Below are 72,089 nucleotides of genomic sequence, written 5' to 3'. Positions count from 1 at the left end.
ACATCTGAGTTCACTACTACACTAAACTAGACACATGAACACATTTCTACACATCAGGATTTATGATCTTCGAACAGACAAATAGATGAACATAAAAACCTAGACATTTCAGAAACATGATGCTCTGTTTCTTCCCCACACAAATGTCTTTACTTATGTTCACACATAATATAATTTTACACTGATAAGTACTGCTGTTTTATTAAAAAATATATAAACTTAAAACTGTAACCTTATTGTTATCCAGGACTGTGTTGTACCTGTGCCTTTCACGTCTAGCATATTGCTGATGGGACTCCAATTGGATTACTTTAAAGGTCCATTTCTACTGATGATAATCCATTGTTGAGGTCTACTACAGTATGGATTTGTTTTAATATTATTCATTTATAGTCCAATATTATCCTATAAATATAAGCCAGTGAATTAATCTAATCTCTTTGTTTTTCCACATTTGTTTTCAGTGATGCAGTTGAGTTTGAAATGGCTTCTGGACCCGCATCTGCCATAATAGATTTACATTGTGCAGATTTACCATTGGTTTTATTTCAGAGTCTACTTAACATTAATCTTGGAATAAAGTCATATATTATTTGTAACCTTCTACGACATCTTCAGCCGACTTTGATCAGAAATGTCATAAAACAAACAATATCCAGCGGAACCTGATTGATAATGCATTTTCGGGATTCGCATTTGTAGAGGAACAGGCTTCGCAAAGAGGTCACAAATTGCGACAGACGACCAACAAGCAAGACATTGTCCCAAAGAAACAAATTGTCACAACAAGGCATCTCTTCAATACCTGCTTTGGCAATATTTCGAATGAACCATCAACGGTAATCCAAAATAGACGCAAATTAAAAGTTTGTAAGACTCAATACAGGCTCAGAATATCCACACAAGCACATTCACATCATGCATAAAAAAAAGCCATTTATTAGTCACTGACTTTTTAATGCAAACAGACACACTCTGTTACTCACTGGGTTAAAACGCAAACTGACAGTCTGATTACAGCCACACAGTGTGTCTGCAATCTGACAGCTTGATGAGTTCTGAGGCCTCAGTCACAAACGTACAATTACTCAACCGCTCAAATCAAAGCTGTCTTCTTCTACTTCTGCCGACACACAGAGGTATGTCGCACATGAAACACAGCAAGAGCGTCTTGCTTGGTCTTGTTTGAATCCCCGGAAAATAATCACTGTCTGATTGAATTGTGTTAGTATTATTAGAATTGATTAAGATTGTAAAAGTAATTTTATTTAAAGGGTGTCTCTGTTGATGAGAATTTGTCCTCCCCTTCTGACCTGGGAACTGATTGTTTTGGTTAGGGTTATCAGTGTGCTACTGACAATGCATTTAAAGTGACAGTTTCTGGTGGGGAAATACACTTTAAAGTAGAATAGAATTGGGAGAGATGAAACCCTCTGGTCACACATGCAGAGAGCACACAGTGAAATGTGTTCTCTGCTTTTAACCCATCCTAGTACCAGGAGTCTAGCACTAGGAGCAGTGGGCAGCTATTGTACAGCGCCCGGGGAGCAATGGGAGTGAGGGGGGAAGGGGGGTGTCCGGTGCCTTGCTCAAGGGCACCACGGCAGGGCAGGAGGTGAACTGGGACCAAGTAGCAGTCCACACTCCATATTTTAGGACTGGTCGGGGACTTGAACCGGCGACCATACGGCTCCCAGTCCAAGCCCCTACTGGCCGAGCCACTGCCGGACAAAATGCCGTAAAGTAGTTACAGTATAAGTATAAACTAGTGAACCTAAAGAAGAAGAAAATGTCTACTAAGAAAAACCGTTCTAGCAAAGATGAAAATAAAATGAAGGGTCAGTAAAAACATCAAAGGTAACGAGTGGACTGGTCTGGGACGCTGAGTCTGCTCTAAGGCCTCCTCCACTTTCCAAAGTTGGGAACAAAAGCAAATGTGTTGTGAACTATTTTAATTTGGAAAAACCCAAAAGTAGCGTTTCATAGTTCAATAAAATCGTCCAAAAGCAGGACGAAAGTGCAACTAAAAACAGATCAAATGGACTCAAATGTCTCTCTCTGCTCCATGTGTTGGTGTGTGTGTGCACGTGTCCGGTATTCTCAGAGTCACGCGCAGACATCCATTTTGTTTTTTTCCTCTGTCAGTTTGTATATTTTGTCTATATATTCTCATATTATGGCCTTCCCTTCACACTGTATGCGTTATTATTTAAATACATTATTTACATTAACATGTTTTACTACTAACTCATCGCCGATACTTTACCAAACAATTGAATTGTGCTTTTTTTGTATTTTGGCTTATTTCAACATTGACTTGTAAGAGGTCAAAAAGTCCGAAAGGGGCCCTTTATGCTTGTTGTGGTTTCCCCTTTCCTGTAGAGTGTTATTTCGGTTTGTGTGCATGTAAATGGTCTGCAATGGCTACATTCCCCAAGTCCCTCTCACTCTGCATGAAACCCCACGATTGGATTGTGTCTACATCAAAGTGACTCTCACCGTTCTCATTGTACACGGCTCACCTGTGGAGTAACTACAAGGCTAGAAGCATGCACAAATTAAAAGTTGCATACAACGATGCTTTACGGTTGCTGCTGAGGGTACCGAGATGGCACAGTGCCAGCCAGCTGTTTGTTAACTTGGGGGTACCTACTTGTCAAGAACTTTTAAGAAAGTTAATGTACAGATTCATGTGTCGCCTGGAAGACTCGGACAATAATGTTATCTCGATTTTAATTAACCCTCTGAAGAGTTCTACCCGGTTCTCTTCCATGATTTGGAGACATTGGCGCAACAGCCTCTACAGACGGTGAGCATGTGTTTGCTCGCTGTGATTGGACTGATTTTATGTTTGTATCTGTTTGTTTTTATCTGTTTTGTGTTTAGCTTTTTATCTTATTTATTGATGAGTGTTTTGTCTTTTTGTGATATGGACCTTGAGTCTGAAATAAAGATTAGATTGATAGTGTTGTTTCCAGAAAAAAAAAAAAAAAAAAAAAGCTAACTTAAAATGACCTGCAACAACTGACAGACAAAAGTAGAGACTAACTGGTGAGAATATTGAAAACAGCTTAAGAGAAAGATATTTCGCTACATGCTAACACATGTGCATTGTAAAGCTGATGTCATTAGTCATTTTGTACTTGTAGCTTCTTGTGAAATGCATGAGAGGGGCCTCAAACTCTGGTCGTCTCAGTGTGGAAATATTTCCTCTAAAAGAAACCTCAGGATATACAGTGTGTGTGTTCAAACTAATGCTGCATTAATCCTTAATAGAACATTAGTCCATCAAGTTCTGTTATATATATGAGTGTTAATGGATGCTGGGAGAGATCTGATGTAGTCAGGTTGAACAACACACAAATACATGTACACACACACACACACACACACACACAGAAATAAGTGTTTGTGTATAATGAATGCAAACACACACAATGCTTGCACACACACATACACTTTCCAGGCCATACATGTGGTGGAGCACTTTCTTGCAGACAGTGGAACAAGACATTAATGAGAAGAGTGTAACCTGCTTTCATAAGGACTTTCCCAGACAGAAGCAATTAACGGGACTTTTAGTTTCCATGAAAAAAATCAAGCTCTCCAAATATTTCCAGTTACATAACAAGTGATTTAAATCTAATTGGTTTCTGTTTTAGTGACTGAGCTTAGACAATGGTGAAACTGGCCACAGTTTGGATCTCTTTTCCAGAATTCTGCATCTTTCAGGATAAGCTGTGGTTGTTGAGACAGGAAATAAATACACTGTGAAACAGACAAGGCTGCGGCTTTATTTGGCCGGGTTTGACTATCCACCGTGTATAACAGCCAACCGTTGGACCTCTGCAAGTTATTGTGGTGGAAAGGAAAATTGCCTCTTTAAGAAAGAAAAATGACCAAATGTTGCAACCCAAGAAACAATTCATCTGGGATGTTGTTGCTGATTTTAAAGCTTCAAATGTCCAAATGTAAGACCAATAGTAGAAAGACAGGGACAAAAAGCTTGTAGTAAAACGAGTTATAGAAAAACAGAAAAATAAAATAGTTCTTTCAGAGTTTTTATCACTTCCTGATGTGATTCTTTCCTTGCAGACCACAGGTTCACACACACACACACACACACACACACACACACACACACACACACACACACACACACACACACACACACACACACACACACACACACACACACACACACACACACACACACACACACACACACACACACACACACACACACACCACACACACACACACACACACACACACACACACACACACACACACACACACACACACACACACACACACACACACACACACACACACACACACACACACACACACACACACACACACACCCACACACACACACACACACACACACACACACACACACACACACACACACACACACACACACACACACACACACACACACACACACACACACACACACACAGCTATGTCCTATTCTTAGCTTCCACCCCCAGGTTCCACCATGACTGGGTGGCCGGTGACTTCCTGGTTCTGCTTTGGCCACGTTGTCTTACTTCCTGGAACCAGCAGCAAGTTTCCATGGAATGACATGGCTTGTATTGAGTGCGTGTGTGCATGTGTAATGTAATGCACCATATAAATACATTGTAAGCAACACCATGGTGTCACAAGGTTATTTGAACACCATGCATCTAAATGTTTTCTAGGTTGGTCCGGAAAATAATTTGCAACTTTGCCTCGTTTAACCTGATATTATCAACAGAAAAAAAAGAACGTCTGCTTTTTTCTAAATATTTGTGGTAACTAAACTTATGTCACATGTTCCTATTACGGAAAACATAAATAAATACATACGAATATGACTACATCTTCCTATGGCCACGAAACACTGCTGCTCATCACGTTGCATGTTATGACCAGGAGAGAGAGATGGAGTAGACAGATGTCTCTTCTTTGATTGCACCAACTATGGTAAGACTAAAAATGTAACTCTCAGTCTAAGAGAAACTTACTAATTATCTGATCAAACTAAAGGGAACAACTTCAAACACCAACATTATGGGTTGAAGGGAATTGAGGTGGACATCTAAGCGCCCGTTTCCACAATTCCACAATTGATTCCAGTGATATCCGAGCACGTGCAGCCGCCTCGAGAAAAATACGCTGCAGCTAGCATCATATTACTCTTTCAGGAAAGCACCGGTGACGTCACTTTAGAAATGAAGGAGAAGCATTTCTTGGGCCAGGTTTGTCAGATGGAAACTATTATATCAACAGCCAGCAACTTCTGCCATAAAAAGGCAACGTTGGAAACAGGCCCAAGTAGCCAAAAAGTTAATTAATAATGGCATCTCCCCTGGAAATCTGCATAAAACAAGGCTTAAGTAGACTGATGCTAATATCCAGAAGTGTACTCTTCCAACATATTTCAGAAAGTTGGACCTGAATTAGTTTTGACTCACCTATTAACAAAATAAATGAAAATAGACAAAAATGGCATTGTGACGGTTAAATTAGGCATCAATTAGTGCATCATGTGACCTTTGATTACAAGCGTTTGATCAGTTGTGCATGTGCGCTGGGAACAGACTGATCACAGTAATAAAGTCAACATTGGTTTATGTCAAAGAAAATAAACGTTGGTGGTAAAAGCTTCGCCTAAATGGCAGTGGTTGTGGAGATGCTGGTTTGCTGTATTGTCCTTCAGTTTGTCAGCAGTGGTGCAGGCTGATTGTCATGTGGGTGAACATGACTGGTGTTTTACTGGTTTGGGGATTGACAGGACTTTGTGAATGGTTTCAGAAGTATCCTTAAGGTGTGTTTTATTACATTGACATGGGCATAGACCTCACCAAAGGCTGCATTCTTTTTGCTGACTTGTTCTATTTTTGAGGTTGTAGGATACGTGTGTGTGTGTGTGTGTGTGTGTGTGTGTGTGTGTGTGTGTGTGTGTGTGTGTGTGTGTGTGTGTGTGTGTGTGTGTGTGTGTGTGTGTGTGTGTGTGTGTGTGTGTGTGTGTGTGTGTGTGTGTGTGTGTGTGTGTGTGTGTGTGTGTGTGTGGTGTGTGTGTGTGTGTGTGTGTGTGTGTGTGTGTGTGTGTGTGTGTGTGTGTGTGTGTGTGTGTGTGAATGAATGAAAACTTTATTACAGACTCAGGGTCCAGATAAAAGACAAGACATTACATAGATAAAAGACAAGGCATTAGATATAATAAATTACATACATAGCATAAAAATAATTCATAGTTTAAGAATAATTTAAATGTCTCCACAGCTGCGATTGGTAGCGTGTAGTACTAAACCTTATGTTCGATAAGGCCAAGAGGATTTCATTATCAGAGTCATTAAGCCGGCAAATACATTTATACATAAGATTTCTTAAAACAGCTTGTAGAGTATTGACTCCTGCTGCCACAAACATTTCACTTGCACTAGACCATCGAGGTCTCTTCAGCAATATTCTCATGGCATCCTTATAAGCTACTTGAAGTTTCCGTAAACTTGCTTTTCTGTAGTTTGACCACAAATGTGCCGTATAGAGGTGTGTGTGGTCTAGCATTACTATACTTGTGGGGACCTAAATCTGTGTACATAGTCAGGTGTGGGGACTCGCCTCCCTTATGGGGACAAATTGGAGGTCCCCATGAGGGGGATCATTAATTTTAGGGTGAAGACTTGGTTAGGTTTAGGATTAGGGTTAGGGTAAGGGTTAGGCATGTGTTGGTTATGGTTAAGGTTAGGATAAGTCTCCAGGAAATGCATGTAAGTCAATGTAATGTCCCCTGAAGTGATGTATACATGGGGGGTGTGTGTGTGTGCGTGCATGCATGCGTGCGTGAAAAATAGGAAGGTGTTTGATAGCTGGAGGGTTACCTTGATTCCAATACAATACAGACATGTAAAAGTTTCAAGTTCATGTCCCAATTGATACCATTAGTCAACACAGATACGTTATGTTATATAATCAACTTGCATACCATGTTACATATTTGACTATATATATCAACATACCTGTTTTAACAAAAACCATTCCTCAACCAAATTGAGATACAGCCAACCTTTTCACAGACACGCATATAGCAACCAAATACGCAAGGTTCTTCATAACTTCACAATTCTCCTGCGAGAGATCAAGCTCAGTTTACTCAGCTCCAAGTTAAGATACATATTTTAAGTTTATTTTCAGTTTTTTGTTTGGGTTTCCATAGATTAACATGTAGATCTAGTTTCAGTTTCAGCTACTGTAACTACTGTATAATCACCTCATCTTTCTGTCTTAGAGTGTAGTTCTTCCTCTCTTTTAGATCCACTCTGACATTACAGCGGTCATCTCTGACTGATTACAGACGCTCTTTTTTCTGAGCAGTCTGGCACTGACACCAGGCAGCTGAGTTTCCTGCCAAACCCAAATGTGCAGTCTGTATATAGACCGGAACCGCTGTGTGCATGCAGCGATAACACTTTGCTACTGGCTCTGAGTAAGAGTTGTACAACAGAGCTTCTGGGGTTTTACAACTTTGTAAGGCAGGAATTCATTTAACAGTATAGTAGAGAGGGATATCTGATGTCCAAGATTCAAAACGAGTCAAGTGTAACAGCACCGGAGAACTTAAGTGCAGAACAGAGGCTGGATTTAACCAGGAAATACCTGCAAACTCAAGAACAACAGGGATTAAGATCAGAATCAGAGGCAGAATAGTTCATCACCAGCTAGAAATTGAATTAATGCAGAATATAGGGTGTCGGTGATGTGGGGAAGTTAGTAGTTTTAGAGCACAGGATATTGACACTTCTCTTCACACCATAAAACTACTCTCAATTGTTAACTGAGGATTAAGACCATGTGTGTTATTTTGGCTGTTGGCTGATAGACTTAAGTCACCCATTAGCAAGCAGCATGACACTTTTTAATGCATATTGGTCATTTTCATGGTTTGTTTCTCACTCATTAGTGAGCGACACATACACACACATACCATATATACATCACTTCAGGGGACATTACATTGACTTACATGCATTTCCTGGAGACTTATCCTAACCTTAACCATAACCAACAGATGCCTAACAGTAACCCTTACCCTTACCCTAAACCTAACCAAGTATTCACCCTAAAATTAATGATTCCCCTCATGGGGACCTCCATTTTGTCCCCATAAGGGAGGCGAGTCCCCACACGTGACTATGTAAACAGATTTAGGTCCCCACAAGTATAGTAATGCTAGGCCACACACACACACACACACACACACACACACACACACACACACACACACACACACACACACACACACACACACACACACACACACACACACACACACACACCAGAGATGGGGACTCGAGTCGCACTTAAATCGCACACACAGAGACTTCAGACTTGACTTGGACTCGTGTGTTGGGACTCGTGAACAATCATTGTGTTTTCTATTTTTGGCGTATTAAAGGTGGGGTAGGTACATTTGAGATAAACCGGCTCGAGATCGCTAGAATTTGAAAATACACAACCGGAGATAATCTGCTCGAGGCTGCTACTTCCTTATAGAGCCCGCCTCCTCCAACACACACGAACGTGCACATGACCAATGAGGGCACGAGATAAATTTGTGCCCAGATGGAAGGCTGACAGGCAGGCAGGCCATCCGGTTACTTTAGCCGGGCTCATTACGCAGACGTGCGCGCCTCTGTTACTACCTCGTAGTAACACCATGGCGACCGGCGGCACACCTGTGGCTGTGCCGCTTGTAATTAGGTTCAACTACAAACACTTCGAACAAAACGCTGGCGGCACCAACAAAAGGAGTGCACACTGCAAAGTCTGCAATATCAAAATCAAGGATGCTGGCGCAACAACGTCGAATTTCATCAGGCACTTGAAAAGTCACCCGGAGAGGTCAGTCACATTAACGCATGGACGGTTAGCAAACATGTTTAGCTCAGCATCAGCTACGTAATGTTAACTTAGCTTGCTACTAGCTTTGTAACTGAATATTTGAAAAGATTAGTGAATGTTTGCTTGTCACACTTGTTTGCGTTGAGTGGCGTTGACATCCAACTCTTGACATGACATAAAAAAGGTCGGTAACGTTAATCATATTGCATTGCAATAGCCTGTTTAAAGTGATCATATAACAAACACCTAATCAGTACTGATACTGTATGCTAATAGATATAGGAGTGATCATAACACAGTAAATGCTTTGAATTTCTTAGATATAGCTGTGCAGTATTCTTAACAGACTGGATAGCAGACAATAGAAGGCTTATTACAACCAGAAGAGACATGAGACTTTTATTTTTTTAGAGACTTGAGACTTGACTTGGACTCGTGACCAAAGACTTGAGACTTGATCAAGTCTCACCCCACAAAGACTTGAGACTTGACTTGGACTCGTGACCAAAGACTTGAGACTTGACTTGGAAAAAAAGACTTGTGAACATCTCTGACACACACACACACACACACACACACACACACACACACACACACACACACACACACACACACACACACACACACACACACACACACACACACACACACACACACACACACACACACACACACACACAAGTGATCTGGGGAACAATGCTAACGCTAAATTAGGAGGACCTCAGATCACAGAGAAATGTTGCTTGCACATCCATTTAGTTTAATTTCCCCCTATAATTACTGTAGCACGTTGGATCCTTTAGGAGTGAATCGTTAGTGATTGTCGACATTTTCAAACATGCGTTGTGTTTATTGTTGGTGTGATTGCACACAATTGCTAGACTAAAATAAAGCGTTTGGTACATCTGCATTTATGTTGTGAAAAACATCATGGTTTCCTATAATGGCTGTTTATTAAGATGATATATAAGGTAATATTTCACAAGGACAATTTAGTTGGAGGCAAGGCAAGGCAAGTTTATTTATATAGCACCTTTCAACACAAGGCAATTCAAGGTGCTTTACAAAAATGAAATACATTCAGACAAAGGCATTTAAAAACAGTAAAAGATAATAAAAGAAACATTAAAAGAAAAAATACATGAATACAAAGTTACAGTGCAGTTTAAGTTATGAATAGTTCACACAGAAGTTCCACTTTACTGATGAACACAACAGCTCAGTTTCAATTAAAAGCAGCGACAAAAAGATAAATCTTCAGCCTGGATTTAAAAGTAGTCAGAGTTGCAGCGGACCTGCAGGTTTCTGGGAGTTTGTTCCAGATATTTGGAGCATAATAACTGAACGCTGCTTCTCCATGTTTAGTTCTGACTCTGGGGACAGAAAGCTGACCAGTCCCTGAAGACCTGAGAGATCTGGATGGTTCATAATTTAGCAGAAGATCAGAAATGTATTTTGGGCCTAAACCATTCAGTACTTTATAAACCAGCAGCAGTGAAATCTATTCTTTGACACACAGGAAGCCAGTGTAAAGACTTCAGAACTGGAGTGATGTGATCCACTTTCTTAGTGTTAGTGAGGACTCGAGCAGCGGCGTTCTGAATCAGCTGCAGCTTTCTAATAGATTTTTTAGTGAGACCTGTGAAGACACCATTGCAGTAGTCCAGTCTACAGAAGATAAAAGCATGGACACATTTTTCCAAATCCTGCTGTGACATTAGTCTTTTAATCCTAGATATGTTCTTTAGGTGATAGTAGGCTGATTTAGTAACTGTTTTAATGTGACTGTTGAAACTCAGGTCAGAGTCCATGACTACACCTAGATTTCTGGCTTCATCTGTTGTTTTGAACATTGCAGGCTGAAGCTCAGTGCTAACTTTTATACGTCCTGCCTTGGCTCCAAAGACCATTACCTCAGTTTTATCTTTGTTTAATTGGAGAAAGTTCTGACACATCCAGTCATTGATTTGTTCAATGCACTTACTCAGTGTTTGAATTGGAGCATAGTCTCCTGGTGAAATGGTTATGTAAATGTGTGTGTCACCCGCATAGCTAGGGTAACTTATGTTGTTGTTTTTCATTATCTGAGCCAGTGGTAGCATGTAGATGTTAAAGAGAAGAGGCCCCAAGATGGAGCCTTGAGGAACCCCACATGTCATATTTGTCAACTCAGATGTGTATTTACCTATAGAAACAAAGTTGTTTCTATCCTTTAAGTAGGATTCAAACCAATTTAGAACTGTTTCCGAAAGTCCCACCCAGTTTTCCAGTCGGTCCAGTAATATGCTGTGGTCAACAGTGTCAAACGCAGCACTGAGATCTAATAATACTAACACTGAAGTTCTGCCACTGTCTGTGTTTAAGTGGATGTCATTGAAGACCTTTACAAGAGCAGTCTCAGTGCTGTGGTTTGGACTAAATCCTGACTGGAACACATCCTCAGATGGAGCTCAGATTGCACCCTCAGATTTTAGGGCAGAGTTAAAATGAGGTTCTTTGGTTAATGTAAATGTTCAGCAAATATCTAATAATTAGACAAATGGAAGACATGCACAATGTTACCATCTTTCATTTAACCGAATATAGTAACATTTTTGTTTTATTTGAATGAATCAAATCCTGTTTTAAATCTTTCAAAGCTCATATTCTCTCTTATAACTAATTGTCTTTATTCCATGATCCTTCCCTGTTTTTTCATGAGCTTTACAACCGACATTTTCTGCAATTTACTTCCATTTATTTTACCAACCTAAGGTCTGTTCTGACTTTTGATATCCTTTCTTAACAGTCACAAGTACTGGTGCCTGTTTGGACAGAGCTTCAGCTAAATGGAGCCTATTATGTCTCCATCCCTGGTAGCTTTTGGCTTTAAGAAAGCTTACACAATCAGGACTTTAAATTCAACGTATACCATACATGCCAACCTTTCCAAATCCAAAAGAGGTAGGTTTGCGTGCGGCAAATGTGCACGCCCAAATTAGATAATCAGAAGAAATGGAACCCCAGTAATTACATGTATAAACCATGCATTTAACATATATTGCATAATGTTATGCATTTTTCAGAAAAAGTGGTAGTTTGGTAAACAGTGACATGACATCAACTACTTGTTTGGTCTGTAAAATGCCCGAAAAGTAAAAGAATGGGAGATAAATATCCCAAAGTCTCCACAATTTATTATATTTGTAATGTGTTTCTGGTCCTCTTTCAGTTGAGACAATAGATGAAGGATGTGTCAGAATGTAGAACTGTTGTGTGAACATTGGATAAAGCCAGGTTCATATTCTTGTTTCATGTTGTTGACATATTAAAGTCAAAGGTATGCACAGAGTGAAATATCTTTGTGATCAGAAAATACTGCATTAAAAAAGTAATTTCCTGCATTTCTCTACTGATAAAGTGTGTTATAAATAATGTACAGGCTGTCAGATTGCTGTAGTTCACTAAACAGAGACATTAACGACATGTTTGGTGTTGAAAATGTCAGAAAAAGTGAAAGAATAGGATATAAATATCCCCAAATCTCAAAATGGTATTATATTTTTTGTGTGTTTGTGGTCCTCTTTTAGTTGAGACACTGTAGATGAAGGATGCTTCAGAAAAAGACCAGACGCTGGATGTCTTTCAGTCGCCAACATGTGTTTTCGAAACACTGATATTAACGGGGAAACCCTGCAGGACTCAAATGCCTCCTTAAACTCATTTGGGAGTGATTACCCATCAGCCCCGGGGGTAACGCTGCCTTTCCTCTGCACGTTGTTTCTCTTTCAGAAACACAGAGAACTGTTAGTATGATGAGATCACAGACACGCTGCAAACGGTGTCCGCCAAAAGTCGAGTCCAGTGTCTATAGTGTCATTTTTATTTGTTATAGTTTGGGAAGATTGAAAATCGGTAGGGAAAGTAAGCTAAATCGGTAGGCGGTAGAAACCGGTCAAAAGCGGTAGACTACCGCCCAAATCGGTAGGGTTGGCAGGTATGCGTATACATTTTCAGGTATTTTACACTAGGGTCTGCTTCAGAGAGCAGCATCAGAATTACAGGTCTGAAATATACGTTGAGCTTCCTGTCTGTGTGAGGAACTCAGGCAGGGTGGTTCCTAACAACCTTCCACAGACATTCCTCTTCTAATTATGCCTGAGGAGAAAGAGTGTGTGTGTAAGTGTGTGTTTGATTGCCGGGGCACTAAAACATTAAAAAGTCTGCCCACATTTAAAGCTCTATATTTCACTTGACGACTGAAGCATTACACTCTTGTGTCACCGTGAAAATCAGTGCACAGAGCTGTGTTTGGTTTGGCTGACTTCTCAGACAAGATGTGATGTCTTCTGTTGATTCTGTAGTCTGGAGATGTAATTCATGGGACTCTGGATATAGTGAGGGTGGAGCTGGATTAAGGTTAAATCCAATTGTCCACTGACAAAGACGAACACTGGCGTCTTCTTGACCCAATGTTTTTTTATTTAGTTTTCGATTAAATAATAATGTAAAAGATTAATTTAACTTAGCTTACTGTTCATCCTTTCAGAATTAGCTTCTTTTAGCCTCGGATTGGACAAAACCAACACCAAAAGAAATATTTATTTTGACTTTTACTATTATTCAATAACCCCAAAAGTCCCAAAAAGGCCCATTGGACTCTTGGGCTGTTATTTAAAAAAAAAAAACTATTATTTTTCCCAGTGGTAATTGTTCCTAAAACTACAGAATTATGTTTAAGACTGGTGGCAAAGACAACTGCTCATTGGCTTACCATAATAAACTAACCAATAGCAATCCTCATTCCCAGAATCACAGTCAACAAGTACCTGCCAAATGGGAGCCACAAAGTTAGCACTATATAGTCAATTAATTTTAGTTCAACTATTTTTCTTTTAAATATATTTGGCCTTTACATTTCTCAAATGTCATAGTTGTTCTTGCTTCTAGCACCACCTAACCCCAGCACTAATATGGGGTCGTTTTTTATCACAAACACTTGTTCTCTTAGTTCATAAAACTACTCTCAGTTGTTAATTTAGGATTAAGACCATGTGTGTTATGTTGGCTGTTGGCTGATAGACTTATGTCACCCATTAGCAAGCAGCATGACACTTTTTAATGCATATTGGTCATTTTCATGGTTTGTTTCTCACTCATTAGCGAGCGCCACAGACATTCTTTTTTAGACGTTTAGGTTACGCCTGACAGTTCTGGTTTAATTGGCTGCCGAATTGCAGGGTTAGATCAAAATGGGATGATGCCCAGCAGCTAATCCTGGATATTCAATCAGAGGTGCCGTCAAAACAAACGTATTAAACCAGATTGCACTGAGGGTAAAAGCAATGATATCACTGGGTGGTTAGAGTGTGAATGCTATCTGATAACTGCGTTCGGCTTTAAGATGTTAATGCGGGAGCAGAGCAAGGGCTTTATTTAACAAGAAGATAATGTAGAATAATATATAGACATTTTTATTCATTGGGATAAACCCCTTGAGATGCACCATCTCGTTTTCAAGGGGGTCCCGACAATAGCAACAACTTACAGACATACATAAACAAAAAGACAAAATGCAAAACATGACACACAAGACAAACCACATACAGTCTGTTAAGTACAATTCAAGCAATGCACACAATCATTACAATCTGAGAGACAGTCGAGCAAATCAGTTTCATCAATATCAGTTATAACAAGTGCAGACCAGTTGAAAGTGAGATGATAATGCATGTTTAAACAAACCCAATGATGACAGAGATCTAATAGCAGCAGGTAAAGTATTCCAGTCAGTTGGGGCTTGGATAATGAACGCTCTTCTGCCAATACATTTTTTTGCAGAGAGGATGTCAGGAACACCTTTATAGTACAGAATTTATATTAAACATCCCCATAATGATTACTACCATTTGTAAATCTTTCATGTCCGTTGATTGAGGTGTTAATTCAACGTATTGGTATATTTTGAGGCGACGATTCATCCTTGTGTTTTTGGCCTGTGCTTTATTGTAAGGTACTCCGTAGTATTGGCAGTTGTTAACGGCAAACCCGAAACACAAAGTCAAGAACTCTCAAACACATCCAGTAAAAGTCCTGACAGAGTTTGTTTTGGTTTTATGTGTTGGTACTGTTATCTTAATTTGGCTTTCATTCTGATTATGTACAGCGGGAGTAGAGACCACAATTGAAGATAGAAGCAGAAGGAGTGCACCTCATAATTGGTCCGTTTTTCAATATGTTGTAAGAACCAGGAAAAGCAGATTTGGATAGAAAATATGTTTACAGAAGAAGAATGCCTCTGTAAAAAGTGATTTGTAGATTATCTGATGTTACAACCAAAGAGTTGCTGAGTGGGTGACTATTTTTGTTCTGTGCCCATTAGGACAAATGACTTCAATTTGGGAGATTATTCAACACTAACTTTAAATCTGAGTTGCTGTTGTTTTAAAAAGGTCATGGTGAGGAACAGAAAAGGACAGACGTACTAATGGTGCCTTCTAACAGTGCGTGGTTACTCCAGCGCCGCCCAGTCATGTTTGTGTTCTATATTTTGACTTTAGCTAATGGCTACATTGAAGTGGACTAACCCTCTCGTCATATAATATATACACATGGTTTTAAAAAATGTTGTTTCCTTTCATATCTTATATTTAGTTCACATTTCTGTTAAATTCCTCTCAGCCATTAGGAGTGTTTTTGTTTGGACCTAATTAGCACACATTAGATAAAACTAAGTAAACTATGTTGAACATTATACCTGCCTAGAATAAGCATGGTGGCCTTTTTGCAAAACGCTACTTTAGCTGACAGAGCTGCAGAAACGGCTATAAACTCATAGTCTATTTGACCATTCAAAATCTTTGTCTGGTCAATAAAATGAGTTTCGGACAATCTGATTGCAATATTGCTTGTACACCTGCACATGTATCTGTTCATTATGTAGATAAGATATCTAGAGAGAGATTACAAGATGGTGTTGGTCTTGGTGCATTTCTTCTAATCACTAACGGTACGTCCACACAGCAGCTTTTCAAAAATCTTGAAAATCTTGGAGCTGGGCGTGTCTGACAGCTTGGGGATTTTTTGCGAGCAATGCGACCAACAACCAATCACATGAATCTCCCGCCCCCGACATACAAAGCAAAAAACCCCGGGGATTTTATGCGAGCAATATATATATATATATATATAAACTCCCCAAACAGGCGAAAACCTACCAGCTTCCCCCACTGTCTCTGCCCCCTCCCTCCATGCCTGGTTCCTCCGGTTTGTATCCCGGTAATAGTTCTGGCCGTAAAGAACCGGGTGATTTGCTACCGTAATTTCTCGTTTGGAATATGAGGAAATGAACTGCGGTCTGGTTCTCCCTGCTTACACGCGGTTTGATTGGCTAGCGCTTCTACTGTGAGATTGGCATAAACGTGTTTGATTGGCTGGCGCTTCCAGCTCAGCTTCAAAAGTTGAACATTGCTCAACTTTTGAATCCTGGAAATCTTCGCTTCGCTCCCCCACAATGCAGTTCGGGGAAAAGCGAGGCAAAGTGACGTCATCCCCATTCAAAGTCAATGGGCAGAGAAGCGTTGGAAGCGGTGGAAGTTGCTTCTGAAGCTGCTGTGTGGACGTACCGTAAGATTGACATGAAGGCTTTTCTTTTCAAAAACCTCAACCTAGACCTGCATCTACGTACTATTCATTCCAGTAATTTATTTGGCTAAAGGGGAAGACTCGTTTAGTCTTCAGAAGTTTGATCATTGCTCATGCCATGCACCACCTAACGATTCCTCTTCATCAGTATTTCCTTGTCGAGTGATCAGGGTGGTGCATGTTTTTCTCCTCTGTGTGTATGAGAGCATGCTTGGATTTTCCGGGGTGGAACACACAGGTTTGGTTGGCTCTTACGGCCCGTCCACACTACAGCTTCGACAGCTTCAAAAACGGTTTCCAACGCGTCTGCCCATTCACTTTGAATGGGGTGACGTCACTTTTCGCCGAACTGCATTGTGGGAAGCAGAGCGGAGCTTTCCTGGCGTTTCAGGCTGCAAAAGTTGAGCAATGTTCAACTTTTGAAGCTTCTGAAGCTTTCGGTGGAAGCGTCAGCCAATCAAATCATATGCCAGTACAAGCTCTAGCCAATCAAACCGCTGCTTGTGTGTCAGGGGCGGGAGATTCATGTGATTGGTTGTTGGTCGAGCTTCAGACACGCCCAGCTCCAAGCTTTTTTTGAAGCTGTAGTGTGGACGGGCCGTTACTGTTCAGTACAGACTACTGTGGTTGGCTGCAATGGGGCCAGAAAGCACATTGACCGGTTGTACTGCCAAGAAAACTTCTTCTGAATGACATTCAGCTCCGTCACCGGGTCAGGGTTTTTCTGGTCATGTTGGCTGCTGTCTTGTTTGGGTTCTTCTGGTCAGTGTTTTGTGGTATTATGCTCACCAATAATATTAAACGAACAGACTGGAAGAACAAGCTTTAAAGTTAAGCTCTGACATTATCACTATAAAACGGCAAAGATATTGGTGCTCCTAAACCCAACCAATCACATGCTTCTGGTTATGTTACTTTGTTTTATAGTGATGTTTGTGAACCTGCATCCCAGTACTTTGGTTATGAATAGATTTGTTCAAGGCAAGAAGATCAAGTTACGTTGTTTGTTATTACATATTCAAAAATGTCTATATAGCTCCATATGTTTGGCTAAAGCAGTGCCGTTCCCTACATGCGCCTGTGTAGTCTCTACTCTATTTGCGCCAGGGTGTGGCAGCAGAAAAGCAGCTTCGGGTATTTGTGTCTGTGAAGATGTATGCCTGCGCTCATGTTGTGGTGCAACACTAATCTGATCAGACTCTAACACACTGCAGGCGTGTGTAGAGGAGAGTCCATGAGAAAAGGACAAAGAAGAAGAGAGCAACATGATTGATGAAGCCATATCTAGGAGATTATATTATTTAATAGTTATCCATTTATTTGATTGTTCTGTTTTGTTTATAGTAAATCTTCCTTTTAATTATTATTTAAGTTGATCAAATAAGTTGTACTATGCCTCTGTTGTTGTAAAGGCAGCCTCTGGGCGCCGGGGGAGAGGAGGCCTGCTCATTATAAAGCTGGGATACAGGTGGTAGTGAGCGACGCACCCGGTAGGCTTATGTTTTTTTTACCATCGGGTAAGAAGGAAGAGAAAATGCTTGATGTGTTGATAATAAATGGCACTGAAACGACTTTTGCTCGGACCTTGATTTCTACCCATGCGTAAGATTCGCTGACGGGTGCCACAGCGGCACTTTACTTTGCGTTATATTTCCTTCTTATATTTTTATGATGTTGGCCGCTATAATGATAATAGGTTCATAGTTCATGTTCTTTATGGCCATAGGCATTACATTGAATGACACACATACACAGCTCTCTTGGCTAGACTTCCTACATTATAACGTAACTGTTGTCTATAAGCAGTAAATTGGGGGTTCAAAGGTCAAACAAGACCAAAGAATATAGCCAAAAAAGTGGCTCTGCGAAGCTGTCCTCAAACGTCCTTTAGTACATGTGATGAATGTGCATGTGAGTGACCTTGTAACATTGCGTCTGCAGTTTGTTTTGGGCACTTAACGATAAGGTTCACTCTCTTATAACAAAAAGCCAAGCTCATGTCAAACACAGCCTCACTGTTGTGTCTGATACAGTATCATTGTGGCAAACACTACGTTACTTTCTATTGTTCTCCAAACCTACAATATAAACTATAGTTTCCACTGTGGGAAAACCCCTTCTTTGTGTTCTCGCCAGTTCGGTGTGTTACAGACAACAGACCTGCAGTCATTTGATTGGACAATAGCTTCTGCTTATTGAGGATGAATAGAATTACTGCCATATTTAAAATGTTTGTCTGCTGTATGTCTGCACCAGCCACCAGGCAATTGGTTTGGTTTCTCACCAATATGCATAAGTTCCTTCCGTTGATTTTACATATTTAATTTGTACCCCACAAAAGGGACATTTCTTCTTCTACTATAAATGGTTCCAGATACTTAACGAAGGTTAGCAAAGGATCCCTCGACAAAAAGTAATTGGATTGTTTCCATTGGATTTTGAAATATTGCAGAAAATAAGATATTTGGCAAACACACGTTTTGTTCAGCAGGATAATCTCCACATAATAACATCACGTTTCAGAGTGTGAATGCAATTGCCCGAATAAAAAGTTCTTATTTTCGGCAATAAACAAACTACATCCAGTTGCATGGCTGTGGATCATTACCGCTAAGCTTTACGCTGATGACGTTTCGTACTCTTATTCAGTCACTTGTTATCCTTTTTAAGTCACATTGCAGCTTCAGACATTGATCAGTGGGGTATTTTCTGACATAAAACAACGTATAATCTCTTAAACTTGTGTTCACCACAAATGTTAATTCTGCCATCTAACCAAAAACACGTTCACAACATTGACTTCAAGATAAGGGAACTAGAAGTGTTCAAATGCCTAATTTCTGGGTTTTAGGACTCATCCCTACACCGTGCTATTGGAGACATTGTCCATACATTTGGGACGAACAGTCAGTCATGCACCCCTCCAGAATGAATGTACATTAATACTATTTAATATACAGGTTAATGATGTGTTCCTTGGGACAAACGGCACTATGTCAGTGGTTTTTCAATTGGAAAAAAACAACAATATAATCCAGTGTTTTACTATAAAATACACACAGCCATAAAAGACTTGTCCAAACCAGAAAAAGAAAACACATCTTTCCATACTCATGTGTTTCCCTAATTCAACAGCTATGTATGGAGCTATCCTCATTCACTGAGTCCCCATTAACATTTGTTTCTCAAACCTCTTCAGTTTCTATTCCTAATAGTGACCTTAAACCACTGTAATATGTACAGGACCATTTCCTACCAGCCCCTAACCCCACTAATTCATTAATTTCTAAGGCTTTATATGAGATATCTGCAGTAAAGCTAACCACAAAGAGGTAGTAAATGTCTATTTTTCCTCTGCTGAGAAATATAATGGCAAAAGCATCCCAGGCAACACAGTGTGAGATCAGAGTCCAGAAATCACAAGCGTCTCATTGTGGTATCTCGCAGCTTTCTTATTTTGTTTTCATGGTCAATCACTGAAGAACTTTCAGTGCGTGGCAAGTCCTCACGACAAGATGAAAAGTATTAATTGCAAAGCTGTTTACAAATGGTTAGGTACAATCTAGGAGTCTACACATGTCAAACACACACATTGTTTTACATTTACATCTAGACCAACTATATATTTTGAACTGCAAATGACCAAAACATGTTTTTTGGACATGTGTAAATAGATCACACACACACACACACACACACACACACACACACACACACACACACACACACACACACACACACACACACACACACACACACACACACACACACACACACACACACACACACACACACACACACACACACACACACACACACACACACACACACACACACACACACACACACACACACACACACACACACACACACACACACACACACACACACACACACACACACACACACACACACACACACACACACACACACACACACACACACACACACACACACACACACACACACACACACACACACACACACACACACACACACACACACACAGAGCATCCAATGATGAAGCCTACCAGCCGTATTTAACACTGTTTAGAAAAGGCTGCCAGCAAACCTACGGAGAAAACACATTTCGGCTGCTTGTATCTTGTAGCTCATGACCCATTCTTCATGACCATATGTGAACGAAGGAATGACGATAGACCAGTAGATTGAGAGATGTACCTTCTGGTTGAGCGCTTTCTCCATCACAAGTGCGGTAAAGCTAATGCAACACTATTCCTGTTGCACCAATTCTCCGGCATAATTCATGTTCTACTGTCCCTTTACTCAAGACCAAGATCCCAAAATACCTGAACTCACGTACTTGGGGTAAGACACTACTTGAAGTAGACAGACCATTGATTTCCTGCTGAGAACAATAGCCTCAGATTTAATATGGGTATCTTCAAAAAGTTGCTTATTTTCGCATTTTGCAGTAAAAGCTAATTCGAGCATTAATACTGTACGAATCCTGTTCATGATCACTGATGTTTATGGAAGTCCTACATGCAGTGTCTTCAGCTATGTTTTGGTCTCTGCAATGTCCCGAGGGCAATGTCCCTCTTTAGCTGCTTAATGATGTACTATGATCCAAGTAGCAAGTAGCTACATGTGTGTCTGCTGTTTGGTGCTGGGCAGATAATGTACATTGGGCATATCGGAGCTTTTTCACTAGAAACAGATGCCTGCTGTGGTTAAAACACGTGCTTAAGTTCACTCAGTATCTTAAGAATCGACTGTCCTAAAGCACACATCCACCCATTGTTTATCAGGAGAGACAGTTTGGTGTTGAACTTCTCTCTGTCGCTGCAATGTGCCGATAAATCAACGCATGTGTCAGACCTGTTACAGCTGTTAGCCGTGTGGCCACCTCAGCACTCAGACAGAAAGGTGGAGCATTCAGAACAAAAGCTCAGCAGCGGCTGTGACCCAGACTTCAGAAACCAAAGTGAGTGGGCTGAGTTTCCCGTTTGTTTACATCTTTCAGTCAATTCCTAGAAGTAGAGGCTCAGAAACCTCTACCTCGTGACCAAGTGATGTGGTGTTTCATGTCTGAGACGAGGAGAGAAAGATGCACACTTTGAGAGGGCGGGGTTTCTTTCTTTATACATAATGTTGAGTCTTACAGGTGTTGCACAGATGTTATAAAGAATGCATTATTTAAATTAAATACCAGTGTTTTTGTACAAATTATTACATGTAATTTGTTAGACGCTTTTATCCAAAGCGACTTACATACATTCAATACTGTGGACAATCCCCACAGGAGCAATTTGGGGTGAAGTGTCTCAGGGACACAACGACGTGCTGACTGCAGTGGGACTCGAACTTGCTATCTCCTGATTTGAAGTCCAGCACACTAACCACTGAGCCACAGCCTCCCAAATTCATCCAAAATTGTGTCCGGGGGGGAATGAGAAGGAAGTACATTTTCTTTGTCTTTCAATTCCACATTAATATACATTTTTTTTAAATAAGGCTAACCCAAAAATCCCTCCGCCAGAGCATGGGAATGAAGTCCCGGCAAAATCATGGTTTGTTATTCTGCCTTAAAATCAATAGTACAATATCAGCAAATTAACTTAAACCTACAGTGTTTTCATTTTCCTTCCATTCTTGATGCCCTCGTGCTTTCCCCCATAAACTTGTGACTGTGTTGAAGATGACTGGCTGTTTTCTTTCTAATATTATCACTCAGACAAACTCACACAACTACTTTGACACTGTGCTGAGCTAGTGATTCTATTGTTAACTTTACAAGCTCCTAAACCCTCTGTAAGCTTCTCTCTGTCAGCCGCATCTTCATGTACTGCTATTAAACCCCCACGCAGAGAGACATCAGACACATACACGCACATCGTTATAACTGCTACTAAGTTACAGTTACGTGTCTTAAAAAAGTAATCAGATTACTTTTAGATTACTTTTGGATTACTTTCTTTTTCCATCACAGATGGGTATGTTTTGGTGAACAGGAGACACAAGGAAACTGAACGTGTTTTTACTGTTTTAATGGCTTATCAAGAGCACAACTGAAACATAACATCTGAAACGATGCAACAACATAATACACTTGTTGGGGATGCAGCTTGGGATGTGAGGAGTGAGGGACACGGCTTAGAACGGGCATGTCGCCTTCTGTCCTGCCAGTGTTGGCAGGACATGAATTAAAATGTCGAACTCGGACTTCATTTTAAGGACATTTCGGCCAGGGGTGTAGAGCTATATTTGTTTAAGCACCGGATTGGCAAAACAGGAGAGTGTGCACCAGTCTGCCTTGATCTATGAATTCATGTCCGTGACTCTCACAGTATCTGCTGCCCACAGCTGTTTTATAGAAGGAACACCTCCTTCACTTCATGACATCTCTGCAGCTCCAGGAGGCAGCAGGAGGGTTAACTCCGCCTCTGAGAAGACGAGCGTGCAGTGCCTTTCACGCACCGCCTTTCACGCACCGCCTTCACTGTGTGTACCTTCAGAAATAATCATTAGTAAGGCTAAAGAGCGACCGCAGGCTGATGTGTTTTAACCACACACACAGGCGATCTAAACGCAGACTTTTGTTCCTCCATGTTTCGTTGTTATTGTTTCACTGAGCGAGCGGACCCGCGATTCAAAACGCTTTTTTGGTCCATCTGCGGCGGTAATAGGTTTTGTGGGCTTTGATGATTCGGCTGTACCTTTCAACCCAGTCTCACGGCATGTCGTGTTCACCAACACGATGTTCCCCTTTTTTTCGTGTTGCACAGCACGATTTTAAAAGCAATGTATTTCTACTGGTATGTGTTTCGTGCCTGCAGCACGTCTTTTTCTCCGGTCGGGTCGTGGAAGACCGGAAGCTGTGTGGTTCATAAAAACATGTTCTCACTCAATATCAAGCCACAGTTATTGCTTTTATTTTAAATCGTATAATTTCGGACTTTTGTTGCCGTCTGTGAGGAAAATAAATGGGGCTCAGAGCCTCAGGATACTGAAATCTGTATTTTTTAAATCTTTTTTTCCTTCTAAATTTGTTATTCTTTTCAAAATAACACACTGTTATTTACTCACCAATAACACACACTTATCCTTGCTTTTATTTATTGGTTTAATTCCATAATCTCTGGCTTTTTTGGCGTCCGTCAGGAACTGAATTTCAAAATAAAAATAACCGGAAAGAGACGTAGGCATTTCGAGCGATTACCCAAGATCCTCAGCTATGGTGTAAGCTCGCTGATTGGATGTTTTAGCCGCAATGCATGCTGGGATATATAATTAGTAAAGTATTCCGTTACAACCCAACCCTAACGGTACGTCCACACAGCAGCTTCAGAAGAAACTTTAACAGGATTTTGAACAGGATTCAAAAGTTGAGAAATGTTCAACTTTTGAAGCTGAGCTGGAAGCGCCAGCCAATCAAACACGTTTATGCAAATCTGACAGTAGAAGCGCTAGCCAATCAAACCGCGTGTAAGCAGGGAGAACCAGACCGCAGTTCATTTCCTCATATTCCAAACGAGAAATTACGGTAGCAAATCACCCGGTTCTTTACGACCAGAACTATTAACGGGATACAAACCGGAGGAACCAGGCATGGAGGGAGGTGGCAGAGACAGTGGGTGGAACTGGTAGGTTTTCGCCTGTTTGGGGAGTTTATATATATATATTGCTCGCATAAAATCCCCGGGGTTTTTTGCTTTGTATGTCGGGGGCGGGAGATTCATGTGATTGGTTGTTGGTCGCATTGCTCGCAAAAAATCCCCAAGCGGTCAGACACGCCCAGCTCCAAGAGTTTCAAGATTTTTGAAAAGCTGTTGTGTGGACGTACCATTAGAGTATTTGGAAGCTTTGTGTCTCGTTGTACACGGTGCAAGGAGAACATTTGACCCAGAAATGTAGTTACTTATGAAGCGTTTGGAAAAGCTCAGTAAGGAGTCAGACCTTGTGTGAGCGAAATCACAAGCAAGAAACTTAAATAGATGTGATTGTCCTTGATGTGACTCGATGTAGCCTAGGACAGTTCAGGCAGGTCATGTTTCCCCTCTCAATGTGAAACACACTCTCACTGTCAGCCATGTTTTAAATCCTGACTAACACTACATTTTTTTCTAGTTAAGTAATTGTTTCACAAAATGACATGTTGTATTTGTTCTGCATTAGATTGTTCCAGATATGCAAGTCAAATGTGTTTGCATACTCCCCAAAAAATGAATACAACATTTTTTTTAGATGAACACTCAACTGTTCAACCTGCACGAATGTGTGTAGAGAAACATCATATTCACATCAGTTCACCGCATGTGGTAATACTACAAGGGACTTGAAGTGGTGTGTGTGTGTGTGTGTGTGTGTGTGTGTGTGTGTGTGTGTGTGTGTGTGTGTGTGTGTGTGTGTGTGTGTGTGTGTGTGTGTGTGTGTGTGTGTGTGTGGGCAGTTGTGTGGTCAATGATGCATGACAGCAGTCTGTGTACAAACATATGCAGTGTAAATATTTTGGCCAATATAAGATTTCTGCCTTTGTATTACTGTATGTACCAGCTTGCGGGCATATTACATGTGTGTGCGTGTGCGTGCGCGCGTGCACAGGTAGGTTTTCAAGGAAGTGTATTTGTGTCTGTGCTCTCGTGTCTTTTTTTAATGCGAGACATGATATACTCTGCATGACTATTACTTTGTTTTGTTTCATATTTGGTCGCTAAAATAATTGAATAAGACCAAGCTAAAGGATCAAATATATTTAAACTAAATTAATGCAACACAATTACTCAGACATTTATGAATATATCCATGTGGGTTCACCCGGCAGTATGTTTCAAATATCTTCCCTTAAAATGATATGTGTGGTTTGGTGAAATAACTTTTCATGTCAATCGTTAAAGTTTGCTTTGAAATGGGGAGATAAACAGTAACACAGGAATGAATTGAATGACATATCACTTTTAGCGAGAAAAACATTCTTATGTTTTGAAAGTGTTCAGTGGAAGATCTTTGAGATGATGAAGCTCTTCAGGGCGTTTACTATGTCAGTAAGTTGTCTGTGGAAATATCCGCTCATTGTCTGATTTCACTTAATACATTTTGGTCAGTCTCCTTGGTACTTAAGTTAGGGTAGTAGTAGTAGTTAGGGTTACACTACCTTTAAGGATTCCTTCCAAAAATGTCTGAACAACAGAGACACACATTTGGACTCTAAATCATCTGTAAAAAGACTCACAACAAGAAATACCCACCATAATCTCTCTGTGCTCTGGATGGATCCCGTAATTAAGAATCAACAGTTACGGCCCGTCCACACTACAGCTTCGACAGCTTCCAACGCGTCTGCCCATTCACTTTGAATGGGGTGATGTCACTTTTCGCCGAACTGCATTGTGGGAAGCAGAGCGGAGCTTTCCTGGCGTTTCAGGCTGCAAAAGTTGAGCAATGTTCAACTTTTGAAGCTTCTAAAGCTTTCGGTGGAAGCGTCAGCCAATCAAATCATATGCCAGTACAAGCTCTAGCCAATCAAACCGCTGCTTGTGTGTCAGGGGCGGGAGATTCATGTGATTGGTTGTTGATCGAGCTTCAGACACGCCCAGCTCCAAGCTTTTTTTGAAGCTGTAGTGTGGACGGGCCGTTACTTCTCAAAACACATTCAATATTGGATGAATCTACAAATATCCCTCAAAGGAAGGATGACTTCAACAAAAAGACCATACTACCAATGATAAATGGTATTCATGGTTGAATGCAAATATTGTAAGTCGCTTTGGATAAAAGTGTCAGTTAAATGAAAAGTGATGTAATAATAAATGCCCTGTTCCCTATTCTCCTCTCAGATGTACGGTACCAGTTTCCTGTCTACGTTGAGCCCGTTCTGGTAAATGACTTTAAAACCACTGATTCAGTTGAGAATGACTCATCTGCACCCCCACTCGCCCCAGACTGCTCTCTGTACTGTCCCTTGGTTTCGGAGGTTTTATACATTTTTGGATTTGTTGTAAATGCATCAAAGACATCGAGGAGATTGAGGAACACACATGCATGCTATGTAATTTCCCACTGACCATTATGACTGCGCTGAAATGTGCCTTCGGAAACCAGTCAGAAAATACGAACAACAAATACTTTGATGTGATATGTTAAACTTGCAATGTTGTATAAAACAAGCAAACCGCAAAAAAAAAAGTTTAATTGGGATTCAATCTGCACCTTAGAAGGCAACTTCAGAAAAATCCGTTTAACTGACCTCAATAAGATTTCCGTGAAAAATATCCATTTTCAAAAAGATATGTTTACGAAGATGTATGTAATGTTAATTCAGCCTTCGACTCTCATGCACAGAATCAGTTTAATCACCACGGAAACACTATGACAGAGCCAAGGTTAAGTAAGTATGTTCATTTCTAAAGCCAAAAGTTAAATGAACCTTCAGTTTAAATGTGAGCACATGTAAGCAAACCATAATTATACGAGAACACTAAATACTTCTTGCATTTAAGGAATACATGATCTTAAACCGGTTATAGATTTGTTTACATGTGTATAACTGTGTTGTTTGTGACATGCACTCTTCTATGTCCATGTACCGTATGTGTAGATGGGCAAATGTAAGCATATGTTTTGCTTAAACATGGCCTTCCTGTGCACGTGTGAACATGTCATTACATGTTTACGACGCACGTGTGTTTCGGCTCTAATTTGAACAAGTTTGGAGTACGTTCTTCTCCATCAGAACAACATGGTCGTCTTAAGCTCCGTCCCTCTTTGGATCGACCGTCAGTAATTACAGAGCACCAGGCAGAGAGCGCTGGCACTCCCAGTCCACCGGCCCCAGCCAAGAGGCCCTGTTTCTGGGCAGGAAGTGACCTTATATGGGCATTCCTTTAACTGTGGCCGTATTCCTGCCTCTGTGGTTGTCTAAAGCTGCTGAACTACATCAACCTTAATGTGGCCAACACTGAGTGTGATGGTATGTAATCTGTTTTGAAAATATGCTTTTCCGGAAACCAAGAATGCTCGATGAATGCTGGAGTAAAAGAGGAAGAGGATGGAGGAGGGTTGCCAAGCTCTGCACTTGCAGGATAATGTCATGACCACATCACCCCTATCCTCCATGACCTCCACTGGCTCCCCATCAAACACCGCACTGACCCCCCCCCCCCCTACCTCTGTGACCTCATCCAACGACACACCCCCACCCGTCGCCTCAGGTCTGCTGAAGCTACTGCAGCCCATCAGGACAAAGCTCCGGACCTGGGGGGACAGGGCCTTCGCAGCAGCCTCCCCCTCACTCTGGAACCCCCTCCCCAGCCACGTCAGATCCGCCAACACTCTCACATCATTCAAACAATCCCTCAAAACTCACCTTTTCAATCTTGCCTTCAACTCCTAATCTACTAACGCCTTGCCCTTATTCCTCCTCGCTTAGCACTTTCTACTTTTGTTGTTATTTTTGTTTTACTTGCTTTTAAGCGCTTTGAGCAGCAGGAAAAGCGTTTTATAAATGTAATGTATTATTATTATTATGACCTTATTTGGGAATCTATATACACATAGGCAAGGCAAGGCAAGTTTATTTATATAGCACCTTTCAGCACCAGGCAATTCAAGGTGCTTTACAAAAATGAAAGACATTCAGACAAAGGCATTTAAAAACAGTAAAAGATAATAAAAGAAACATTAAAATAAAAATGAAAGACATTAAGAAAATGGCATTTAAAATCAGTCATTAAAAAGAAAAGCTAATAAAATAAACAATAAAAGTTACAGTGCAGTCTAAGATATGAATAGTTCAATTATTTCGGTTCTTGATTTTTTATTTATTCACAGAACCTCCCTTTGGAAATCTGAACATTTCCGTCCCGATTGTTAATTTAGACTGATTGTTTTCACCATGTTATGCTAGTTGAATTCTGTATCTAATTTGGTGCTAATAGTCATGGTCCTCAGAGGATGAGTTCCTTTAATCACACATATATAAACAGCGACACATGTGCTTCATTTCTGCAATCTATAGTCTCAAGTCAACCTAATTTGTGGACTGTGGGAGGAAATACTTTCTTTGAATGTGAACAGATAAATATTTTGACAAAGATTACAAAAAAAAACTTACAAAAAAACTCACCTCTTCAAAGTGGCTTTTTTTGTGTGATTGTTGTTTTATTGCTTGATTTTCATGTGTTTTCTATTAATTGTTGTCCTTTTCTTTTCTCTGTAAAGCGACTTTGAGCACCTGTAAACGCGCTAACAAAATAAAAGTATTATTTGTTTTATTATATTGTTATTGTATTTGTTTGTTTGTCTTTACTTGACCTAACACCCTATAGACCAGAATAGCATACATATGACTGCTTGGTATTGACAGTAATTTAACAGAAATGTTTTTGACAGTATGTGCCTGCCCCATGACGCTTTTGGGGGTTTGTCTGTCACAACAGAGATGCTTAACTAACCAATCAGAGCAGACTGGGCTCTGGTTTCAGACAGAGGGTGAAAAGAGACGCTGCAGCACAGGCTTTTTGAACATTAAAGCGCGGAGACACCAGAGAATAACAGCTCAGGAAAAGCCATGATCTAAGCTTCAATGGTGTAAGCATTATAAGTGAAGACGCACAGCGCATAACACCGAGTTAAAGTTAGATTTGTTTTTCCGTCTAAACTTTCCAAAATCTCAAACTTGGCAGCAGGTCAGGTTAGCTAACACGGCATGAGCGGACATAAACAAGGTCAACGTTTCCACTCCAAAGTAGAATCAACAGTATGAGAAGAGAGAGAAAAGAGGAGGGAACCATGGTGTTGGAAAAACAAAGCGACAATGAAAGAAAGAAAGAAAGGAAAACGAGAAAATGAAAGACAGCACAGACAGTGGCCGGTCAGCTTTATGCAGATGATGACGTGTTTTCCATTAATTGGAAACCCTCACCTTTGTTTATGTGAGTGGGTGGTTATAATCCTCCGAGTGGGGAGCAGAGCTTTGGGTCAGACTCGAGGGAAGATGTTCTGTATAAACATTTTAATGTTATTTTTATAAAATTGCAGGAAACCACGTGATTTTAAAGTCATTATTACGTATGTCATCATTATGTTTTCAAATGCAGTTAAGTCTAAGGCTAAAATGACTTTGCTTGAATTCTATTTTAAAGTCATTCTGTGGACGTGTGAATCTGTGTGTTCTGCAAACAAACTGTAACAAATGTGAACAAAAGCTAATGGTACTTACAAGGTCTGTCCAGCAAGATATTACAATTGTGGTGCGAGGAGATTCAAAGCACAAAGACAATCTACAGAAGTAGACAAATAATGTCTTATAAGGCGATACATAAACCCCAACGGTAAGCTTTCAACTTGTAATTTGAAATCCTGACAATAAGCATTTGACTTGAACACATAAGAGAAATTGAAAGTGTCCCTGTTCGGCTTGATGACGTAAACATACAGAACTTTGGATGTTGCATGATTTGAAAAGTCTAATTTATAGCTATCTTTAAGGCTATATTTATGTACATTGTCTGTCTCTGATTAACTTCTACTTTACAGATGTAGGGCTTCATCTACTGTAGGCTAGTGTATTTGGTGGTGATGACATGCAGCACTTACACTGATACCTCAAATTCCTCGTAAGGCCCCAGAGCTGCTTTAATGTTGCCTGCAGGGGTTGAGAATATTTAGCGGAGAAAGAGGCAGCTATAAATACTCTTTAATGTCAGGTCTGAGTCGGGACCTGTGAACAGCGAGAGGAGGGTTTGGGTGGAGGCCCACACATCTGTCAGCCACTGCGTACGTGTGTGGTAGTCTGGCTCTAGGGCAAATGTTATTCAGGTTGAGGTATTTCATGTTGTTGTGTAAATCTAATCTGGATCTAAAAGGAAGATTAAAGCTTGTACAAACAAGATCTACCGTTATTAGGCATTCTTTCTCTGTAATTGACAATTAGGCCATTTATCTTATTAACCATGTATGCAGTGCAGTGATAGCTTGTTGAGGGATTAGCGTCCTGCTTAGTACCAGACAACGCCATATTGTTTGGTCACACTGTAAATGTGTGTACAGAATAAACTCGGCATGTAAAAGTTTCATGAGAGGAAACACTGTCTTTTCTTGGTAGTTTTTACTGTATTTTCCCATTGTATATGATGCTCTACTGGCTCCACGAAGCTACCAATTTAATTAGTGATGGCTTTTCTAGTTGGGCTTTGTTCCATTTCCCGACAAGTTTTAGCAAGGCTTGTAAAAACCTGTTACAGACTTTGCATCTATTCAACAACCAGCTGTTGCTATTTTACTAGATGCTAAAAAAGCACTTGATAGGATAGAGCGGTTTCACTTACTGTCAAAGTTTGGGTTTTTTGAGGTACAAAATAAATTGGTCTAAGTAAGTGAGGTCAGCGCAGTGTATGGTGCCGCTGGAAATCTGCAAATAGAGCATATCGCTTCAGTTGGTTACCAAAAAATGCATTTTCGGAGCAAAAGGCCATGAGAATAATAAGCATGTTTTCAGACTATTAGGGTTTCTAATTAGTAGGCCTTTGACAATTTCAGGACAGACACTTCCCAACATTGTGTTTCTGCCTCATTCTGGATTCCTGACGCCTCGCTCGCCCCCCGACAGTGTTTTTTACTTATGTCCTGTTATTGACCCCTGCTGGCCTAAACTCTGACTGTCTGTATATGAGGCATTGGTTTTTTCATTCTGAGCCGCAACAGTTATAATAGCGTTGTAACAATACTATATTACTATAACTATAATAACTAAGCTTGCATTTGTTCTTTTGTGTGAATCTTTAAAGGCTAACTTCAGGTTTTTGCACTTTTGAACCGGGATTTAAAGAGTCATCAGTCCATTTTTGAAGATAACATTAAGACAGTACGCTAAAGGAAGCCTATCTGTAGAATGTTTTGACTAGACGGATATCTTTGTGATGCTTTATGGTGCATTCATCACACCGTGCTCAATGTCATTCCTCACGTCTGGAGTGAATGAGTGGTGGTGAAATGTTGAGCATTTACAGATTGTATGCACTATCTGTAATTGACCGCTAGATGGTGCTATTGTTGAGGTTTGGATTAGAGCTTTTTGTTCTTTGCCCTATTTTGGAAAATCTTCATTGTTTTGGCTTTACACTCAGTACACTCAGCCTACCACCAGAGAGCAGCATCTTCCTCTCAAGGAACAGCACATACAGCCCTCAGTAACCCATGCAAACACAACATGCAAGTTGAATGAATATTGGTATACAGAATGTATTGTTTCAAAAAGCATTGTTGTTTCTATCTAAAAGACAAGAGATACTTTTAATAAACTGGATTCTCTTTTTACTTATGGAAAGTCTTTCTCACTAAGGTTTCCTCTGCAATGTCCCATTGCAACACACACACACACACACACACACACCAGCGTCTTATCAGCAACACACAGACAGCATCTAAAGCGGCACATCTCACAGCCTGTCTTGAACACAAACCACAGAGTGTGTTATCCATCTTTTGATCATCTGAGGTACACACAGTTACACAGTTACACAGCGTGTGGATGAGAACAGAACACATAGTCATAAAGAAAGAACAGCAACTATTTATGGGCCTAACAGTAAGAATGAATGGATGGATTACAGCACCTGATCCCTTGCTTTTTTGGAATCAATGGCACAGTGGCTAAAAGTAATCAAATACTACAGTAGTTGTGCATTTTTAACAATTCCATTGCTGTAATGACCAACTTTATAATCCCTGAATGTCAACAAGCGTAGTTCCTAGCACTTCCTATTGACGATGTTGTAAAAGACGAAAAGCTTTGACCCGGCAGGTCAGACTGCAGGATCAGTCAAGTCATCAAATCCGTTGCAGTGACCCTCGAAACAGTACAACATAATAATAATAAATGGGACTTTTATAGCGCTTTTCATGAAACTCAAAGACGCTTTGACAGAGAATTAAGAGGAGAAAAAGACAAGAGAAAACAAAATAATAATAAATAATAATGTGTTGTGTTTACCCAGCATTAACGGATCAAAAGCATGGACACCAAGCTAGGGTGAGTTTAACAAACAGGATGACAGTTTTTGCATAATGAGTAAGAAACGGGGTGTTTCATGTTACAGTAAATATTTCCAAGACAAACTAAAAACAGCGGACAGAATGCATTTGGCGAGATACTTGAAAAAGGGACTTTCAGAAAACAGAAAGTGAGCTGAGGCAGAAAGACAGAGAGATCAAGAGAGCTAGAAGAGCATCGGCTAAACAACAGAAAAGGAAGACATGAGTCAGAGACCAAGAGACAAAGACGCAGAGTGAGAGTCAGCTCAGATCTGCTGCGGTTCAGCGCGTTTCCTGCCAGGGATAATAATAGCTTTGTGAGTTCCTCTCTGCGAGAAGCGTGGGAGGAGGAGCGGCGATGTGACACGTGGGCCGCTCTTACTGTCACTACAAGGGAAACAACAACATCCCCTTCCACGTAAATAGACACCCTGGCTCAAATGATCTTTATGCAGCTTCTTTGGAATCCACAGAATAAGTCAATTAAAGGAACAAACACACAAAGTGAACAAGTGTATTTTCAGGCCTCTCTGAAGGCCACCACGTAGACCAGGGGTGTCAAACTCAAGGCCCGGGGGCCAAATGCGGCCCGCGACTTCATTTTATGTGGCCTCACAAGAGCTTGCAAAAAATATAATATGTTTATTAGACGGTTACGTGCTACTTTACAGAAGCATGTTGCCCATGAACTACATGTCCCACAATGCATCTCAAATTATACTTTTTTCTCAGAATTTGCCATTTCTTCAAATTAGACTTTTTTCTCAGAATTAGATTTTTTTTTTTTAAGTTACTTTTTATTTAAAAATGTCATTTCTTTTTAAATCATTGTAACATGCGCACTGAAGAGACTTGCAATTATTTGCCCTAGACTTCTTCTTTCAGACGTAGTTAATTATGAAGTTATTACCCTATCCGATAATAATCCAATGCAGAGGCAATAATGTAATACAATACATTATTTTATATATTAAATATTTATATATGTATTTTGATATAGTCTTAAAGTTACAACCGGCCCTTTGAGTGCAACCATAATGCTGATTTGGCCCGTGATGAAATTGAGTTTGACACCCCTGACGTAGACCATGTGGGCACTGCAGGAGATAGGAGCTTTGCATCTATTGGCCCGAAGAGGCTAGTGTTTTCACTTGCAACATGTTTGCAGTCAGGCTGGTTAGCAAGTCAAAAGTGGAACATCATGGTTATACCACAAGAGTCTCAAGAAAAACAAGTCAACCAAAGAGATAAGACTCGGGTGGCACATTTCAAAGGAAAAACAAACAACCAACACATTCTAGTAAAACTCATGACATCAGGTGTTGATGTCAAAACAGCGTCATGTAGTTTTAGAGAAAAACATTAAGCCTCATGGAGAATCCATTGTAAAGGTTTAATTAATTTATGCCAACACTATCAATCAAATTCCTGGGGAGACCAAACAACCATATCAACCTGAAATGGTGGATCTCTGTCTGGTTCAAGGAAATTGTTCCTTGTTCTGTATAAAAATCTACTTCAACACAATTCTTGCACAGGCCTGTGTCCAGATCTCTGAAACATCATCTACAACAACCCCAATTTATTTACTGATTAAAATATACACTGAAAAAATATATAAACGCAACACTTTTGTTTTTGCTCCCATTTTTCATGAGATGAACTCAAAGATCTAAAACATTTTCTATATACACAAAATAACCATTTATCTCAAATATTGTTCACAAATCTGAAAGAATCTGTGATAGTGAGCGCTTCTCCTTTACCGAGATAATCCATCCCACTTCACAGGTGTGACATATCAAGATGCTGATTAGACAGCATGATTATTGCTAACCCTAACCCTAACCCACTTCCTGTTTCAAAAGTGCTGATTTGGGGTATAAAGCTTAAATACAAAACAAAATTGATGAAAATAAAAAAGGAGGGGGCTGAGCTCATGCGGGACCCGGCAGCTACCGTCTAAACTAAATGCTGCCGTGATGAAACGCCATATCATGGATTATCAAGGATTATCTCTGAAACAGTCTGGAGCTCAAAGGCTTTCTCTCTTGCCGGTTATACCACAAGGTGAGTTCCTTTCTACTTCCTGCTTCTTCACACACATGCTCTCCAGTACAGGTTAGCTCTGACTGTTAGCGATGCTAATGTAAACACCGACCATATTACGTCCAAAACAGTCGGGCGTTGTTTCTGATAGCAACGTTTCTGATTGGGCCGTGGGTCCACATTTCAGATATTACGTCATATCGGACGTAAATCTGGATCAGCTCCGTTGTTCCCCGTTTTTAGAGATTTGGGTACGGAGGAAAAGAGAGGGTTTTATTTTCTGACGCTGCGTGAGTTCCCTGACACACCGGGGACACATGTTTATGTATAAAAGACATACAAAAGTGCATTTTGCATGATAGGTCCCCTTTAATGAATGTTGGGCTGGGATATATTTAATTGTAATTACAGCATCACTGCGTTTTTTTTTTATATATATATATATATATCTCCACATGCATACATGATTTCCCAGACAGACATCAATGGTCAGAATTTGACCTCTCCCTCACTTTTGCATCAGTTTCAACGCACTCAGGAGGTCAACAGTACAGACGTTATTTTGGTGCAATATGTCTTTTTGTGTACATGGAAACATAAACAACCACACATTTACATATACCATCCAGACTAACTCCCCCCCACCCACAGGAATGACTTTAAGGCAATAATTCAACGCTAAATATAGCTTTAAAAATGACAACCACTTGTGAAACTGATTCAGACGTCATCATTTACATCTGTGTAAAATATTGTAAAACTCAAGGTGATTTTTCTTCCCTTCAACTTTGACCTATATGTAATAGAGCAACATGATGCTTACTTATTCACTTTCTATCATTACTTTTACTTATTTATATCTATTTAATCCATGTTTAAGACTGTTGGTTCTGAGAAAGTGTGCAGCCAACATAAATAGAAATGTCTTGCTTATTCAAATACAGGTCATGAATAAGAAGTATGGACTCCTGACAAGCTGTTATTCTTTCATTTGGGTCATTTGCAGAAAAAGGTGGTCCAGTGTGAGGGTGCAGTAGCAGCTACGACAAGGCTGCGGATTTCAACAAACTGAATTCCCCCTCAGCCCTCCCTTATTGAACTTCTCAGAGAACATGCAGTAGCATTAATGTAAAACGTAAAAGGCACTCTTGAGAGCCAGTTAGATAAATGTCTATCTTTGATTTTATCTTTAATTGTATTCATCTGTGGGAATCTGTGTTGTCCTGTTTTTTCATTCTGACCTTGTTGCTGTTAAACTACTGAATGTCCACACAGGGATTAATTAAGGTCCATTTTATATTATCTTATCTTTTCCCTCCCCTTCTGTTAGTTATATGTGTTCCTGTCTGGTCCAGATGTGTGGAGTATTTCGTCCCAATGTTCCTGCTCCTCTCTTGTTTCCTCACAACCCATCTGTACTCGTTCAGTTTTTTGATTTTGTCTGTTTCCCCTTTGTTTTGTGTTAAACGTTTTGTTCGTCATCAGTTTTTTCGTGATTGAAAGCTCGATTTTGGTTACCTATTCCTGCCTCTTTCTCTTACTGCATTTGGGTGAAACTTCTGACATGCACCAAGGCAGTCCCCTCACAGAAAGATGCAATCTGTCAAATGTCAGACTCTCCATCATGTGTTGAACAATGTGAGAAGTTTCTATACCCACCGTTTCTCCTACCTACAGTACCTCTACACACCACCAACACCCACATACCCACCACATGTTTGCACTACACCTACTTCTTTCTTCTGCCTAACTCCCCTGAGTCGTTTCTTCAGAAGAAAACTGCGATATGCAAATCGTATCTTTGCACCCCCACATTGAAAATCTTATTTTAAGCAACAATATATTTGAATATTGTTTTGGAAAAGAAACACTGCAGCATTACTGGAAGCATGTGTTGGAAAACACTGACCTCATTTCAATGGCAGTCAATTTCAACGCTGAAGGGTGGGAAGCTGCAACAGTGACTTAGGGACTTCACCTGTGCCTGCAGTAACTGATGTGGCAGATGTGTTCTCGTCAGAAAATGTTCTCACGGTTGGGACACTGATTCATATTATTACGATGGTATCTGAAGAAAAAACCTTTAAAACACAATCAAAAAAGTATGGTTGGCATTCAAAGTAATTTTCTATTTCAAATTCAAAGCCCGACATTTTTCATGTCAGCTTCTGAGCAAAATGCCATGTACTGGTCTGAAATGTTAATCAAATATCACAGTTCCTTATATCTGCATTCTTTCTAATGGCCAGCAGGGGCTGATTCCATTGGTTACAGAAAAACATTGATTCAAAGTTAATTTATTATGTCGGTTTATATTAAATATGGTGTCAATCTCAAGTTTTAATGATCTTCAATAGAGCATGATGTTCATTTTGTCAATTGTGGTCCTCTAACAAGCAATGTATATTTAGCCGCTAGCGTCGTTACCAATGTGTCGTTTTTATAACATTTGGAGTTGGATGGAAAAAAAAATCCAAGTTCTCTTGGTACCTGCCATCTTGAGCTCCATTCTCTAGTTCAGTTATGGTCCCTTCTTTAGTCCCAACAAACCAAGATGGCCTCGGCCAACATGTCAAACTGTAGGCCTTAAAACGGTAGTCCAAGAAACTGGATGTTACTATATGTCCTGTAAAAAAAAGTAGGTAAGGTCTGCATATTTGGAATTCCCATTTGTAGTAAGAAAAGACAACCCAAGTTTCTTGCTTTCCCAAGTAGAGAGAGATCTGCACCAAAGATGGGGGAAAACTAAATTAAACTGAGAGGTTTGTGGGCAGTGAGGTTCAGTAGACTGGCAGATACAGTAATACTGCAGAGCTGCAGCAAATATAATGACTAGTTGTAATTCCACGTGCTGTGTCTACTCGAGTTGCCCAGGCTGGCTCTGTTATGTAGCTGGGATGTTATTTTTGAAATGTAGGAATGGAAATTAAAAACGGGTCTAAAACCATAACATGTTTCAGGGATCATATAAAAGTCCTGATTAGTGGATATTCTTCCATAAAGACAGTAATATGGGCCCAACCCGAACATATGTGTGTTAGATAAGAGCAGGTTAGACTATATATGAGATATTATTTGTACTTTGCTCTTACTTTTGCCATGTTTGTCCTCTTTTTTTATTGCTCTAACAAAACTGTGGTCACAGTGATGTATGGGTGTGTCTATGGTTTACTTTAAAAGTCTCCATCTTTCTGTTAAACCAAGCAGCTACAGAGGACAGGAGTTTAAACCCAGCACATGTAAACTACCAAGCAAAGGTATTTAAATCTCTCATTTTAGATTTATTTGTGTTTGTTTTTGTGTGAAAAAGAGGAATAGAGGAACATATGCCTTTACGGTTAGTAAGAGGGTTTTTTCCCAGCTTCAGTACAGTAGCTTAATGTCTGTTTAAAACTCAGCACGCATGGAGTGTTGAAGAAGACAGATTGTTTATCTTGTGGCAAAGTGATCCACATTTTCCAAACCACCGCCAGCAAAGGCCAGACTACACAGACGAGCTGTGGTGGAGGTTTCATTCACTGTAGCCACACAGAGACAGTGTGATTACTCCCTGTGCACTGACAATGAAAAGCTGCATTAAATACTCTTCCTGTCAAATGACTGATGCTCTAATTCAAAAAGTGACAGCAATTATACCCCATTAACGCTACTGAAGAATACCTTTTAGATAAACAAATACAATTAATGAAATTAAACTGGAGATTTGATTAAAAAATGGCTGATGTTTAAGATGTATGGTCGAAGCAACCAGTTAAAAGTAGTGCTTCCATTTGTATTTACAGTTCACATATCTCATGTTGATACCAACATTACAACACTATGGATGTATTGTAAAATGATCAGGCTATACACATTTTAACAATCAAGATATTTATCATGCTGTCCAGAGTCATGCATGTTTCAAACTTTGCAAACCTGACGCAGAGACTTGCAAAGCTCAGAAAATAATAAAATATCTGGCAAAAAATACACAGCAGTTGGAGGAGGCGTGGCTATCAGTTTGATTGGCAGCAGGTGGCAGGCTGAGCACTGGCAGGAGCGTGAAAGAAAAAGTAAACACACTTTAGCTGTAGCTACTTGCCATCAGGTGTTGTTATAGAGGACTAAGGACCCCAGCAGCGATCTAGCAGGTATGTCTCATTAGATTAGCAGCTAATTAGCATTCTAGCCTGCAAACTGCCTCTAGCTTTGCACTTCTACCTGGTGGTAGTTCTTCTGCACTTTTACCCCGTTAATGTGTGTCTGGTCGCTTGTTAAATCGGCTAAAGTGCACGAGATCAGTGCTCATGTTGTAAGTTAGACAAGAAAAGCTCATGCTGTCTGCTCTCTAACATGGGAACACGTTATCCAGCCATGTGGATTGTAGGCCTAACGACTATCTGTTAAATGTTTGATTCCTAGTAGCGTTATACAACTCAGTTGTACAACTGTTAATCTCAGACACTCATGCTCTCATACTGTACATACCTACAAGGGGTGTCCATGCATTTGGGACAGAAAGGAGGTCATCACATATTAAAGTTGATGGTTAATGCAATGTGTCCTGGGTTGCTGTGTTGCTGTGTTGTCTACTGCTTTTTGACTTCTGGCTTCTTCCCGTAATATTTCAGTATGTTTTTACATCCCTTTCAGTACACAATATACACAATATTCTAGGCAACAAAGTGTTGAGCAGAAACCCATTTCAGCACCAGTTGTCATGATATTGGTCTTATCTTGCATCCGGTTTTATTTTGAAATGTTTTTTCTCCTCGTGTATTGTATTATGTTACTTCGTGTTGTGTTTCCTGCCTGTTTTACTAGGCTTGTTTGAGACGCGTTGCGGCTCGCCTCGAAAGTAGACTAGTAGCCGATCGCAGCCGGGGGAGGTGTCAAAATGCTCGTCTTAAGTCGGACAGCTCGGACTCGGAGTCGGCTTGACTGGCTGGGTTTGCAATGGCGGAAATTGCGTTGGCGTTTTTCGTTGCAGATGAAGTGGATGAAATAGAAATCCCACATGTATTGTATGGAGAATGACATGATCTAAAGGGACTGTGATTGAGAGAAAATTAAATATTTGTTTACAATAAACATGAATATGTCATTTGTTTCATTTGCATTAAAAGACAATACCATTTTTGATTTAAATGATAGATTACCTTGTGCATTTGTTGCAGCCCGTGCTTGCTGCATAAGTGCAGCTGCTGAACTGTTATCTGAACAATAATTTACATCATTTAAAATCATATCCAGATTGTTGGAATGCAATTTAGTTGTTTACTCACCATTTTGTAGTCTTTGGGAAATGTCTTGTGAGACTCTTACAGTGATGTCTCCCTGTCCATCACGCAGTGTAAGCACCACAAATTCCATTGTACCCACTGTAGACAAAGGTGATCTCCATTGCTTTATATAGGTTTGTTAATTCAGTCATGATGAGGAACCACACCAGTGACTGGGTTCCATAATTAGAAATGCTCCTCCCTCTTAATGTTTGCAAAACTGATAGGTGACAGGCTACAAATGATCAGTCCCTTCAGATCCGCACACATGAAGCTTCATGAGCATGAATTGAACAGACCTGCTCCTGTGTTAATTCTTTAGCTGCCACTTTAAGCTTTATGATGTGTACAACATGGATGTAATTTGATTTAATCTTGCCATTTTAAATGATGTATTCAATAAATAAGGTTAAACCAAATCATTACATTACAATAGATTTTATTTTAATGATTTGGTTTAACTTATAGAGAAACTTTATTGTTATTGCACATATTACAGGTACTGAGACAACGAAATGCAGTTTAGCTTCTAACCAGGTGCAACAAGCAGTGAAGTGGAAAGTAATGTACACCATCTACAGAATAACATATAGAATTAATTGAATGATGAATAAACAGTGGGGTATGAATACACTAGATATCAGCCTGTGAGCAGTATGAACAGTGTGTATGAATATGCTAAGATATATAAAGTATGAAAACGGTAAGCAGTAGAGTATAAAATATATAGATATTAATTTCATGATAATAAACATTGTGGAACAATGATGAAAAATGGGAATGGATGTGGCGACGTAAAACTGACACAAAACAACAACAAACTTTTGCCAGCCAATTGGAGAGTTTCATCAGCAGCACGTGGTAAAAACCACCAATGAGCGCTCAGCTCGAGATACCAGCGAGCCGTTTCCCATCAAGCATTTCGCTTCCGCAGCTCGTGGAGAGCAAGTGCGCCAACTCGCCTCGCCTCGCTCTCAAGGCTGCGGGCGTCTTTGTCCCGCGAGATTTCAAAGTCTCATGTGGGCGAGTCTCCAGAGCAAGTCGGACAAAATGACTAACCATCATGCAACGCAATAGCAAGACGTTGATCGCAACTGCGCAGGTCTGCGCAGGTCTTGCTTGTCTCAAACAAGCCTACTGTCTTCTTCTTTTCACCTGCGGCTGCTTCCCTTTTGTTTTTGCAGGCCCTTCCTAGCTGTGTCGTGTTTTTGGTAAATAGTTTTGTGTGCCAGTCTTCCCTCGGTTTGTCGTCTATGTTCCTGCCTGATTCCTCGCGTTCCTCTCCCTGTTACAAGTGCCTTCTGGTATCCAATCGCTCAGTTTTTTCTTGGTTTGGTTTTACCTTGCTGGTCCCCCTGTTTTTCATTTTTCGTTATCAGCTTTGGTAAATTAAGTGTTATTGATGCCTGCCTCCCTCTTTTGACTGCATTTGAGTCCAACCTCTTGCAAAACTGTAACACCAGTAGCGTGTGCACCATGTTAAGACATCAATGCTGCGGTGTTCAGCGTTGGTATAAACAAGGACTCAAGATGTGGTGAGATAAGCTTCAAAAAGGCCAGATAAGATAAAGGACACAAAAACACTGCGTTTCCGACAGCATCGTGTGCGCTTTAAGTTGTGCTACTGTATTTATTCTTCCACTTAAAAATCAGCGTTTAAAAGCTGCAGTGGAATTTATTTGTTCTATTTTTTACTTGTACGCAGGTTTATTTTTAGAAACCTTTTTAAACTATTTGAAACAACTTTTGCTGAACACAATTTATTTTAAGAAATACATTGCATTCAATACGTTTAGCTAAATATAATCATAACTTTTGTTTAGTTCCAAACAAACCACAGTGCAGCTTATGTAAAACATTACTTTCTGTTAAGATCTTTTCCTAAATGAAAATAAGCATTTACAATAACCAATACGGTCCGATGGTGTAATGTACAGTATACATTACACCATTTTATCCAGGTACACTTTAAAGGCATACATTCATGCTCCCAAGAGGATAAACCCCATTTTGATTAACTCATGACTTTTCCTGTAGTGCAAACTTGTCATTTAACCAAGCCACTTAGGATATAACATATACTGTGCATATACATGCTCTCCAACAGTACAATGCATTACCATGTATTCAGACATTCCTTTGTAGGGTTTTCTCACTCTTGGTTACACAGGCTGCAGATGAACTATCGTGTGGTTGCTGTTCATTACATAATTGCTCACCAGATGTCAGAATGAGTCGTACGTCTAAACTGTAAAGGGGAAGTTAGTCATCATTTTCTTGACTGTAGTCCCACAGCCAGTGAAACGTGATACTCCATGTTGTCACCATTTTGAATGTTCTGGTATGGATTCAAGCAATCCAACTACCAAAATGCAGCCAAGTTGCTTAGTTCAGAACTAAGGAGTTCTGCTCAGCCATGTTTCTATGGTGGCTTGCTGGTTAGTATGTCTGCCTGTCTGTGTGTGGGAGCGCTGCAGCCAGCTTCTCTTGTGGTGAAAGGGAGGGTGTCATGACACTCTGTACAGTAGCTCGAGAGCGCCACGCCAGGAAGTGAACTGAGCAAAAGCGAGTTCTGCAGGGCTCACACACTGATGACACAGACAGTGGAGCTACACAGCTGACACAGCACTCCATGGGTGAGTTTAATGTAAATGAATTGTACTTTCTATTTGAAATGATAGCTGCCAGGTTTGGTTGAGAACTTGCTTTGTGTTAGTCTCTACAGAAATGCAAGATATTCAGAAAACTCTTTCTGGTTTGGATGCTGTTCGTATTCTGTTTAAGGAACTGCTAAACAAATAGTCATGACCATCAGGCTGTAATTAAACTATATTTATAATTTTCATTTTTTAAGTTATGAAGAACTTCATCTCATGTAACAGTGTCTGTTCAGTTCCTATAACGGTCAACCTCTCACGCCTAGCACAGCAGTGTGAGTTTATATTCATTACAGTGGCAGGTGTATATCACTCAGAATACCTTGCATATTTCTGAAACATGTGTCTTTGAATTCAGACACAAGTAGAAGACATAATTTCACCCTTTACATTTTATGAATGTGGCTTTAATTAAAAACAGTTGTTGGCAGATCTCGTTAGCCGTAGATAGCGAATTAACATTATGTCTGTGAATTAGTCAAAGCTCGTCTTAATATACTAGAATCCTACCAAAGGTGCTTAGGATTAGCATTGCATGGCTAGATTTAGCTTTTTGGACAATAATGTAAGTTAATGTAGGGCAGAGCTAGTTTCCTTGTATTAAGATATTTAACTTTGTATTTTCCTGTTGATTTGTGTTCTATAAAAAACATCAACTGAGGCTAGCTATTATTTGAGGATGAGAGGCATATCTACGGAAGAGGATTAGGGCCACGTGAGGGCCTCAGAACAACAAATCTTACTTTTTTCTCTGAACTAAAAAAATGTTTTGTCTGTTTTTGACTCAGTATACTGTACGGGGTTTTTAATCAAGTAATTTGTGAGAAGAAGGTTATAAACTTTATTCTATTTATTACAGCTTCACACGACTTTTGGTTTATGTGGAGCCATTTAAAGCCAATTAGAGCGCAGTTTGTGTTTCAGAGGCGAGGACTCTCTGAAGTGGAAAAAAAGAGTTGGATTTTTAACCCTGCAACGCTAATATAAAGGAGTGAAGTCATCAAACCCAGTACTGCTTCAAATACAATTCAAATGAGTTTAGAGCATGCACGTTTATTCTTGACCTTTGGAAACAGTATATGTAACAAAAATAATCTAAAGACAAAATACAATACTTAAATTTGATTTGACAAATTCAAAGGTAGGGTCTTAAAATGTTAAATGACAACTAGTTACAGACTGCACTGCCAGCTCGCCCATATTTCATGGGTGCTAGTGCTGGAGTACTTTGTGACCACAGAGCGTGAACGTTGTGATCAGCTTTTTTTGCGCAGCTCTCCAGTGTGTGCGCAGGGCACAGAAGGGGGGGGGGGGGGGGGGGGGTTCTCCCTCCGCAGCCGGTTGGCGTCGTTCTGGTACATTTCATTTTCATTTCAAACCTTTATTTAATCAATTGGTCCCTTGAGATGATGGATCTCTTTTTCAAGGGAGACCTGCAGCATATAGGTTCCACATGAAACATAAAACAATAAAGGACATCATACATTATATCTACAGGATACATTTACATAGTTATAGACATTTACAAGTGCCCATAGTATCAACGAGCAGTTCATTTAGCCTAGCTTTAAAAACATGCAGAGGAATGAGATTGCTCGGTTTCAATTCTTGCTGAAGATTGTTCCAAGCAAGTGACTGCGCAGAAGTCAGAAGGATCTTGACTTCAATTCCGGTACAATTCCGTTGTACAGACCGACGTTAACAGCAGCCCCGCCTGTGCACACGGAGACAAACTCTGTCGTCCGGTGATCTAACCGCCTTCTAGAAAAGCTTCACAAGAACGTCGGTACGCAAATACGCTTTGTGACACAAGTGGCGGTACGCATTTCAGATTTTTGCCGCGCATGCGTACCAGTTATGTGCACCCCTGCACCCTAATTTTCTGCCCTTGATGTAATACATTTACATTAATAATTGAATAAAGTAAACACCCTTTCCCCCCCGGGCCGGCAACATTTTGCATTTGCCCTGTACGATGAGCGCTGTAATGCGGCTTTCACACCAGCGCTTTTCAGTTTCTAGCTCCGAGCGGGAGCTTTTCTGGTTCAGCTCCGGTTTCCCTTTTCAGCTCCCGCTCTGTGCACACCGCCCACTGGCGCCCCAGAGCTGCCCTTGCTGCGTCATGACGTCACCGTTTACATCGCTGATTTGCCCCCCAACGGCAGCTCACAACAACAACTGCGTCGGGTCGATGATCGTGTTGCTTTTAATCACACGAAGCCAGAATAAATTGAATAACGACTTCTCCAACCTTATACTTTTCTCCAGAGTGCCGTGGTTCATTGTTTATTAATGTGTTTCTGCAGCATTTACCGACCGCTGCAGTGCTGCTCTTCCACAGGAGTTTATTCTCCCGTTAGCTCCCGGTTAGCTCACACTGCAGCGGCCGCTCTAAAGTATTCACTGTCCGACTCACACAAGCAGCTGATGCATATCCCCAGTTCCCTTAGCCTAAGTGAATGTGTGTCAGTCTGAATTGACACTGTTTGGTATCACAACGCTGTTATGAAAGTTTCTCTGGTATAAAACGGGTGATGTTAGCATAGCAACCGAAGCTAAACTGACTACTTGCATCCGATAGCTGCAATAATACAAAACAACACGTCTGCCTCTCTCCACAATGATCGATAGCAGTGAACGGATGGTCAAAGTAAGGCACAAATAAACAGAATCACACGAAGCCTGGTTAGTGTTGCCTGACTTTATAAAGTGTGTTTATAGGCACTAGTGCTTGTAGGCAGGCATAACAGTCGACCCATGGGAGGTGGGTTTAGTTTCCTGCACGCCTCGACGTAAGAGAGACGTAAGCGACGTCACCTCTTAGCTCCAAAACTCTTGCCTCTGGACCGACAATTTTTTGGAGCTGGAAATGAAGCGGATTCCGGAGCTAAGAGCCGGCGCAGCTCCGGTGTGAACAGGAAAACCCGGCGCTTTTCAGGCTCTAGCTCCGAGCCGGAGCTGAAAAGGCGCTGGTGTGAAAGGGGCATAAGAGATGAAAGCCAAATCCTAATCTCGCCTAGGGCACCAAAATGTCTAGGGCCGGCCCTGTAACAATAGATATTATAGTCACTGAATTGAGATATGTATTGACAGTAAACCTAATGTGTGGGCTCTTAGCTCTAGACTTGGAAGATGACTTACTGTAAGAGTCATCAATAATATGAAAATCCTTTTTGTTGCATCCTGATGTTTCTATGCGTGACTGGAAGACACTTTCTGTAGGACTACATTGTCTACCTTTAAAACAATCATACAACTCTTTCTAATGCTGCATAGTCCTTGCCAAAACCAATGGACTAAATCTGTCAAGTGTTGTATATCTTTCTGACACAGTCTCTTTTGACCCTTTACTGTAACTCATATATGAAGCATCCGTTTCAAGAGAACCTGCTCTTTAGTTGGTTTCAAATTCTAACTTTAGTGTAACACCTCAGAGTTCTAGCTGGGACAGTGGTCAGAGCTCTTGAAATCAAAATAAGACTGTCTGCTGCTGTGTGGTTCTTTGTGGTTCTTTGTTCTTTGTGCAAAGCAGCAAGACAACTAAAAGTTGCTATTCTGGTTTAAAGAGAATAAACTTTCTAAGGTGCCAGTGCGACTCACACTGTAAGCACAATGGTAAATGAGGTCCTTAGAACAAACAAACTTGCTGTTGAGTCTCCCTCACACTGGCAGTCTGCTAAGCACCAAGTTTAATATTTGTATTTTGTGTCTCTACTGTGACATGTTTACTTTAATGTTCAAAAAGCTCTTTATTTTTCTCCTACTGCCTGTGCTGCAGCACCTCTTTTCACCCTCTGTCTGAAACCAGAGCCCAGTCTGCTCTGATTGGTTAGCTGCACGTCTGTAGTGATTGGACAACCGCTTAGAGACGTCTCTTCCCTTAGCTTATCACGTACAATGTGATGGAGCACCAGCCAATAGAAGCGTGAGTGTTATACAGGGATGTCTCTATGGAGGGAACACAGGGACGTTAGCCTTTCCAGACCATTTACTTGCACAAACAACTATAAATAACACACTACAGTAAAGGGGAAACCCCAAAAAGCATAATTAACCTGTTCAACCCTGTTTTTCAGGTCTCAGGCTCGAAAATGACATTCCCAGAACAAATGACCATATCTTCCCTTCTAAAAGGGTTAAATTAATAATCTTTGTTCTCAAAGTAATGATAAACCTGTGAGTTGGATGCAGAAAAGTCAGAATCAATATAGAGGTTTTTTATTTTAAAGAAAATTCAGATTGAACATGGTAAAACACTGTAAATTATAGTGTCCGTCCAAAAAATATGTGTTACTTATAGTGAAAACTAACCTTGGTGAGTAGACTAAAAGCTTTAGGAATCCAAAGTACAACATATAATAAGTACCCTGTATCAAGATTGATGCAAAACAAGTTAAATTTGACCTTTTTAGACAGATTTAGCACAAAAAACACCTCTTCTGGGGTAATTTGGGTGGATTTCCATATCTCTGGCCGCCCTTGGTCGATTTTGATGAATGAAATCTGTTTATAACCGCGAGAGCCAATAGAATCGAGGGAAAGTTCTACACACACAAACACTTACCAAATAAGGAGTGAGAGTGACGCGTGGCCAAAACCGGAAGCTGCATACACTCTGTTGGCTACCATTAGCAGCTAACTTATTTTCTCCGATTTTTACATACAAATGGAATTATGGATTATAAATAATTTTTTCAAAGCGACAGACACATTATTAACCTATGGATTAACCGATTCAGCCGCGTTTTTTCTCGTTTTAATGCCATTGAACACGTCTTTTGATCAGATTGACAGGCCTCCGTAAAGGTACATGTTGTGATGTCTGTGTTTGCTTCCCCTGACGCGAGTTCGGATCGCTCAGTGATGATACTATACCTATATAATCTGTGGAGTCTCAGCTTTAATATATTGTATGTGCAGTTACGATAAGTAATAAGGGTATCTTTATCTTGAGTTCTGTACCAAAGTCAGTTTGCATTTTTTCTCTCAGGGGTCATTTAGACGCTTCTTATGAAACCTGTGTTTTGTTTTGGTAAACATTGTTCATATCTTCAGTTAGCTGAGATTCTTCCCGTTAATCTGGTGCTACACATTAATAGTTTCATAAATGTTAAGAAGCCCTGAGACACAGTCTCGAAAAAAAACGTTGGGGGGCCCCCCTGTGGAGGGGATCCAGGGCTTAACAGGTTTTAAAGGGTATATGCAAGTTACTTCAAGGTTTATAGTATAACAAATGCAAAGAGTGTATAGGTATATTAGAACACATTTGTATAGTGCTGAAAGTATACAGGATGAACAGGGTGTACATGCAATGTTATTGATGGATTCAAGATTGTATAATGCAGGCCCATTGGCAGTTCAATCCTTGGTTACTCAAGTTCTTGGGCAAGATACATTTCTCGGAGAAGCTAAGAGAATTTACGTTTTTTTCCATATGTGACATTTTTCTATAAATAATACTTCCTTCCCCCTTCTTCAGAATTATTTATTTATTTGCAACAGTTATGATTCAAGTTGTAGTTGTGGCCATGTCATTGTATTTGTGTGTGTGGGGGGGTGTGTCTGTATTGTTCCAGTCTTACGGGATGGAAAGTCCCCCAGCGTCTCTTGTATAGTGTGTCCAACTGTGTGAAGCGTATGTGTGTGTAGTGGTGTGGGTTGTATCCGGCGGCCAATCAAATAATAGCGCTGAGGAAGCAGGAAGGAACATGTTGCAGCCGATCGACCAATGAGAGGCCAGGGCTGGAGGAGGAAGCCCCTTCAGGAAACCACTGGTAGAGTATCAGGGGTGCAGACCCTTCAGCAGACTTCCTAACAAACACAACCGATTCTATCTTCCCATCTATCAAGTCTATCTATTGATCTCTTCCTCCATTTTTTTTTTTTTAGTCATCCGTTTTCTTTGGTATCTTCTTCCAAATCTCACCACTTCTGTAATCGTGAATCGGTATCACTGCCTCAATCTGACTGTGCATCGGTTCTCGGTCGCTACACGAGGTTGAAAAGTATGGTCGTATATGTGTCCGTTCTGCCACCTTCATGTCCGCCCATATGTCCGCTCCATCCGTGAGGAAAAATAAGTCGATCGTGTTGAACTCCAAGCAGAGCGTCAGGATGTGTATTCGGGAACAGAGGGAAGTCATGTAAGTTCAGACTCTTTCCCCACTCTTCGTGAATATAGCATACTTTGCGTTGCATCTTTTGTTGTTCGTCTCGTCTATGATGTCCACTTTTTAGTTGGTTGATGTTTTGTTGTATTCCCAGAAATGTTGTTCTTGCCTTGGTGACCATTCCAAGATCTGATTGAGCGATTCAAGGGATATTGTCGGTTGGTCTTGTCTGTTTATGTCCTTTTTGCTTTAGACATCTGGCATTTAATGGTTCTTTAATTAACTAAGTCGATCCGTATTGGTTATTGTTTGATTTGGTAAAGTTTCTTCCCCGTCACAAGAGGTCAATGAAGCAACTGTCTTCCCGTCTGAACTGTAAAGCCTGCAATTTCAGTTGTAGAGTCCTAGCATTGGAGTTATTGTTTAATCTATTCACCACCATTTTTTCTTGATTTGTGAATTATTTGCATACTGTGGACCACAAATTATTAATTTGATCGCTGCTGTTTCTACCATAGCACCTTTCGCTCTACACTTTTGAGGTCAGGTTTAGCTGTTTAGTAAGTAGAAAGGTTGTAACACTTCACATCTTCAATCATGCCCATTTGACAGCTTTTATAGGACGTGCTAGAAATAGTAATGAGCGAGGTCCATTTCAAGCAGGCTACAGAGCAGTGACACGTTGTGTACTTTCTACACCCTGTAGTCAAACATGATCACTTAAGATTATCGTAACTACAATAAAAGTCAATGGTCAACTAAAGTAGAGTTTTAATTAATTTGACTTTTGTTTTGTGTTCTTAAAACCTCCCACTGTGCAAAACGGAGGAAAACAGTTTGGTTTTATAGACGCCAGTGATATTATATCTACTAAAGCAGAGCGGAAAGGCAACACAAACACAGAAAGGGGAGGTAAGAAGCCATTACACCTGTGAAACACTTTGTTATACTGAATGAGGCCTGATTACAGAGATCAAATATGATCTTCTTTGCCTACTACATTGTTACGTAGGATGTGCAGTAAGGCATGTTTTGATTTAGGATGTGTCAGATTGAAGGTGGTTTATTCCTGGATACTTAGTTTTTTTTATCCAAATGGACTAGTTATCGTAAGACCTAAAATATACATGTCCAACGTCTAAGCAGCAGAAAATACTGTATCTTTAATAAAAAGGAAAATCCCAGAGCGGAGAGTTCACAGACTTCTTTACCACTAGAGAGGAAAAGTCATTTTGGGCAGACAATTGATATTTGTGAGACCACCAAAACACTTCTGAAGATGCAACGTTTCAATTTTCTGGATTTGATAATGCCATGTGAAAAATCCCTGCGTTTTAGACAAAGTGCCAATGTCACTTATTAATAAATAAATATTTGGTTTACAGCAAATAGTTAAGTGACAATACTTTTTTATAGCTGGCTAGATGCAGGCAAAGACACAAATCCCATCTGTCTGATTTTATGTATGACAGTAAAGATATGATAGTACCCCAATCACGTTATGTGTCAGTTTGTGCCACGGCCATTCCTCAGCAAGGTTCATTTACAGGAAATGTGCTGTCATTTTTCAACCCTACGTCGGGGGGGGGAAGTAGGGTGGGCATGAAGTCAGCATTGAATCTCTACGCTTTTGCTCTCTTGCTTCCTTCGTTTTTCACTTTGCAACTTTGTATAAGTCTATTTTATTATCTGTGTGTTGTTATATTTGTGGTATTGAGAAAGGAAACGTGAGAGAATGGTTTTCGTCTTTGTAACCGTTATGTGAGTTTGACAGTTCCTGTTGAAGTGAAATTGCCATATTTGGACACAGGAAGCGATGATGGGTAGGAGAAGCGACAGGTAGAAAAAGAGGACCTGAGTTTATTATTAACTTTCAAAACGTGTGTGTGAGTGTAGTACAGTTAACTTTCTGTTTCAGTTCTGTTTTTTTGGAATGGGTCAAAGAACCCCACCCACTGTCGTTCACTTGAGGTCCCTTAATGAACAGTGCTTTAAACTTTGAAAATAGAAATAATAATAATAATAATAATAATAATAATAATAATAATAATAATAATAATAATAAATGAAATCCATTGAGAAATAGAACCAAAAAAATACTCAAATGTTTTTGCCGATTCGTCAAGTGGACCAAATTAATTGAGAATATTTCTTTGGAGTATGTCAATGACGCAAAAGGCTTTGTTTTTTTCCCCAACTTCTACTCATGAGTGGTTAGCTGCAATGACTGGCAATTATGGTTGTTAACCACATGAAATGCTTTTGCAGCTATACGTCAACCAAGCTAACAAAACAGTTTTCCTTTCAATGACAATCTGACAAAGATCATTCATCTGGATAAACAAGCCAAAGGGAAAGAGTAAACCCTCCAAACTTCTGATAAACCTCTCTAAACGTATACCTTTAGCTTTTATTAATGCGTTCACACCTACGAATTACAGTGAAGCTGAAGCAGCGGAGGAACCGTTGTGGTCGGCAGTCGATGGTGATCAGAAAGAAAACGCAGCTCTGTTCGACAGTTTCTGTTTCCTGAGCAGGACACGAGTTTTACTGCATATGCTTCTGCTCGGACAGCGGTGTAACCATGACCTTTCCATCTGTCGCGTGTGTTTGCGAGTGTGTCTCAGGGAGACCGTGGGACAGATGTTCTGAGGTCTGTGACTAAAACACCCTCAATTCGCAGAGCTTTGGTTAGCCACACACACCTGGCAGCTGTTGAAATCTGTAAAATATCATAACAGATGTTGAGATAGCAGGTATACATTTAAATATATAATGTGTTGTGGCCCAAAAATAATTGAACAAAAGGATAAAAGCGCACTTAGTAGTCAAATACGTTAATGTTTCTCCCTCGGCCCTACCAACGAATAGTTGAATCTCACTCAAGTGTCCCTCCTTTACAGGGATATTATTCATCTTGTATCATACCTTACTTTACTGCATCAAAGCATATTGGGTATGGAATTATTCTGCTAACCCTCTAATTCAAAATTAGACTAAACAACTTTTTGCATTGCTCTTGATTCCCCATGCATTCAAAATGGACCCATGGTTTGTTTTGTTTTTGTTTAAAAATGCTTATTTCGGGGAAAGAATTAAAGCTCATAACGATAGTTAAAAATGTGTTCCAATGTACGAAATGCAATTTCTGCATTTTCCTAAGAAATCTAGCAGGCTTAAATATAAGCCACTGTCATGTTGTCTCTATGAAATGCAATGTGATGGTGATTCATCAGGGGATGTCGGCCTCACAGCTGAACATGTTTCAGTTTCTCTGGTCAGTCTACTTGTGGATCCACAGACAGGCGGTTAACAAACACAGACGTCACAGATAACAGATTTGAATATCAGAATGGAAATATTCTCATAATGCCTTTTTATTTTTTACTCATCAATGGGAAGTCAGAATACTGAGTCACCTTGGGTTGTTTGTTTGCCCTTTGAAGGGTCTTTCAGGCTCTCAGATAAGCCTCATAAAGCTGGAGAAATATTGAGCAATCGATGTTAGGATTTCTGTCAAAAGTCCATTCTTTGGTTCAGATGATGACAACATATTTTAGAATTAAAAAAAAAACCTGTCATCACTGATAAGCTATCTAAGATTGAAAGTGTTGCAATTGATTACAACACCATTACCAGTAGTTGATCTAGAATATCTAGAATGAATGCCACTTTAAATCACTGTTGAACCCAGACATTGTGTGTGTGTGTGTGTGTGTGTGTGTGTGTGTGTGTGTGTGTGTGTGTGTGTGTGTGTGTGTGTGTGTGTGTGTGTGTGTGTGTGTGTGTGTGTGTGTGTGTGTGTGTGTGTGTGTGTGTGTGTGTGTGTGTGTGTGTGTGTGTGTGTGTGTGTGTGTGTGTGTGTGTGTGTGTGTGTGTGTGTGTGTGTGTGTGTGTGTGTGTGTGTGTGTGGGTGTGTGTGTGTGTGTGTGTGTGTGTGTGTGTGTGTGTGTGTGTGTGTGTGTGTGTGTGTGTGTGTGTGTGTGTGTGTGTGTGTGTGTGTGTGTGTGTGTGTGTGTGTGTGGAGGAAATATGTATGAATGAGTCTGAGCCGCTCCGGTGCTTCCCTTCCTGAAAAACAGCTGCTATGATTAGCATCTCTGGCTCACCAACATGAGCAGAGTTCAGGATGGAGAGCTGTTGGGGTGAGAGGGTTCAAAGCCTCAAAATACTTTTATTTTCCTTTAAGTAAACCTGTGTAAAGTAAAGGTGAAACATGGCAGCTTCTCGTGTCGGTGGCTTCGTGTTGCAGTGAGAGGAAATAGTTTGGGTTAAGTGACAGAGAAGAATTGTATTTCACTTTTTCTGTCGAGGCACTGAGCTAAACCATAATCTGAGACAATGATTGATTTGGGCAAACAGAGTGAATCTACTGGATTTCAATAATTGTTTTGAAAGAAAGGATTCCCTTTTTGTCCTCTGTTTTCTTTCATATGCTGCCATATATATATGATAAACTAAATAAATATGTATGTCATTAAACCAAGTGTGAAGCTTGTTTAAAATGTCCAACACAGAGTGACTATGTAAAAATCCATCACATTATTAGACACTGACAAAATAGTATCTGCAGAGTTGTAGCTTAAACATATTATGTTTTATACAGTATAACAATATTCTTGTAAATGAATACTAACATTTAAGTTATTTTAGTAATAATTAATTTTCAAAAACATTACTGGTTTCACCTCCAACACGTTGCATCATTCTTTGGAAATTCCGAATTTTCTTTTAAAGTCTCTTTGAAAACATACAAAACTAAAAGAGGTCGCATGCAGAGAATCTGTGTTGAAGCTGAAGCACTTAAAGGCCTTGAAGTGTATTTGAAATGCAACAGTCCAAAAACATAACCGCAGAAAGCATTAGGAATTTAAAAGTAAACGTCATGTATAAAAAAAAAAGTGTGAATGAAATGAACGAAACTGAGGTATCTGTTGAAGTTTAATAGTCACTGGAAATGTGGGTGCTGTGAAAGGTTAAAGTGGTTGTTGGTATAATGTCAAATATCACCAATGTAATATCTGTAATGTAGACGTTTAGGTCACTTCCTAAAGGAAACAGGAAAGTGCACAGTGCAATCATGTTGCTTCAGTTTCGTCCGCTGGCGGTGTGTCTGCTCTGTTGAACTCCAGGAGACCCTCGTGTGGATGATAAGCAGCTCGGGAACTTTGACCCAGCTCAGATAGAGATGGGCTGTGTCCCTGTAACTGCAGAATGAACCGTTTATCTGTGAGTTGGCTGCTTATCAGTAAACATTACAGTCGGATAACTAACCACATGATATCGTGTGAGGGTTCTCTTGGAGCCTTCACACAGACATCAGGGCGCTCAGGGGTCAGAACAAACGGCAGCTCCTTCCTGGAGATTTACTGTACTGCGTCTCAGGCAGGTTTTTAGGCTCCAATTTTCTTTATCAGCTTTGCTTGTTCACTCCCGCCATCCGTCCACACTCCCATGATTCTTACTTTTTTCTTTTGTGCACTTTTTTGCCAACAGAAGGTACAACTCAAAATGATAGCATTTGGTTGGTTGTCTGGCCGGGCTCTGTTGTGATTGGTCAACCGCTAAAAGATGTCCCGACCCTTAGCCTATCACGTACAATGTGTTGGAGCGCTAGTGTTACACAATTAGGTCACTATGTTACGGAAGTAAACAAAGGAGTCAACGGAGTGTTCTATAACACACCGAAGGAAAGGGAAAACCCCCACAAAGCATAATAGGGCCTCTTCAATCTCACACAACAACTTCCAGTGCTTTTTTGATCTGCAGTCGAGCATGACGACTTGAATAACTTTGAGGACGGACTGTCCAGAAGCAGGCCTTTCATCCGTTCTTAAAGTGTGTTTTATGAGTTGTACACACTTTAGAAAGCCTTGTTTGTTTGGAAAACAATGAGGCCTTGACCATGCCAGAAAGTGTCTCTGACGTCCTGAGTGTTAACATGTCCAAAGTCCACCTGCCAGTCAAGCTCCCTTAAACGTGAAACAGGTGGGTTTCAGAACACTGAGTCGACATTCCTGTAGGTTTTTTATCTCAGCAGAAGGGAGGGGATTTTTGGCAAGAAGTAGTAGATATGGAGTTTTTCTTTCCTGGGCTTTAGACACACACACACACACACACACACACACACACACACACACACACACACACACACACCGGACTCTCTGTTTCTCCCTGAGGTCAGTAGATGCTGTTGATAGACTGGAAGTTACACATAAACACATTAGAGGATGAAGAACCTCCTCATTTGGTATGTTTATTTTCACTACTGCCCTCTCTGTCACTCACACACACACACACACACACACACACACACACACACACACACACACACAGAAACAGATACGAACACACACAGACACACTCCTTGAACCCTGCCAAAATGACTCAGGACAGGAAATAAATGTGTGTTCATGTAGGTGTGTGTGTGTGTGTGTGTGTGTGTGTGTGTGTGTGTGTGTGTGTGTGTGTGTGTGTGTGTGTGTGGTGTGTGTGTGTGTGTGTGTGTGTGTGTGTGTGTGTGTGTGTGTGTGTGTGTGTGTGTGTGTGTGTGTGTGTGTGTGTGTGTGTGTGTGTGTGTGTGTGTGTGTGTGTGTGTGTGTGTGTGTGTGTGTGTGTGTGTGTGTGTGTGTGTGTGTGTGTGTGGGAGAAAGAGAGAGAGAGATAAATCAACATAGACAGCCAGAGCGAAGGAAAGATCAGAGAGTGAGAGAGATCAGAGAGTGAGATGAAACCAGAGTGTGATCAGAGGAGGCAGAAACAGCACACGCCGATCCCTCTCAGTTCTGATCTGATGAGACGCCGCAGTGAACCCGCGGAGGACGGAGAGAGAGGAGTGCGAGTCTGTCTGCTGGACGTCTCTGTCATGGACCTGCTGCCAACGTTAGCGTCCTCAGTGTTAGCCTCCACAGCCAGCCTGCTGAGGGACAGTGCTGCGGCTCAGAGCATCAGCAGGAGGCTCAACAGGAGGTAGGCAACCCCCGGGGAGGTCAGACTTGATCATGGTGTAGGAGGACTACTTTTTAGATTGACAGATAAAGGAAGATTTGACCACTTTTAAGATCAGTTAATGAATTCAGGAATGTGTTTTTCCCTACCTAAATCTGATTGGACAGCTGGTAGCACTAGCTGAATCTGTGTACTAACTGTCCACATAATAACAATGACAGCTTTCACTGGCCTATGTAAGTAAGGATAACCTGCTATAACTTATACCCTTTCTTCCAAATCCTTAGTGTGTACAGTGCAGGGGCATTTCAACTTAAAAAAACATGTTATTGAGGAGGTTAATTTCGCACAGCACTATGCCTCTTTGTTTTTTATCTGGTGCTTCTGGTTCGATGTCATTAACATGCCAGACATAGGGTTAGTAAAAAAGACGTTCACTTGATCTAGTAGTATATCTGTGATATATATTGGTGTCTCCAGTTTAGATGTTTGGCTGTTGCAATCTTGGCTTTTTGGAATCAGAAGTGACTCGAGAGGAACCAAATGCTGTACAGGACGTGTAAGGAAAACAATTGTACAATAAATGTTTTTATGAACTGAAAACACACTGTAGAAAGTGTAATGTTCTTAGACAAAAACACGGAGTACACCAAAACACAACACTGTGGTGCGACCTGTCAATCACAAGGTGGACATGCCCTAAATCATACCCTGCTTTGTAGTCTATTTGACTCTTAATGGGACCATTATTTACTAAATGAACCTCATACTGTATTGAAGTAACACTTAACACTACCAATTGAGACCATAAAGTAATGAGAATTTTTTTTACTGAGGTAATAAAACAAATGAGAAGTGGCCTCGCAGTTCACCCCTACAGGTTAGCTGGTGTGGTAATACTGTAGATCAGGGGTGTCAAACTCAATTTCATTACGGGCCACATTCGCATTTTGGTTGCACTCAAAGGGCCGGTTGTAACTTTAAGACTATATAAAAATACATATATAAATATTTAACATATATAAAATAATGTATTATATTACATTATTGGCTCTGCATTGGATTATTATCGGATAGGGTAATACCTTCATAATTAACTACGTCTGAAAGCAGAAGTCTAGGGCAAATATTTGTAAGTCTCTTCAGTGAGATTGTCACAAAACAATTTAAAAAGAAAAGCCAAATTCTGAGAAAAAAGTCAAATTTGAGATGCATTGTGGGACATGGAGTTTATGGGCAACGTGCCTCCGTAAAGTAGCATGTAACCGTATAATAAACACATCATATTTTTTGCAAGCTCTTGTGGGGCCACATAAAATGAAGTCGCGGGCCGGATTTGGCTCCCGGGCCTTGAGTTTGACCCTGCTGAAGAGGGACAGAGAAATATCACATGTTTCTTATTTTATCGAACAAGAAACTTTGCGTGTAGGCTTTCTTTTTGTTTCTGCTGGATTCACTCCCAGATTTCCATGTTGTTCTTGGACTCCCGAGGTGTCTCCACAGGTCGATCTGTCCCACCATTATTCAATAATAACAACAGCACTCTTATCCTCTTATCTCTTTCCTCTCCGGTAGAACCATGTCGTCTCCAGAGATGTGCTGGCCGGTGCCGATGCGGGCCATCGGGGCTCAGAACCTCCTCACCATGCCGGGAGGAGTTTCCACCTCGGGTTACCTCCACAAGAAGGGAGGCAGCCAGTTCAGCCTCATGAAGTGTGAGTTCATCATGAAAGGATTGTGTGTGGGTGGACAGAACATGTGAAACAACAAAGAATGATTTCATAGTTCAGTTCAGTTTCATTACGCATGTGGTAGATTGGTCTCAATATCTGTTTTCTGTCGCTCAGGGCCTCTGAGGTACATCATCATCCACAAAGGCTGTATGTACTACTTTAAGAGCAGTACCTCCGCCGCACCACAGGGGGCGTTTTCTCTCAACGGCTACAACAGGTGAGGGAAAATCCGTCAACTGCTCAAAGTCCCCTATCAGAAATGTTGTTTTTTAGCATACTTCAAGACTAACTGCTTGCTAACCCCCTCGCCCACACCTGACCTGACTTAATGTAAAGTCCATTCACACAAACACACAGTGTCACAAGCTTGTTAGGGTTTTTAAATGTTAATGGACTGCCAGGTGCCTTTGTGGTGGGCAACACTTGAGAGTTTTTTAAGATTGATTGAACAAAACACATGAAATGAAATAATGACTCAACAAGTGCATGGCTCTGTGACGAGATGTCTAGCTTTCAGAACTCATTCTCACTTCCAAAAGTAACCTCCGTGGTACATCTTCTCAAACAAACATAGCAAATGGCATGTTTTGTTGTCCGTCCATTATCCCAATTGTTTTAATGGTGATAATTATTCTCATTAAATGCACAATTCTGAACACAACACATGTATTCTCTCCCACAGAGTGATGAGAGCAGCGGAGGAGACGACGTCCAGTAACGTGTTTCCTTTTAAGATCGTCCACTTCAGTAAGAAACACAGGACGTGGTTTTTCTCTGCAGCCAGCGAGGAGGAGAGGAGGGTGAGAACACACACACACACACACACACACACACACACACACACACACACACACACACACACACACACACACACACACACACACACACACACACACACACATACCATGTATACATCACTTCAGGGGACATTACATTGACTTACATGCCTTTCCTGGAGACTTACCCTAACCAAGTCTTCACCCTAAAATTAATGATCCCCCTCATGGGTACCTCCAATTTGTCCCCATAAGGGAAGCCAGTCCCCACACGTGACTATGTAAACAGATGTAGGTCCCCACAAATATAGGAATGCTAGACCACACACACACACACACACACACACACACACACACACACACACAGTACAATGCACTTGTACTCACATGCGTTGTGTAGGTGTGTGTGTGTGTGTGTGTGTGTGTGTGTGTGTGTGTGTGTGTGTGTGTGTGTGTGTGTGTGTGTGTGTGTGTGTGTGTGTGTGTGTGTGTGTGTGTGTGTGTGTGTGTGTGTGTGTGTGTGTGTGTGTGTGTGTGTGTGTGTGTGTGTGTGTGTGTGTGTGTGTGTGTGTGTGTGTGTGTGTGTGTGTGTGTGTGTGTGTGTATACACCAATTATATACACTATATATATATATATATACAATACCACAATTGTAACACACACAGTCACAAACTCTCTTCTCATGAGCTGTACTATAATTCTTCATACTAGAGTTCTTTAAACTATATATGTTGTTCTTTTAAAGAAATGGATGCGGCTCCTGAGGAAGGAGATAGATCACTATAACGACAGAAAAGACTCTCACACTTCAAGGTAACCTTTGCAAATCTAACGTTTCGCGACAGGAAGTGTTGAGCCTTAGGCCAATAATAATCCACCTTAACCCTTTTTCTGGTTTCATGTATTCCTAATAACATTTTATTTGTTGCCATAGTGACACAGATTCAGATGCAGACAGTTTCTACGGGACGATTGAGAAGACCATGACTATCAGACACTCTGTGGACAACGCAGAAGACAGTAAGTCCACCGTTATGAATACAGACACACACATTATACCGGTGTGTTATTACACTGTTACATATTTTGTTTCTGTGTGCAGATTATGTTGAGGATGATGATGACGACGACGATGAGGAAGACTATCTGAGGCCAGACGCTGACTATTCGCCAACGTCGACAGGTGACGCAACTGACCCCACACACACAAACACACACACACACGCACTCTACTTACAGTATCATAGAAACTAGGAGTTCCTGGAAATGACAGCGACAGATGGAGAGAAATCATTTGGTTAAAGGAAGCTGTTGACAATAAAGGGAACTGCAATCAAGAGTGCACTTAAACACATTAAAACACACTTGCTAGATTTATTTCATATCTTATTGAAGCTCATATTTTTTTATTTCAATTGTATTTTTGTTTTTAAACATCCAGGAATTTTCTTTGGTTTATGTAAATATTGAGACTTTGGACTTTTGTCGGTTTAACGTGTCTGTGTTTAGTGAGCCTGGCACACAACATGATGTTACTTTAAAGGGACATATTTGACATTTTCAGATTCATACCTTGTATTTTGGTGTGTACTACAACATATTTACATGCCTTTATTTCCTAAAAAACACATTCATTATTTTATACATACATGTGTGACTTTACATCCCGCACCAGAGAACTTAGTCCAATCTGATTGGCTAGCTATACAAATAGGCTGCATCTATTGAATCTTATTCAATGTGACAAATGAATAACCACTTCGAATTTTACCTTTTCTTCTTTTACCTCTCCAGGTCGACCTGCTGGGCCGCCCCCCTCTTACCCCCCTCCCCCAGTGCCATGTTTTAGTCCCCGTCAAGACTCCATTCCAGTTTTCCATAAAGGCCTGCCTCCTCCCGTCCCGCCCGTACACAGAAACCCCAGCAGCCCGCTCCCCAAAAAAACCCCGCCCTCTGCCCCCCCTCCCTCCATACTGAAGGACCCCAACAGAGGACCGCCCCCTCCTCTCCCCTACGCCCCCCACCTGGAAAAGTCCTCCACCGCCCCTCCTCCTCCGCCCCCCAATGCAAAGAGAACCAGTCAGGGCTGGGCGGCTTCTGTGGGTCAGTCCGGGACCGACAAGAGAGACAGGAGGTCGATGCCGGGGGTAACCATCCAAACCCCCACCACTCTACCCATCTGCAATCAATTAGAGTCCTTGATGGGCCTTAACGGTCCCGCCCACCGCTCCCTTAATGTAGGAGGGAGCCAATCAATGGGCGTCAACTACCGCAAGAAGCCGAGCCCACCTCCTCAGTCCAATATAGGCCTCAGACCTGCGATGCTGGACTCTCCGTCCCTCAGCAAGACCTTCCCCAGTCACCCATCTCCGCCTAATCACCGTCCCATCTCTCCTCTACTTAAAACTGGACAATTGACTAAGCCGGTGATACCCAGGCCCCCTCCGCCAACACTTAAACCCTCACTGCCTGCAGCCAAGAACAAGCAGCAGGGGACCAAAATCCAGTGAGTCGGACTCTCAAGCACAAAACATTCAACACAGAATGTCTGACATGAACAAATGAATTCATCTGGTTCAGGGTAACTCACTAAGATGTCCTTTCCCCCCAGAAGAGCATCTCCAGACGGCCAGAGCTTCCGGTCTTTAGGCGATGAGGCGCCCTCAGAGTTCAGGAGGAAACTAGACTCGAGCAAACACAGCGGAGGATGTGAATCTGACGATGACTACGAAAACGTAAGGATAGTTCACAATACAGGACTCAAGCCTTGATTCTGCTCTAACAAATCACCATCAAACATTACCTTGGAATCGTTAAAAGTGTACACATAGATAGACAAGCTATTCATCTTTAGACACATCACAAATACCTACCAGGCTAATGTACCTGTCGGGAGCTACAGTACCGTACTTTTCGGACCTGCATATAAACCGCATATAGATTAGATTAGATTAGATTAGAATCTTTAATGACCACACAGCCAGGCTGGTGGAATTCGTGTTCAGTGCAGAGTATTACAGCTTGTTCCATACAGTTCAACATACAATAAACAGACAATAAAAAGTACAACACACAGCACAGGGCAAAGACATATCATAATTTAAAATTCAAGGTGTGGTGGATTATTATTGTTCATTGGGGTTATTTAGAGTCCATTTAGTGTCCGTATTGCAAAGGGGAAGAAGCTGTTTTTGAAGCGAGCGGTTTTGGCGGACAGTGACCTGTAGCGCCTCCCTGAGGGCAGAAGTTGGAAGACATGGTGACCTGGGTGGGAGGGGTCAGAAATGATTTTCTTTGCCCTTGTGACAGTTCGTTGGTGGTGAAGTGATTCGAGTGATGGAAGGGGACTGCCGGTGATTTTTGATGCTTTATTGATGATACGTTGAAGTTTATTCCGGGAGAGGTTGTCTGAACTGCTGTACCAGACGGTGATGGATAATGTGAGGATGCTTTGGATGATGGCTGTGTAGAACTGGATTAGGAGATGTTTGCTCACTCTGTATTTCTTGAGCTGCCGCAGAAAGAATAGCCTTTGGTTGGCTTTTTTGTAGATGTGGTCTGTGTTGGTCTTCCATTTGAGGTTATTGCTTATGTGAGTGCCAAGAAATTTGAGTGATTCTATGGTGGAAATGAGTTTGCCGGAGATAGATAGAGGTGATCTGGGCTGTGGCTTTCGCCTGAAGTCGATGATTATTTCTTGGGTTTTTGCTGTGTTAAGTAGGAGGTTGTTTTCTGAGCACCAGGTGACTGCTTGATGGATCTGAGTGAGGTATTGTGTTTCATTATTATTTTAGATGATATAAGCCGCAGCAGCTAAATTGTCCGTCTGTCTTGCTCTCGTTCTGTCTCTCGGTTCCACTTTTACTTTGGCGCGCTACCTGTCTCACTCTTTTCCGGCCTCCAGCTTTTCCTGCTGGAGCCCGCCGCTTAAAGGTGGCGGGCGCGGACCGGTCCTAGAGCCCATAGCGTTAAAGGTGGTTAATTTTACCTGTAAAATCCATAGATTTAGGAGGTTCCCTAGTGGCCGTTAGCTGTACAAAAAAAATGGGGGAAAAAGTCGCGGCTTATAGTCCGAAAAGTACGTACATTCAATGAGAAAATCTGTATTTAATTGCACAACATGAATACTGAAATTGCATAGAAAACTGAATTTGATAAGGATCATTCGAACGATCAAATAGTCAACACGCTATATCTCCACATTCACTTCTTGAAATTCCAATTCAGAGAAAACAAATATTAAACGTTTTCTTGTGTCTGCCAGTTTGGTTTCTCACCACAACATACTATCAAAAAGTGCATGTACCAGAGTTCTTTGAATCTGCACTCCATTGCTCTTCCTCAATTCCCTGTGTCTAGTAAATTACATTGAATGGCAAGAACTGAAACTGAACTGTGAAAACTCAAGTGTATAATTGTGTGTGCGTAACAATCAAACACCGTTTTACTTTCATAATATTACACTCAGTTTCAAACAAGAAAAACTCTTCAGAATCTTTTTTTTTATGCAATGATTCAAGTTGAGCAATTGAACTTCAAATGAAACCAAATACAAATGAGTTTCTAGTGAGATGATGTTGAAGCACCCTGAGGAAACAGGCTTTAAAGAGGAGAGATGTGTTGAAACAGCCTCCTTGCTACTCACCTCAACAAGGATGGTATTAGCTCATTTCCTGTCACACTTATCTTGCGTATTTCTTCAATGGAAAATGTAGTTTTGGTGACTAAATATTGTCATTTGGGATTCCACAAAAACAAATCATTAGACACATGTGCATTTCTCAATCTCAAGCTCTTAATTACTCCTATTTGAGCCAATATGTGTGTTTAACTATGTGTGTGTCTCTCCAGATGCAGATGCCAGACTCTGTGTTCATTGATACGACAGAAACCAGCGTCATTGAAATGTAAGACGCTTTTTTAATATATAAATAGTATACATGTATAATATATACATATATGTAATATGAAATGTCCTTATTTCAAGCCAGAGCTTTTGCAGAACATGTATGCCTCCTGGTGCTTTATCTTATGCACGTATTTAATTGACATAGTGGTTATGTAATAGTTGCTACACATGTTGTTGTTCAATCCTTCTTATTTGGGGCACCAGTTAGCTGCAGTTCACGCTAATGAATTTGCAAAAAGAGGCTCAATATGTAGCTTCTATCTGTGATGATGTGTCTTTACGGACAAACGGACTCAAAATCAGTTTCTACCCCTGGGCCGCCAGGCTGCTCAACCACCACACATAATGCAATAACCGTAACCATCCTCACACATACGCACTTTATATACTATTTTTATATCAATATTTGTAACTATTTATTCCTCTGAATGATTGTTTATGTTGTCTGTCCTATTGCCGTGTTTTTTAGTGTTATGTATGTGTGTGTATGTTTTGCACACCGGGACAGAGCTGCACTCTGAATCTCGTTATGCTCTGCGTATAATGACAATACAAGGCTTTAACTTTAACTTTACAACCTGCAGTTTGTTCAGAGAGAGCGCTGTCCACCCCCAGGACGGACTGTACTGCATCAGAAACTCAGGAACCAAAACATCAAAGGTAAAATATAAAAAGTACCTGTTGTACTTCATGGATCAAATCATACAAAAAATGTTCCTGTCCTCCACTGCAGAAACTAGAGTCGATACACATTTGAAACTCACTTCTGATCTTTTAAAATGTGTGTTCAAGCAAACATTACATGACACTACAGTAAGGACTTGTTGTTATAAAAAGTCAGCAGTAGTGTGGATACAGATAGCTATGTATATTAGATACCAGAAATGTTACACTATATCAAAATAATATCAATATATTTCCCAGTCCTTATAAATAATAATTGAATAATTGTGCTGTGTTGTCCAGGTGCTGGTGGTGTGGGATATCAGTACGGGCAAAGCCAGGAACTACAGGCTGTTCCAAGAGGTAAGAGGCCTGCTGCTCTCTTTCATCACATGTGAAATGTTAGACTGAAGCACTCTGGTGTGCGCCAGATAACCCTAAATGAAATACAGAGTTGAACCCTGGTCAGATATATGTTAAAAGGTCTTGAAACGTCTGTCTTCTGTGATTGTAATATTCTGTTAAGTTTCCAAAATGTTCCCTTTATGTTTGTGTTAAATATGTGTCTATGTTGATGCAAGAAAAATACTTAATCTGATCATTCAAGAGTAGGTTTAGATAAGTTGTTTTGTCACAGCAGCGTGAAAGCAAGGCATTGTGCAAGGAATACAAATAAAATAAAATAGAACATTTACATAAATATATACATATCAATGTTGAAATATATATATTTTTCATTTAATCGTTTATTTAGCGGGGACAATGCACATTAATGAACACTTAAAACAAAAAAAATGCAAATGTGTAAATATGCCAGATTTTAGCTTGGAGCTAATTTCCATCCGCAGTCCCTCACATAAAACATTTAAGAACATGACAATTATAAACATAGCGAAGACAAATACATGATGTGCAAAAGAGCAAGAGCAGCACACACAAGTATTTACCACATGGCAGTACAATATAGCAGCAACGACATATAAAGTGCAAGAGGAGATACCCCTGTGTTAAAGTGCGAGAGGAGATACCCCTGTGTTAAAGTGCAAGAGGAGATACCCCTGTGTTAAAGTGCGAGAGGAGATACCCCTGTGTTAAAGTGGGAGAGGAGATACCCCTGTGTTAAAGTGTGAGAGGAGATACCCCTGTGTTAAAGTGCAAGAGGAGATACCCCTGTGTTAAAGTGCGAGAGGAGATACCCCTGTGTTAAAGTGGGAGAGGAGATACCCCTGTGTTAAAGTGCGAGAGGAGATACCCCTGTGTTAAAGTGCAAGAGGAGATACCCCTGTGTTGAAGTGCAAGAGGAGATACCCCTGTGTTGAAGTGCGAGAGGAGATACCCCTGTGTTAAAGTGCGAGAGGAGATACCCCTGTGTTAAAGTGCGAGAGGAGATACCCCTGTGTTAAAGTGCGAGAGGAGATACCCCTGTGTTAAAGTGCGAGAGGAGATACCCCTGTGTTAAAGTGCGAGAGGAGATACCCCTGTGTTAAAGTGCGAGAGGAGATACCCCTGTGTTAAAGTGCGAGAGGAGATACCCCTGTGTTAAAGTGGGAGAGGAGATACCCCTGTGTTAAAGTGGGAGAGGAGATACCCCTGTGTTAAAGTGCGAGAGGAGATACCCCTGTGTTAAAGTGCGAGAGGAGATACCCCTGTGTTAAAGTGCGAGAGGAGATACCCCTGTGTTAAAGTGCGAGAGGAGATACCCCTGTGTTAAAGTGCCTCTTCTTCATGTCTCTTCTACATCAACGTGTGTCCCCTCTTCTCCATGTCTCTTCTACATCAACATGTGTCCCCTCTTCTTCATGTCTCTTCTACTTCAACACGTGTCCCCTCTTCTTCATGTCTCTTCTACATCAACATGTGTCCCCTCTTCTTCATGTCTCTTCTACATCAACATGTGTCCCCTCTTCTTCACGTCTCTTCTTCATCAACATGTGTCCCCTCTTCTTCACGTCTCTTCTACATCATGTGTCCCCTCTTCTTCATGTCTCTTCTACATCAACATGTGTCCCCTCTTCTTCATGTCTCTTCGACATCAACATGTGTCCCCTCTTCTTCATGTCTCTTCTACATCAACATGTGTCCCCTCTTCTTCATGTCTCTTCGACATCAACATGTGTCCTCTCTTCTTCACGTCTCTTCTACATCAACATGTGTCCCCTCTTCTTCACGTCTCTTCTTCATCAACATGTGTCCCCTCTTCTTCACGTCTCTTCTACATCAACATGTGTCCCCTCTTCTTCATGTCTCTTCTACATCAACATGTGTCCCCTCTTCTTCATGTCTCTTCTTCATCAACATGTGTCCCCTCTTCTTCACGTCTCTTCTACATCAACATGTGTCCCCTCTTCTTCATGTCTGTTCTACATCAACATGTGTCCCCTCTTCTTCATGTCTCTTCTACATCAACACGTGTCCCCTCTTCTTCGTGTCTCTTCTACATCAACACGTGTCCCCTCTTCTTCGTGTCTCCTCTACATCAACACGTGTCCCCTCTTCTTCGTGTCTCTTCTACATCAACATGTGTCCCCTCTTCTTCATGTCTGTTCTACATCAACATGTGTCCCCTCTTCTTCATGTCTCTTCTACATCAACATGTGTCCCCTCTTCTCCATGTCTCTTCTACATCAACACGTGTCCCCTCTTCTTCATGTCTCTTCTACATCAACACGTGTCCCCTCTTCTCCATGTCTCTTCTACATCAACACGTGTCCCCTCTTCTCCATGTCTCTTCTACATCAACACGTGTCCCCTCTTCTCCATGTCTCTTCTACATCAACACGTGTCCCCTCTTCTCCATGTCTCTTCTACATCAACATGTGTCCCCTCTTCTTCATGTCTCTTCTACATCAACATGTGTCCCCTCTTCTTCATGTCTCTTCTACATCAACATGTGTCCCCTCTTCTTCATGTCTCTTCTACATCAACATGTGTCCCCTCTTCTTCATGTCTCTTCTACATCAACATGTGTCCCCTCTTCTTCATGTCTCTTCTACATCAACACGTGTCCCCTCTTCTTCGTGTCTCTTCTACATCAACATGTGTCCCCTCTGTGGAAAGAGACTCTGAAAGTTTCAGGAACAAAGAGACTCTCTCTTTTTGATCCATTTATTTAAAAACCTGTCTGAAAATGAGCTGATCAGATTTTGGCCACTTTATGATGTCATAACGATTGTTTAGCTTGTGTAACCATTAGCCAATCAGCAACCAGGGTTGTCACCTTATCACCTGAATCTCCTCCGAGAGCACCATTGAGTTCTTTGTAACCAAATGTCTCTCAGAGGGGCGTGGGGAGGGGCTCCTTGTTTTCATCTAAAGTAACAGACAGAGAATCAGCACTTTGGAAACAGGGCTGAAACAGAGGGGACCTTTAAATAATGCAGAATAGTAATGTGACGTTCATAGTATTAAGTCTCCTGTTCACTGTGGGTGTGTCTCCAGGAGGACAGCGTGTACCTGGACGCTGACGCCCCCTTCCCTACGCTGTCAGCGGTGATCAAACACTACTACAGCCACCCCCTGCCTCACCACGGCTCCCTGTGCCTGCAGAAGCCCTTCACAAAGACCCTGGGCCCCTGACCCACTCTGATCCACCAGAGGAGGCTCAGCCAGGGAAATCCGTCTCTGACAATGGAGATAAACTCGCTCTCACAGATGGAATAAGTGTCAGATCATACCTCTCGCTGTTCAGTGGAGAAGACTGGGTGTCGCAGCAGAAGACTCCATCAGCTTCACATTGAGAACGAAGGACAGTACTTTCTGAAACGGACTGCACGGACAGCAAGGATTGTCAACGGAACATTATTTAATGTACTTTAGCATAAACTAGACTCTTAGCTGAGCACAGCTATCCTACAGTAACCCTCTTTTGTGCACTGAAAACAAGACTTACTGTCAATTATGTTGTAGAGGAATCTTTTACATTTTATACATCAATAACTCACCTGGTATCTCGCAAGCCTTTTTAATTAGAGTCCAAAACCAGATAAAAATGTTGGATGGAATTAAATGGCAGCATTGTTTAATTACAGAAAGAATCCTCCAACAATTAAAACCACACATTTACAAACTCTCCATTAATTTGCTTATTTTTATCAATAAATCCTTTATATTTAAAACACTTGGGACTTGAATGGACGAGTCCTAAGCATGCCAAACCAAGAGCCTCTTTCAAGAAAAGTGTCTCAAATAGGAACTAAAGAAAGTTTATTTTCTGAAAGTGTATTTGGGAAGTAGTGCGAATCCATGAAACTTGGAGAATACTGCAAGAGTTGTAGAGTTTGTAAATGGATGTTTTGATATCTTGTTCACAGGGAGGTAATCAGTGAACAACTCATCATGATTGTGGCTGAAGTATACCTTTTTAAAAGAAGGATTTGAGTTATGCTGTAGATACATGAACCTAAACAGTTGATGTGAACAGTAAAGTGATGAAGCACAATCCAGAGCCAGTGTCAGGCAGACGGGTGTTATGTGTTTTGTCCACAGAGGGGCGCTGTGACACCAAGTGACAACTATTCATCCATTCAGGTTCATGTGGGACTCCGCCAACACTTGCAGCACAACAAGTCAAGTCCTTGCTTGGGTGACCTATTTTAGCGGCCAGATGAAGTGCCAGAGCTCACACGACTGCAAAGGTGTTAATGTTTGTGACACAGTGAGATCATCCATACAGGAAGAGGTCGAGTCATGTGCTTTTGTTGTATTTTTAAGGACAATTATATCAAATCAACATTGCAGCATAGAAAAACATATATATTATTTATATAATCTATAATTCGGTTTTTCTATGTCAGATATGTTTCTTATCGAGAACAAATTAGAAGCTCTGGATTATGTTTGAACAGGACTGACTTCCAGGCAGTATCTTTGTCATAAAGCTCAACTTGTGTTCATGTCTGTGGAGGATTGTGGGGGAAAATGACCTCTGATCACCCCTCTGAAGCTGAACATTTGTGACTTGTAACAGACATGTCCTCTAATGTCTTTAGAGGACATACATGTTGGCATAAGAGTACCAAATATTCATTGATTTCCCGAATCTTATCCCTTTAAATGCCATGTTGTTGCTACTTTTCTCAGTATTTCAATGATTAGCCATGATTTTAAAGCATTTTTTTATGCAAGAAAACATGAAAATATCAAGTATGACATTGGGGCAGTCCGAGAGGAATGTTTCAGTCTGTTGGGAAAAAGTCGAAATTACAGTTTTGACCAATGCTTAATGTCAAACCTGATATAATAGGATTCAAATCACTTTCTGGACCAAATTACTCAAGACGTGTCATCCCAAATAGACAAAGAACCCTCCTGTTTCAAAGGCATGAATAGAAGGGCACCAATGTCTTCATATTTCACAAATCTAACGCCTCTTGTCCAGACTTTACGCCTCTTATCAATCAGGTATTAATATAAACAAGCTCCAGGTGTGTAGCTAAATAACTGTAATCAATTGTCTCACTGATTAACAAGAAATAGGACCAGGCGAGTGGTGCTAAACGTCAGTGAACATTAGGAATTGTTTCTCAAATGCAAAAATGTTCACATTCTGTATTAATATGTGAGAACAGCACTGACTTTAATGCTGTAAATCAATCTATATTTATATGTAAATGCTGTATGTACTGTACAAACATGTGTGTACAAATGTAAAAAGATTATTTTATACAGAAATATGTGTATGAGAATGTATAAAGGATTACTCAAAGCCTTCTTTCATTGCTGTTTTTGTTTTACTCTGAGGTTGCAGCTTTGTGAGTAGTGAGGAAGAGAAAGTCACAGGTTTAAGGAATCATCCATGGCTCTCTTATCCCTTTCTCTTTATACATCCATGGGGTTCATAATAGTGCCCATGGATACATGAAAGGCGACCTTTTACTACCTGACAGCCACAGAAATATATCACTTTTAAATATTTTAGTACCAATCATGTAAAAGATATCCACACTGTAAATCATTTTTTACGAGAGGAACCATTCTGGTGAGGTATCGAAGGTCCCTATTATACTGTTTTTCATCAATATATCACAGCTCTCAGATATATACAAAACATGTCTGAAGTGTTTGGCTCCAAACACCAAACAGATCATTGCAGCATTACCCATAATCCCCTCTGTTTCAGCCCTGTTTCCAAAGTGCTGATTCCCTGTCTGTTACTTCAGATGAAAATAAGGAGCCCCTCCCCACGCCCCTCTGAGAGACATTTGGTTACAAAGAACTCAATGGTGCTCTAGGAGGAGATTCAAGTGATAAGGGGGGGGGGGGGGTTACCTTGGTTGCTGATTGGCTAATGGTCACACAAGACAAAACATCGTTATGACATCATAAAGTGTCCAAAATCTGATCAGCTGATTTTCAGACAGGTTTTTATAGAAATGGATCAAAAAGAGAGAGAATCTTTGTTCCTGAAACTTTCAGAGTCTCTTTCCACAGAGGGGACACATGTTGATGTAGAAGAGACATGAAGAAGAGGGGACACATGTTGATGTAGAAGAGACATGGAGAAGAGGGGACACATGTTGATGTAGAAGAGACATGAAGAAGAGGGGACACATGTTGATGTAGAAGAGACATGAAGAAGAGGGGACACATGTTGATGTAGAAGAGACATGGAGAAGAGGGGACACATGTTGATGTAGAAGAGACATGAAGAAGAGGGGACACATGTTGATGTAGAAGAGACATGAAGAAGAGGGGACACATGTTGATGTAGAAGAGACATGAAGAAGAGGGGACACATGTTGATGTAGCAGAGACATGAAGAAGAGGGGACACATGTTGATGTAGAAGAGACATGAAGAAGAGGGGACACATGTTGATGTAGAAGATACATGAAGAAGAGGGGCCACATGTTGATGTAGAAGAGACATGAAGAAGAGGGGACACATGTTGATGTAGAAGAGACATGAAGAAGAGGGGACACATGTTGATGTAGAAGAGACATGGAGAAGAGGGGACACATGTTGATGTAGAAGAGACATGGAGAAGAGGGGACACATGTTGATGTAGAAGAGACATGAAGAAGAGGGGCCACATGTTGATGTAGAAGAGACACGAAGAAGAGGGGACACACGTTGATGTAGAAGAGACACGAAGAAGAGGGGACACATGTTGATGTAGCAGAGACATGAAGAAGAGGGGACACATGTTGATGTAGAAGAGACATGAAGAAGAGGGGACACACGTTGATGTAGAAGAGACATGAAGAAGAGGGGACACACGTTGATGTAGAAGAGACATGAAGAAGTGGATTTGGCATAATAGGTGACCTTTAAGTCACGGCAGATCTCCCTTTCCTTTCTGTGCCACCTTCACTAAGGCTGAGGAAGCAGAACATCTAGAGAAAGTGGACGAGCAGCTCTCCTCCAGAGAGAGAGAGACTCCCCCTTTGGCCACACACATCTTCAGAAATCTGACCCAGATCTGGCCATGATTAAGTATCAGCGTTCAGCCGGTGGTGAGAGGCTCCGCTGCTTCCTGGTGAGATGAGGACACAGCTGCTTGCTCTGAGGAGGTGTGTGTGTCTGCGGGCTGTGTGCAGTCCTCCGCTTCACAAGTGACGCTTCTCTGCTGGACTTCAACGCACAGAGAGACACATGTGATCCACGATGAGATGAAGATGAAAACGCCGCGTGGGCCTTGTTTTATGAACCATCTGTAGCCGAGTTCCTTCCCCCGTCTTTGTTCTAACTGGATCTCTGTCTCGCTTGTTTTTATATAACCGACTGTATAGCTGCGGTTTCATTGAACTGCTGGAAGCTTCCTTAACATTTCTCTCTCTGCGGGCCAGCTGTGAGAGACTCTGCATGGACCAGCGTGACACAATAAACACGTCCAAGTCATTGGTGTGAAGCTTTAACTCTAATATGTAGCCTTAGCAAAAGCAGAATCTGTGTATTATAAGAACATTAAATAGCTTGTTGCATGGAAACCATCTTATCCCTCTGCCATTGGATAAACAGGTTAAGGGGGGAATCAGCATTACATGGTGTTGTCCTTGTCTTCCATTGTGTTCTTTGTCACTTTGTTGTACATTTTTCCGCGATATGGTTCGTTCTGTTGCAGTTCCTCGTTTCCTGTCCCCGCTCATTCTGGATTGTCCTTGTATAAAGTATAAGCCTCTCGCCCATGAGAACATTTATGTTGCATTGTGCTACTGTACAGCTAGTGGGCAGCAGAAAGAAAATAGTTCCCACCTTGAAATCGTCTCCGTAAGCTCTGTGAGTTCTTGTGTAACCTGGTCATGATTTCTGTAAAGACACATTTCGGCTGCTTTGAGAACCAACAGCCCAGTGCCATGAAGTTCCATTTGTTTTGGAGGGAAGGCATACATCTCAATATACACTTGGCATCTCACACCAGACTATCTAGATCAGGGGTGTCAAACTCAAGGCCCGGGGGCCAAATCCGGCCCGCGACTTCATTTTATGTGGCCCCACGAGAGCTTGCAAAAAATATGTTTATTATACGG

The 72,089-nt window shown here is 40.9% G+C and overlaps 1 protein-coding gene across 5 annotated transcripts; it reads left to right on the top strand.

The window, feature by feature from the left end:
* The first annotated feature begins 38,631 nt into the window (after positions 1 to 38,631).
* On the top strand, positions 38,632 to 69,326 carry sh3bp2 (SH3-domain binding protein 2). Of its 5 annotated transcripts, none has more exons than XM_034096004.2 (13): positions 38,632 to 38,693; positions 57,115 to 57,254; positions 57,387 to 57,489; positions 57,955 to 58,072; positions 58,796 to 58,863; positions 58,985 to 59,070; positions 59,153 to 59,233; positions 59,845 to 60,556; positions 60,662 to 60,785; positions 62,902 to 62,957; positions 63,544 to 63,619; positions 63,926 to 63,985; positions 67,061 to 69,326. In XM_034096004.2, the coding sequence occupies exons 2-13, from the start codon at positions 57,119 to 57,121 to the stop codon at positions 67,196 to 67,198; spliced, it is 1,758 nt and encodes a 585-aa protein (XP_033951895.1). In that variant the 5' UTR covers positions 38,632 to 38,693; positions 57,115 to 57,118; the 3' UTR covers positions 67,199 to 69,326. The 5 variants fall into 5 exon arrangements, with proteins under 5 accessions (XP_033951895.1, XP_033951894.1, XP_033951893.1 ...); XM_034096003.2 differs by lacking the exon at positions 38,632 to 38,693 and adding an exon at positions 42,329 to 42,460; XM_034096002.2 differs by lacking the exon at positions 38,632 to 38,693 and adding an exon at positions 48,252 to 48,624.
* The last annotated feature ends 2,763 nt before the right edge of the window (positions 69,327 to 72,089 follow it).

This window comes from Pseudochaenichthys georgianus, chromosome 12, assembly GCF_902827115.2.
Source record: "Pseudochaenichthys georgianus chromosome 12, fPseGeo1.2, whole genome shotgun sequence".
In the NCBI taxonomy this organism is placed as follows: Eukaryota; Metazoa; Chordata; class Actinopteri; order Perciformes; family Channichthyidae; genus Pseudochaenichthys; species Pseudochaenichthys georgianus.
This window is presented reverse-complemented; position numbering and strand designations above follow the sequence as displayed.

What these genes read in the sequence shown, in the direction of transcription:
- sh3bp2 (XM_034096000.2), top strand. Translation starts at nt 55,319, where the DNA reads ATGAAACCAGAGTGTGATCAGAGGAGGCAGAAACAGCACACGCCGATC. An exon ending in GAAACCAGCGTCATTGAAAT is followed by an intron (nt 62,958 to 63,543) that starts GTAAGACGCTTT and finishes TACAACCTGCAG; the next exon opens with TTTGTTCAGAGAGAGCGCTG. An exon ending in ACTACAGGCTGTTCCAAGAG is followed by an intron (nt 63,986 to 67,060) that starts GTAAGAGGCCTG and finishes GTGTGTCTCCAG; the next exon opens with GAGGACAGCGTGTACCTGGA.